This window comes from Meles meles, chromosome 3 (assembly GCF_922984935.1).
Source record: "Meles meles chromosome 3, mMelMel3.1 paternal haplotype, whole genome shotgun sequence".
Classification (NCBI taxonomy): Eukaryota; Metazoa; Chordata; class Mammalia; order Carnivora; family Mustelidae; genus Meles; species Meles meles.
In genome coordinates this window covers 91903123-91975211 of record NC_060068.1, presented here as the reverse complement: position 1 = coordinate 91975211, position 72089 = coordinate 91903123, and the positions used below count along the sequence as shown (strand labels likewise).

Here is a 72089-nt window from a genome sequence, read left to right as displayed (position 1 = left end):
GAATCCTTCTCTTAGCTAAAAGCCTTTTATACTAAATATTTAGAGTATAACTATATAAACAGTTTATACTGTTCAGCCACATTCCCGCTGTTTAGTTTCCATAAATACGAAAAGGGGAACACTAACTAAGGGATTAAGTGCTCTAAGGACAGGTAGGATAGGCCCCTAAATCAAAGTTTGGGAGAACAGAGAAGCCACCTGAAAGACAGACAGGAGGTAGCCATATTTTTGTATGAATTGGTAGTGATACAGATTATACCCAGGCAAATGGAAGAGCATATCCAAAGGCACAGAGTCCAGAAAATACTCAAAGTTTGGCACTTTGCCTCTGCCTTGGTGGACTGGTCTTTCATCTGAACAATAACACATGGTGAGTTTCTAAATTTCAAAAAAAGTAATCTGCTATCTAATAGATACTTCTTTTATCTTCCCTTAATCTGCAACATAAATAAATGGTATAAATTCTCATTAGGGTATAACCTCAAAATGTCTCCCTGTTATAATCCTGGAGATGAAAAATAAACATTTCTCATACTAAAAGATTTTTTAAAAAATGCTTTGAAAGTGGTTGAGTTGCCCTGACCATCTGATAGTCTGAATTCCGGGTATTTATGTTCAAGAGCTTAATGCTTAGTCATTAAGAGGTTATATCAATTCTGGCCCAATCACCATTATAAAATACTGGTCTGGTGGAGTCTGCAGCACTTTCAAATTGCTACACATTCCAGACAGTTCTAATCCTTAAATAACCCTGTGAGGAGGTCAGTTCATGTATTCTCTGTAATAGTAGTTGCTATTAGTGACTAAATGCATTTCTCCAGCTGGAAATCTTGTTACATATGTATCTCATTTAATTCTCACAGTAACCCCAGGCCAGAGGGAATCTTTTTCCCTGTGGTACAAATAAGAAAGCTGAAGCTCAAAGACATTAAGTAATTGATCCAAGGTCACACAGCTGAACAGTGACAGAATCTGACATCTGTCCTCATTCTTACTGTTCATTCTAGAAAAGTTCCAGTCATGTGTTCTCATCACATGTTTACATTGGTGTGAGTCTGTCTTCTGAATCAGCTAAAAAAAGAGTTTCTGAACATTGAGTATTTTAAGATGTTCCTTTTATTGGAATTAGCTCATAAGAAAAGAGAAAAAATGTTATAAATTCAAAAGTAAATTATGAGACTACTCGGCTTCAGTGATCGTTGTAGTTTCTTGTGGGCCTCAGTGAGTCCATGAAATATTCTGAAAGAAAATCACTCTGTTCCTTTTAAGAAATAAGACTGTGTTAGAAAGGTTCACTTGTGAAGATTGCTGAGATCCAGGTTCGAAGAAGAAACCCATTCCTTTGGATCCTGGGGGTGGACAATAGGGAAGAAACTTTGACTTTGGACCACCTTGACTGAACCTACTCTGCCACCCCCACCACCCCCACCGAGGCTCTTACCATCTGGGTTAGCGCATTTTCCCCTCATCATCCTGGTCCAGAGCTCCAGTGAGGCTGCTCAGAGGCATTTGGCTGAGGTGCTCTGTTACCTCTTTGACTGTTTTCTTTCCAAATCCCCTCCATCCTAAAAGGATTCAGCTCACAAATCACCTCTCCAATAAAGAGCTCCTTATGGCCTCAGCCAGGGATGACTGCTCCCTCCTCTGAACTCCTGGGGTACTTATGTTTTGTAAGGATGGTTGGGATCTTTACTTACTGTATTGAGTGTAAGTCACATACTTTGTCCTCTGTGAAACTATAAGGACTTTGAAGGCAGGACCCATGTATTTACTCATTTGTACCCACAGCTTGTTACCTGATACAGTGTGGGTCATATCACAATTTCTCAGTAAGTACTTCTTGATCTAACTGGGTGTTTATTTGACTTAATGCCTTCTTCAGATGCTAATAAGCTTCTTTAGGCTAAGAATGGGTTTCGCTTATGCTTGGTAATGCCTTACACTAGAGCGACTCAGTGAATATCAAACCAAATTAGATAATAAATTTATAGTGGAAGTTCAACTTACAATCATTCTTCTTATGATAAGGATTTCCATTTTAAGTAAAAAATTACTTCCTTTGGATAACGGTAGCAATAACAATGTATATACACACTGCAAAACAAATGGAAAGAATTGTACCAAAATAAATAATAGTTCTCTTTGATGGCGGGATTATAAGTAATTATATTGGTTTGTTTTTCTATATTTTTATGTTACGTGTACCTCTTAAATTTCCTGCAATGAAGAGGCTTACTTAGGTAATTAGAATGAATTATGTTAAAAAGTTGAAAATTTTGAGTCAGCTGTTTAACATCAAAAACTTAAAAAGAGGGGTGCTGGAGGGGCTCAGTTGGTTGAGCATCCCACTCTAGATCTTAGCTCAGGTCTTGATCTCACAGTCAGGAGTTTGAGCCCTGTGTTGGACTCCATACCGGGCGTGGAGCCTACTTAAAAAACGAACAAACAAACAAAAAACTTAAAAAGATCCCATTCCCCTCCAGATGTCATTGTCTTTTTATTTGGAGAAGTTCAACTTCATGGGACTGTTTATTTTGTTCAACTACTAATGACACACAACAGTTTTCTCTGGAGTACTTTACACATCCCTTTATTGTCCTTTCTCCTTGGTGACTAGGGCCCAGCACCTCTGAATTCCTTCAAATTTTACTGTGCTCGAAAAAGGAAAGTCAAGTGAATCAAATGTGTCACTTTCAAATTGGGCAATTTTGCAAATAGATTACTGATGCAGAGCTGAATATATCAAACACATCAAATGACACTTTTGTCCAAGGCTGCGGGCTTTCCAAGTTGATGAATGCAGCAACGAAAGTTGACACTAAAACGAGTGGAATAATTTTAAAAGCAAAACAAAGATTAAAATAAGAGAAGTGGGCATCCAGAAAATATCAAGAACAAATAAGTTTGCAGTATTTGTTATTATCATGGCGAGTTTGCTGTCATTCTTATGGTGGTTACTATTTATCATTAACAATGATGAATAACATTATTTAACTTTTCTTGCAAAGTGCTCTTCTATCTGTTTTGCTAAGTGTAATTTCTATTATCAGAGGAGAAAAGTCAGGGCTAATGTATGTCAGCACAGGCTGGAAAGTACTCTTCTCACGTGCCCTGAGTTTGTAACTTAAATGTCCTGCTTTACCAATGAAGGTCTGAAATAAGGTCATATATCTTTTCATGTCTTAACCGTTGTGACTCCAGGCCCTCAAATGGCACAGTGAAAGGAAGGCAGAACTTTCTGTAGGTTATCCCCAAACCAAGTAACAGTAACACTGGGATTCCTTAGACCTCTTGTGTGTTATACAAATCATTGCTAGCAGTTCCTTGTGCTTTTCCCCACTCTGCCTGGCCAACCTTTCATGTGTCCTGTGTCGTTACAGAATGTACCACCCCACACTGCACACTCTGGACATCCTTGATCCAAATATGTTCTCTCCGACTGTGTTAAAGGCACAAGTAAAATCAACCAGTGCTGCTGGCCAAAGAGAAAGTAAAAGTTTGGCAGGTATAGAACTGAGGGCTCAGAAAGATCTAGTCTTCCATTGCTGTTTTCACTTCTAAAGCTCACAAACCCCAATGCGAACTTCAGAGTACCTGCCCACTCTCAGGTGACTGCAGTGTAACGGTGGGATTGACTCCTCTTGTACTCTTCCTTCTACCATCTTTGATGGGAATCTCCAGACCACTACACCATAGTCAGAGGCAATTAATCCTCTGATTTAGATAGTAAAAATGGCCCTTTTCTACCCCAAAGTCAAGGCCCATTCTTCTTTTACCAGCATGACTGATGGTTAAAATAGAAAAGGTCCTTTAAGGGAGTCATTCACACCCACTCACGGGTTGAAGCCCCACCTCCATGGCTCCGATCGGACTATCTCAATACAGACAGTACATTTCCCAAAAGTCTGGGTTGTTCATTCCTAATTAACTCTGTGACAGACATAATGCTACATAGTCCCCAGGTTCTACTTCATTCTCCTCTTTCTGGGCAAGCAAGATGATAACATTTCCCAGACCCCCTTGCAGTTGGGCTAGGACCATTCTCCTAGTCTGACTAATGGACTCTAAGTGTGGTTTTCTTGACTGAGATAGTGTGAAGTGCTTATACAACCTTCCATCTCTCTTTTCCTCTGTCACAGTGGCTCTGGAAATAAAATTTTCCAAGTATAAATGGCCTGGTTGCTTGAGTCACTTCCTGTAAGGGAGCCACCCAAGAAAGCTAAAGTTACCTTGGAGAGGTGGCTAAAGATTTTCTAAGTCCTACTATTTCCTAGTCCATGTGCTGGGCTCAAAAACACATGGTGAGAAGATAGACATGTTTTCTGTCCTCATGATCTTAAGAGTTATTTCATGCTGAAAAGGTTAGGGATTCATCTGACGAGCAACCAGAGTTTAAAGGATTTTAGGCAAGCCTGTGCTATGATCCAATGAATGCTCTTCTTAGAATGATCTCTGTAAGAGAATGGGGAGAAAAGTATTTGAGGGGAAGACTAGAGTCAATCATCCAGGGAAGAATAGCATGGCCTAACCTAGTGTGGGGGCAGCAAAAATAAGTGAAGACTGGAGATGCACTGGACACAGAGAGAAATGGTTGTACGTGAGAGGTGTAAATAGCATGCACATGAAAATTGCAATTCCTATTAAATATTTTTTAAGAAGACTGCACTATAGAAATTCTTTCTATAATTATTTTTTAATAATTATAATTTCTATAATTATTTTTTCAATGTACAAATAATGTTTCAAAATAACAAAAAGCAACAGCCTGAGCTCCACCTGGGCACTGCAGAGCTCTCAGCAGCACAAGACTTCGGGTAAGGACTGCGATCTCTATCCAGAATCATCTGTGAGTCACTTCCTTCTTCACAGCTTAGAGAAATCCCAGTCTCTGATGCAGAAGAACCTCAAAACTCAGAATGGAGGGAAGAACTGCATGCGGGGCTATCAAGACTGGATGATATTAAAGTAAGAGAAAAAAAAATTGTCTCCAATTCTTAGGCTCCTCTCCCTTGGAAATATGCTATGTCTTTCAGAGATTTCCCAACCAATGGAGAGAGAGGAATGTCAGGGATAAATAGTTGCCCTCTGATGCCATCCAACATTTCATTTTCATTTTCTAAGTCTTCTTAAGAAGTTTAAGAGTTGATGCCAGTATGATTTGATAAACTGGAACCCACATTGATTAGCTATTGGAGGTAAAGGAGGATTTGAGATCATAAATAATATAATCAGTACTGGGACCATTGAATGAGAAAGAGAAAGCCATTTAGGAATAGTGTGGTGACCCTTGTTAAATAAACCACAAAGATGTCAAAGGTTTCTTAGCATAGAAATATCAGGGGTTAAGATTTTAAAGTGAAAAAGGTCAAAGTCATGCTAACAAGAAAAATGTGCTTTTTTCATATAAGACTAAACAGTATAAACATCAAAAGCATCAATGCTAGATTTGGCAGGTTGGCAGGATTCTTAGGGAAACTAGTAAGGAGGCTCTTGCTCATGGGAAAACTAAACTGGAAGCCCGGTAACCTCCATTTCGTGGGACAGGGACCAACTACTCACCTCTGTGCAGCTGGCCGTGACCAAATGGAGAAGACATGCCATGGTCATCCAACCAAAGCATGAGGCTCTCAAGTGTGTGAGGCATAAAAGATGCTGAGTGGACTGAACATTCTCTTCTAATGTGCAAATGGTGCACTCCAAGAAGGCCTGGAAGCACTGGACTAGGAAATTCAAGGAGAGGGAATGGGAGGAAGAGAGCATTGGGGAGAAAGTGTCCAGAGATGTAAGTCTGTTGGTCCTCCCATTACATGGGACAGAAGGACAGATTATTAGCTCCTCTCCTCCTCCCATAATGTGCTGGTTTTGAGACCTTTATGGCCCTTCCAAAAAGCAGATTTTATACCTCCATTGTAGTGTGAGTTACGTTGCTCTGGAAGTCCCTGGCAGAGGCTTGGAGGAAACAGGGCTGGAGGGCACTCCAGCTTGGTCCAGACCCTCTTTGGCTTCATGGCTCAGCCAAAAGCCATGCCTGTCTCTCAGCTCCAAGAGGCAGTAGGTGCCATCAATCCCATCGAGGAAAATCATTGACTGAGGTAACCTAGAGTCATAGTTGAGGCCCACCTCAAATTTGTCCACAGAGAGTATAAATTGTTTTCTTTTTAAATACAATGCTAATTAATAAAGAACCTATAAGGTTATTTCTTTGACTTCATACAAAACTCAGTACCTCTCAACTAATTGACAAATGGCAAAAGAGAGCAACAGAAAAAGAGAAAAAGAAATCCACAGGGTTACCAGAGTGGGCATTTGGTGGGGCTGTCACACACCCTTCTTAGAGAAATGGGGCTCCTAAGAAGGCAGACTGCTCTCCAAGCCTGGCAAATGGTGAGGGAGAGCCATTGAGGAAAAAAAAGAGAAAGTAAAATTCACACACAGTCTTCACGCTGTTCCCCTCGCATAGAAAATGGCACAAAGATGAAAACAGAGGAGGCGCACAGCAAAGCCTCATAACCTACAGCCCTGCTAAGTAGAAAATGCAGAGACTCACCACAGGGCAACTCCATAAAGCCACTCTGGATGCCATTTTGCTAATTGTGTTTGCTATGACACCAAGCACTGCTTAGCTGGGTTCCCAGAGTGTCTCTGTAATGTCAATCACTTGCCAGGAGCGAAAGTGATTTTTATTTGATATCCATACAAAGCAGAAGCAAATGAATTACCATAATGAGAAGCAACATAATGATGTGGAGATGTACAAACTGCCATTGTGTTTAATAACAACAAAGCTTTCCCTTTTGAATTAAATTTGCGGGAAGATTCTTATTGAAGCATCATTGTACTGAAACCAAGTTGTTAAAAAACAAAAACAAAAACACCACTCCAAAGCATTTCAGGCCTATGATGACTGGAAAGGTTATTACGAGAATTTTTTTTTCAATTTTTATTCTCAGTAAAATCGACTTAGTTGTAGCACTACACAGCTGCAATTTGTGAAGTAAATGGCAAAGCTAAATGTGCAAAAACCCAACATGTTCCCTGAGCAGCAAAGGGATGGAAGGCAAATGTTACAGTATTATTGACAACACTGGTAATGCGTGCATGAGCATCTGCTTCATAAAGGGGAAAAAACCTACATTATAAACAAAAGGAGTTTCCAAACAAGGCCTGCCAGCTCAAATTCTGGATTTGACTTGAATTTTCACTTGTTAAAACAAATATTTTCTCTTTTTACCTTATCCCTCCAAAGGAAAAAAAACCAAAAAACCAAAAAACCAAAAAACTCTGATTCGCATTCTGGAAACCTCCCCGTAACCGATTCCTCCTTTTTATTTTCTCTCTCAAAAATTATTTCCTACATGGGGTGCCTGGGGGGCTCAGTCAGTTAAGTGTCTGCCTTCAGCTTGGGTCGTGATCCCAGGGTCCTTGGATTGAGCTCCGCATCCATCTCCCTGCTCGGCGGGAAGCCTGCTTCTCCCTCTCCCACTCCCCCGCTTGCGTTCCCTCTCTTGCTGTGTCTCTCTGTGTCAAATAAATAAAATCTTTTTAAAAAAATTATTTCCTACATTTCTTGATACTTACTTGTTTCCCACCTCTTGATTTTCAAAAATGGATGAACATACCAATGGGTAACATAGCATTAACTGAAACCTGTTTTCCTGGTAGTTCTGAGGGTACTGTCTTCCTCTTAGACTGAGTCCAACATGTGAATGGACTGTGTCCTTCCCCTCCCTTGCTCCACCACAACTTTTCAGGGCTTTCCAGGGTTACCATTGATCTCTCTTTGCAATAGAACACCTAGTTTTATTAATGGACACACTCAGAGCCGATACATGGCCTGCATTTGACTGAGCCATTCTTTTTTTGTTTGTTTGTTTATTTGTTTATTTACAGCATAACAGTGTTCATTGTTTTGGCATCACACCCAGTGCTCCATGCAGTACGTGCCCTCCCTATTACCCACCACCTGGTTCCTCAACCTCCCACCCCCCCCCCCCCGCCCCTTCAAAACCCTCTGGTTGTTTTTCAGAGTCCATAGTCTCTCATGGTTCATCTCCCCTTCCAGTTTCCCTCAACTCCCTCTCCTCTCCATCTCCCCATGTCCTCCATGTTATTTGTTATGCTCCACAAATAAGTGAGACCATATGATACTTGACTCTCTCTGCTTGACTTATTTCGCTCAGCATAATTTCTTCCAGTCCCGTCCATGTTGCTACAAAAGTTGGGTATTCATCCTTTCTGATGGAGGCATAATACTCCATTGTGTATATGTACCACATCTTCCTTATCCATTCGTCCGTTGAAGGGCATCTTGGTTCTTTCCACAGTTTGACGACCGTAGCCATTGCTGCAATAAACGTTGGGGTACAGATGGCCCTTCTTTTCACTACATCTGTGTCTTTTGGGTAAATACCCAGCAGTGCAATTGCAGGGTCATAGGGAAGCTCTATTCTTAATTTCTTCAGGAATCTCCACACTGTTTTCCAAAGTGGCTGCACTAACTTGCATTCCCACCAACAGTGTAAGAGGGTTCCCCTTTCTCCACATCCTCTCCAACACACGTTGTTTCCTGTCTTGCTAATTTTGGCCATTCTAACTGACTGAGCCATTCTTGAGCAAAATCAGAAGTGGAATATTGTAAGACTAGAACTCAGGAGCCTTGGGTCCAGCTCATCAATGGAGGCAAGTCAATTTCTTTGTGTCTGTCTCAATTTTCCCAGATATAAAATAGGCCTAACACTGCATCTGCTCCATTCACTTCATAGGAGTGTCTTAAGAATCAAATCCTAGGGGCGCCTGGGTGGCTCAGTGGGTTAAAGCCTCTGCCTTCGGCTCAGGTCATGATCCCAGGGTCCTGGAATCGAGCCCCGCATCGGGCTCTCTGCTCAGCGGGAAGCCTTCTTCCTCCTCTCTCTGCCTGCCTCTCTGCCTACTTCTAATCTCTGTCTGTCAAATAAATAAATAAATAATCTTTAAGGAAAAAAAAAGAATCAAATCCTATTCAAATATTTTGTAAGGTGCTCTTACTATGTTCATGAGAAACAATGGAACTCTTCAGTAAGCCTAAAATACACCTAGAGAGAATCATATAATTTATAAAGATCTATGTTTTGATTTTTGTCATTTTATCACCCAACAAATATTTATTGGGTTCCTATTCCATGCAAGACATGATTTTTAGTACCAAGGGGGATATCTATATCTATCTATCTATCTATCTATCTATCTATATATATCAGTCATGATTCCTGCTTGAAGGAGGTTATAAAGAAAGTGAGAGAAAGAGAATACCATGTAAAAATACAGGTAGAGGGGTGCCTGGGTGGCTCAGTGGGTTAAGTGTCTGCCTTCGGCTCAGGTCATGATCCTAGCATCCTGATATTAAGCCCTGAGTTGTGCTCCCTGCTCAGCGGGGAGTCTGCTTTTCCCTCTCTCGTTGTGCACCACCCCCCCGCCACGACTTGTTCTCTCTCTCTCTCCCAAATAAATAATCAAAATAAACAAATAAACAAATCAAAATATCTTTTAAAAAAATGAAAAAAAGAAACAGGTAGAAGTAGAGTCCACAGCTAAGTACCAAATGGGAAAGAGTAGAACACAGTGTTTGAAAGTACAGGCTTTCAGGGCACCTAGCTAGCTCAGTCACTAGAGCATGTGACTCTTGATCTCAGGGTTGTAAGTTCCAGTCCCAATTTGAGTATAGAGATTACTTTTAAAAAAATAAAATCTTTGAAAGTACAGGCTTTGGCATCATACCTTCTGGGTCTGAATCCTGGCTCTTTCATTAACTTGCCATGTGACCTTGGGCAATTGACATAACCTTTCTGTGCTCAATTTCCTCATCTAGAAAATGGAGATAATAATAGTACCTATCTTAGGAGCTTGTTGTGAGGCATAAATATGTTAATATATCCATAATTCTTAGATGAGTGTCTGGCACATACATAGGACACACTGAATATTCCTAAACATAAAGACTTTTTATGGTACAATAATTGAGATGGGGAGAGAGCACTAAAGACTATGATCAAGAGTGGCTTGGGGTTCCTGATCTAGGAGTTGGGGGTTGCAAGGCTCAATTGGGGAGGAGGGAAAGGGATAAGGTATTAGACAGGAGAAGCATTCCAGACAGGTCACATAGTCTGCAGGAAGGTTCAGAGCCTAGTTTGTGTGAGGCACAATTGGGCCGGCATGAAGAGAACGGTCTGGGTTTCCAAGTAGTAACATCGTCAGGCTATACTAGGTCCCCAGGATGGGATAGAAGCTAATCTCTGCTTACATCTCCATGGCCAAAAGCTGGAGTGTGCAAAGGGGCTATATTTCAAAGTTACCAGCACACTTTTCCTTTCTCTAAATACTATGGTTTGAATTTACTTTTGAAAGAGTATGTCTTCTGTATTTTGAAGGAAAAACAATGCACTTTAATGTGCTTTTTGGTCCTCCAAAGATAAACCTAAATATACTATTTCTGTAACTACAGAGTTCTTCACAGTGAGATACTAAACTGCTTTGCAAAGTAATATCGAGGCCATCCCATCAGGCTTGCATGATATTCACAGGCCTCTGCCTGACAGCTAGATACGGAAGGAGGGAGAAAGGGACACAGGAAGAAAATGAGAAACTCATTAAAAAGTGTGGACCGTTCTGCCCCAAGAGAGGGTAGGAAAGCTTCTCTACCTGGTTCTCAGTCCCTGTCCCTTAAGTGTAAGCATCTCATCATGGTAAACGGAACTGGGAAGTTAAAATCAACTTTAAACCCACAACATCTACTTCATATGGTCTGCTGAGGGGACCTATTCCAGGCCTGAACGGTCAGCCAGGCTCTGCTAGGCTTTCTGAGAAAATTGCTGCTGTTGGCTGTCTTCCAAGTGGTTTCCAAAGTTAATTTCTTTTTTTTTTTTAGTATAATTTTATTTTTTTCAGTGTTCCAAAATTCATTGTTTATGTACCACACCCAGTGCTCCATGTAATACGTGTCCTCCGTAATACCCATCACCAGGAGCAGAGTTGTGCAGCAGAAGGGTGCTGGGCCCATAATATCCACCACCAGGCTCACCTACCCCTTTCCCCTCCAAAACCCTCACTTTGTTTCTCAGAGTACACAGTCTTTCAAAGTTAATTTCTTATATGGGTTTTGCCTTCACACTGACTTTAGAACCTAATCCAGGAAAGAGCCAGCTCCCCTATACAAAAGATTACCTTATCGTGTGCAGAATTTATCCCAACAGATTATGTTTATGGAGAATTTTGTTTACAAGAAGGAATATGGGCCTTCTTGGACCCTTTCTTATGAGGGCTCATGTGTTGTGGCTTGAGCTTCAGATAGGGAAGACAGCTAAAATCTGTCTCCATGAAGGGTGGTAATCAGGCTCCAGCAAAAAGATTGCTGATAGGAGGTGAGGAGAGAGACCCAAGATGGATGTTGTAAGAGACCTTGGCCTCTGGACTCCAGAGTAATTCATATCTAGGATTCAAAGTTAAAGAGTTGGGAAGCCTATGTTAAAATTTCTTCCTTACTTTTCAATGCAGTATTTGCTTTTAATCATGAGCCACAATCTAAGCTATGCTTTGGGCATAGTGGCAAAGGGTTATGGAAAAGCAGATGGGCAGTAATCTTGGAAAGCTAAAGTCAGAAAGATGAGAGTGGGGCCCCTGTGTGGCTCATTCTGTTAAGCATCTGACTCTCGGTTTTGGCTCAGGTCATGATCTCAGGGTCCTGATCTCGTGGTTTCTGAGACTTGAGCCACATGTAAGCCTCCTTGCTCAGCAGGGAGTCTGCTTGAAGATTCTCTCCCTCTGCCCCACCTCCCACTCTCTCAAATAACTAAATAAATCTTTTTTAAAAAAGAGATTAGAGCATCCATGAGGAACAGAACAGTTGATTGTGTCTGGCCCCGGTTGCTGTACCTAATGGTTAGGAAGATTTTCAACAAAAAAGATTATACTTCAGTTAATACCAGTCCTTTGCAAGTATATCTAAATGGAGGTCACAGTACATTATCCCTGAGCAAAGAAATGAGGAGATTCCTCTCAGAAAAGGCAGGACTACCCCTTGAGAAAGGGTGTTCCCATGCCAACAGGAAGCCCTTCAAGATCACCCAGCGTACCCCTGTGTGTACCCTCTGACTGCATGGGTCACTCATTCTTGTAAGTGCCATTTTATCTCTGGGATGAAAGAACCAAAATGAGAGACACTTAATAACAGGATTTGGTGGCTGACAGAATGACTGTAGAAAAAACCATAGAACCTTCTTGTTCCCTATTTTGCTTCCTTATCCATCCTCCCTACTCCATCTCAGTGAAATCTGCCATTATTTCCCAGCTCAGATTTCATATGTCAACAAAAAAATTAGAACTGCTTTATAAACACTGGTCCTACCATGCCAGGCAATTGGCAAGAAGTTACAAGAGTATGCAGTCTCTACTTGCTTTTTATTGCAGAACAGCACATTCCTGGAGACCATGTCATAAAGTGGATCATTGAAAAGCAAATTACATTTTCCCACAGGAACAATGTTATAATTAGAGGCTGTACTCCTGACAAAGGACTTGGCTTCATGTAAATAGTAGACAGGAACAAAAATATTTCACAAAAGCAAAGATTCAAGAACTATAAATCCTCATAATGGTTTAAAATAATAAAAATTTCTCCAAGTATTATAAACCAGGCAGGATAAGAGGGAGTACAGCATTGATTATTCAGGGACTCCAATGTACCATAAAGTGTACATTAAAAAATAACGACTGTGTCATAAATTAGAACCTGAAACTAACTTTAATATAGTCATTACACACTTAATTAACAATGGGAAGGCTGTGAAGTACTAAAGTGAAAATGTGGTATTGTGTGTGAGGGGATGTCATCTGCAGACTTGCCCTCTAGATTGTGAGGTCTGTGAGGTGAGAGACTGGATGCGCACACATAGGTAGGGAGAAGCTGCACAGAGCTTAACTCAAAATCATTTTTACAATGAATGGTCTGGGTTTGGGTTATGGCTTAGGGTAAGTAAATCACTTCCTCTGGATTCTTGTCTCTTTACCTATAAAACAAAGATGCTGAACTTTAATGTCTCTAAGGTGCCCATGAACTCCAGAATTCTAGGACTGCCATTTTGCTCTCTTAGAATTCACAAGAGTTTATGAGGGTGGTCAACTATTACTTTGGTGAACCTCAGTATGAAACTACAAGTATCCATCTCCTTGAGTGGTCCCCACCCATATTCTGGGCTTGTCATATGCAAGTATGCCTATAAAATCCCATATGCACTGGGATTTTAGCATGCAAGGTATAAGCAGAGGCTTAATAAGTGCTTGCACACTGGGGCTGGTTTCCTTGGAACACTCCCTCTTGGAACCCAGGTACTGTGATGATCCCAAGATCCATGGAGAGGCCACCTGGAGGAGAACGAAGACATTATGGTAGACCACCAAGGCTGTGCTCCCAGCCAACCACCAGCACCAAGTGCTAGTCATGAGAGTAAACATCTTGGACATTAGAGCCCACTGAGCCCCTAGATGACAGCAGCCCTAGCTGACTTCCTATGGAGCAGAAAACCTCCCAACTGAGCTGAGTCAACCACAGAATCCAGAATCATGAAAGGTAATAAAACAATTGTTGTTTTTTAAGACACTAAATTTTAGAGTAGAATTATACAGCAAGAGCTAAATGAACCTCCAAGGCATGACTTAAATGGCTTTGGTCTCTTGTAAAAACCATCCAAAGGAGAGTGAATAAGTCTGTTCTCCTTCATGTGAATTTTCCTATATGGGGAAACATTCACAATATTCCAATTATCTTAAAAGAGACTGGAAATACTGTAGTAGTATTTAGTAGATACTTGTAGTAAATCAAGATGTTTCCTCTTCCTGAAAAATATTTTTCCTCTTTACCTTCTCTTGAGAAAGTAGAGTTGTTCAAATGCATAATCACATAAAGGTCACAAGGAAATGATACGTGCCATTCAGTCATTCTATTTGACACCTTGTTGACAGCTCTCAGAACATTCCCTTACTACTGATAATCTGTAAAACAATTGTCAAGCAAAGCAGAGACTTTAAGACTCTGGCAGGTTGTGTGGTAGGGCACAACTCCACTTTTTGCTGATGAAGAAACTGTTGGCATTCAGAGTGGCGGAGAAGTGGGCAGATTTGTACGAGGCAGTAGGTTTTCTTAAAGTAAAGGGATGAGGTGGCCCACCTTCCTCCAGAGATTCACAATGACCAAAACCTATCAGGAATACCCCTGCTCAGGGCTCAGTGACAAGACAAGGAGACCACTGAAATAAAGACAACATTGGGGAGGGGGTAGTGAGAGACTGGGGTAGGGGAGCTCTGCTGTGCATGAAGCAGACAAGTCAAAGGAAGAGTGATTCTGGACTCATCTTGTGCTCTGAGGAAGCAGCTGGGGGCAGGGGGATTTTTAAAAACCCTTCAAGTCAGACCAGCTGCTCCACTTTCATTCTCCATTCCTCTGGCATGTCATTAATAAGGGGTGGCAGATGATCTTTCCTCAAACCTTAGAGAACCTGCCTGGCAGTGGGACTGTGCTGGTGCTTGATGTACCAGCCACTTTCCTCAGACACTGCCATGCTGTCATCCCAGGAATGGGGAGGCCTTCTGACTTCCCAGGTTTTGCGCTGTCGCCGGCTCTGTGGCTTGGGGATGCATTGAGCCACACAGAGTCGAGCTTCTGGTGGCCATTACCACGTGCTCTCACTCTTAGGAGTCATGCCTGAACTTTGGATCTGACAGGGAGAGAGTCCCTCAGGACACCTCAGCTCCTCAAGATGATCCCAGGAGCGCCCAACTCGTGAGACCAGACATTTGAATGCATGAGGTGGCTCAAGCCATGGCATTAGAATCCTAAGAAGAGATAGGGTTTTATACCACACTTCTAAGCTGTGGTTTGGGGTCCGTTTGGGGTCCTTCAAAATACCTCTGAGAGTATCCAAAATGGGTAGAAGAGGCTCATAGTCTTTAACGAATGCTTCCGTGTGCTAGGCACTATTCTAGATTTCTACATGTATTATTCATTGGATTCTCACATAGAGGGTATTTCACAGGAGGGCTGGGGCACAAGAAAGTAAGATCACCTCCTCCAGGCTATCTAGCCTGTATGTGGTGAAGCCAGAACTCGGACCCAGAGGTGCACTGAGCTACGAAGCCCTGTTCGCTGCCTGCCGAGCACCTCAGCCCTTGCTGCTGGGCTGGCTGCAACCTTGGAGGGTGGGTCAGGCAGGAAGCCTTCCATGGACCTGGGGAGGGGAGAAACGGGCTGCAGCAATTATTTTGGGGACATGCTTTCTCTGTAGTTTCCGTTGTAATTTAATTAATATACTCAGTAATCTTATCAGGTGAAGACAAACCTGCTTTTAGCACCTAACCAAATGTAAGACCATAAAGCACCTGCCAACACACTCTCTAGAGCTTGTCAGGACACCGTGAGGGAGGTGGAAATGGGCGCGTGTTAGGCATGTGGTCCCGCTGCAGATAAAGCTCAGAACTGCAGCTCTCTGGTTCTTAGGCGCCTGGCTCATTTCGCCTGGAACTCTGACACACAGTTCCCTCCGTGCTTCGGGCTCTGCACGCCTCTTCTTATAATCACTTAGTGGCCGTATCTGCTATTGATACCACACTTGGTATTTGTAAATCCTTTTCAGGTGTTTGTGCTTGGCTAGTCTTTACGGCCACAGCTCTGTTTGCACTGCCAGCACCTTCTAGGATAATTCCTACAGGTTAAATGATTTGCTTACGGCAATTGCAGAGATAGATGCTAGAGAATACAAGATGAGCACTAAAGAGAAAGGAGAGGAAGGTCACCGCCGTCTAGCTCTTCAGGGGAGTCCAGTAGAAGCGCAGAAAACCAGCGGCTTGATTTCATTGGTTGCAATTTACGATCATAAAAGTATTATTAATGATGCTATTTTACAATCTATAGCTCCTTTTCAGTGCGAGACATCCTGAAGGATTTTTACAAACTCTGTGTGTGTGGCTTTGCTGTTTTCATGAAGCCAGTTGCCCTTCCTCCCTTCTCAAGGAGCCTCTTTCTAACAGCAGAGGCAATGACAGTAGTAATCATCGACAGAGAAAGCCAAAATCTAGAGATTACAGTTCCTTCCCCCCCCCACCTCACCCGCGAACTCTTTGCCCCCAGGATACACTGCACTTTCCCCAGCAACAGAGGGTGGTAGCGGCTCAGCATGCGTCTTGAGGATGGAGTCCCTGTTCTTTTGCACCACCAGGGACAGTTAGAGCAAAATGAAACCGCAAACAGGAACAGGAGAAAGGCCGCAAAGAATTCCAGCTAGATATCTTAAGATTTGCTCCTGCGTGTTACCGTGAAACATAGATTTTAATGCCCTAAAGACACTAAAACCATAATGTCAACTCTCAGAATGCAAAACAAAAGAAACACAGGGTAAGGTCCTCAAGTGCGAGAGTCAGAGGAAATGAGTAGAAGAGTGAAATAGAAAACCACGGACATGTGTGGTGTGAAAGCAGAAAAGTGTCAGGGCTAATAGCCGCATTAGTAACTCTGAGTGAGCATCAAATTCCAAAATCCCCAAGCCCCCAGCCCCAGGTGCCCAAGTACCTTGCTGAGAGCATGCTGTCTTTAGGGCCTGTTTCCCACTTGTTATTAAGCCCAGCTCTTTGTGGACCGGAATCCATTACTTGAGAAGCATGGTCATCTGCTTGAATTAGAATGAAATTTTTACTTAACCTGGACATTTGAAAGGCTGCATTGGGTACTGGCTCTTGCTAGCCTAACTGTCAGAGGAGAAGTTCGAGAAATCGGGGTTTCTTTATCCATTCTCCCCCCTTAAAAAAAATGGGGTAGATTCTACATATGTTTGGTTGTACTATACTTTATTCTTAGTGATTTTAATTATTTAACAAATACGTTTATGGCTCTTACCTTGGGCCAGATACTGTTTGCTGTACTAAATAGTGTCACCCATTTGGTTGTCATCACCACCCTAAGAGACAGGTAATGCTACTTTACAGAAGAAATTTACAGATGAGGAAATGGAGGAGGCACAGAGAGGTTAAATAACTTGCCTGAGGTCACATAATGTGGAAGTAGTAAAGCTAAGAATCAAGCTTTGGAGGTCTTGCTCAAATCCGTCCCCCCCCCCCCCCCGGGCTCTGCTGCTTCCCTCATGTGGGCTAAATTATGTGTGCAAATTCAGAAAGGCAGTTTTCAGTGAAGCACCTGGAAAATAGTATCAAAGCAAAGGACAATGAAAACTTAGAATTTAGGGAAATGCATGTGCCCGGATATATTGTTATAGACTGCTCCCGTGAAAATCTGATCTTTAAAATCATGATGTTATTAACCTTAAATTCTGAGACCTCTTTCTCCTCAAGGAAGAAGCCATGCAGTCATCAGTAGCTCTTCATTTTGTCTTCTCTAACTGCTTTATAACTTCAAAGAAGAGAGCGTTGGTGAAGGTAGGAAGGGTTTGACATACACAGGCTGGAGCAGAGGGATCAGTCCGACACTTTAATCCTGCTCTGCCACTTACTATTCCTGTAACTTTGAACCAGGTACTTAATCTTTTTGTGCCTCTGTTTCAAGATCTGTAAGACGGGGTGATAATAGGTGCGGTGGTTGTGAGAATTGGAATAATATACAGAAAGTACGTATAGCCTGGCACATAGTGAGCACCCACAGAAATTGGGAAATTGGGTAGTGGGATGTAAAGAGAACTAAACAGAAGACCTGAAACAGACAGAGCCTGTATCTCCTTTCTGTGAGTTCTGGGTGGGGCCTGCATCCTGGGGGATGGCAGTAAGGCCTGCAGTGCAGTTTCTGAAATCCCACCTCTCCCCTGCCAGGGCCCAGGCCTGAGCCTGCTCGCCTCCCTTGGCTGGACTCAGATCAGGGCCACATCAGCACGGGCCAAGAGAATCAGAGCGGCCGCTTGGAAAGGGAATGGAGTCTGGGCAGAAATCAGCTAGTGGGACCATGTATCTGGGAGGAGTGGCACATGCATAGTGGGGGGCTCACTGTACCCACTATGTATTCTGCCCTCCTGGAAAGGCATCTGAAGAGTCCAGCCTGAGACTGAGGCCCTGAGGATTGCTGTTTCTACTTTCGGTTGTAAATCCTTTTCTTTTGCTTATAATCCCATACCCAGTGTGTGCTTGTGGAAGGGATATTGTGAAATGATATAGTAATATGGTGAAAGACTTTCTTTACCTCATTGATTTATCATTCTCCCTGGACAGGGGGGTGGCCCAGTTAACAATATGGAGACTCCTTATCATTCCAGACTTTTATATACTTACATGCTTACGCACACCCCACCACACACACAGTGTTTTCCTTTTACCAAAAAAAGTGGGGGGAGTGGGGAGGTGGGGAGGACCATACTGTTTACAGTGTTCAATATATGAAACATACATCTTTCCAAGACAGAACACATAACTCATTTTTACTGGGTATATATTCTTTCATTGTATAAAGTTCCAAATTTTATTTAAACCATTGCCCCAATGATAGTCATTTTGGTTTTTGGTGTTTGTTATTGATTATTTTGTTTTTTTTCTCATGTCTCTCACTGTGCCTGTGAAAATCCTTATACAAGTGTACAAGTATTTTTGCCAGAAAGATTCTTAGAAATGCAACTGCTGGGTCATAACATTTATGTATTTTTAAATTTTTAATATATGCTCCAAACTGATGTAGAACCATTTTCCAGATAAAATGCAGATTCTTATCATGATTGCTATGCTATATTGTTATTTGTTATGATTAAAACAATTTTTTTAAAAAGGTCATGATTTGGAGAATACAATATTCATATACAACATTAAGCAAACCACATTCTATAATTAAAGCTTAGGAGATAGATCAAAGAAAGACAAGGGGCGCCTTGTCAAAGAAAGACAAGGGTGGCTCAGTTGGTCTGCCTTGGGCTCAGGTCTTGATCCCAGTGTCCTGGGATGGAATCCAGCCCTGTGTCTGGGCTCCCTGCTCAGCGGGGAGTCTCCGTCTTCCTCCACCTCAGCAACCCCCCACCTCATGCACCTCTCTCTCTCTCAAATGAGTAAATAAAAAATCTTGGGGGAAAAAAAGGCAAAATGAATCAGCTCTAAAATACTTTGCTCACTAGTGGTGTGTAGTGATATGTATTGGAACCTCTTCATTGCCTGATATTTCTCTGCCGTGGTTCCCAGTTATTCTAAAAAGTCTGTTTGAGCCTGAGACCAGTTTGAATCAGAATCTTCGGGGGCATAGCTTGAGTTTTCAATGTTTCCAGGTGATTCTGAAATATGGTGAGATTGAGAATCACAGGTACAATCCTTGCTAATTATGTAATTTCTGAAATTTTAGCAAAAAAGTAATTCAGCCATCATTGACGTTGCAATTATAAAAGAACATTAAAAGGCAGTTGTAAATGTAGATTTTGTAGTGCTTAAATGGACAGATTTTATTAAAAAGATATGCAGTTTCAAATACCTTCTATTTTCTTGAATTATTCATCATGTAAAAGTTGTTCACAACTAGGATAAGAGTATTTGTAACAGGCAGATGCACAATTCTACAGAAACCAAACAAGAGAATAAGTTAGAATGTTGAAAAAAGAGAAAAGAACAGATGGAGCCAGACAGGGTTAATGTGTAGAGTGTGAACCAAATAGGACTTTCTAAGGCTCAAAACCATGGAAAAATGCTTTGGAAGGCCAGGGCTCTCTGAGCTTCAATTTTTAAGAATGGAAAAGCACTGCCCAGTAAAAGGCAGATAACAAGGCTTGGTAAATGATTATTATTATGACAGTAGGGAAATCATGTCACAAGGGATGAAAAAATAACATGAGAAGAGATTTCAGCACAGGAGGAGGACAGGCCAGCAGCCAGCTCCCGTTCTTGTCAAAAGCCAGCAATGATTCATAACGTTCGTAAAAAGTGATTGCAGAACAGGGATTTGTGAGATGGTGTGCAGGATTGAAACCCTGTTCCTCTTCTGCATGGAGCATGTCCTTTTTCTTCTTCTTCCCCCCGAATCTCTGTGCCAAATTGAAAGTCAGCTATCCTAAACCAGCATGGAAGATTTTTTTGCCACTGTGCGTGGTTTAATCGCCTCTTTTCTTCATCGTCAGTGAGCATTCTGTATTTCAGGTCAGAATGACGATCTAGCCTGAAAGGCCGTAGCCACTGATAGTTGATTCAGTATTTAGGAGTCTGCTTTCTGATTTTGTTACAAAAACTGTCTTCCATGCCCTCCCAATCTTTTTTTTTTTTTTAAGATTTTATTTATTTGAGAGAGAGATCATGAGCAGGGGGGACGGGAAGACAGTGAGACAGACTCCCCGCCGAGCAAGGAGCCAGATACGCGACTTGATCCCAGGACTCCAGCTCCTGACCTGAGCCACCCAGGCTGGCGCCCCCACAGCCTTTTGTAAAGATGAGAAGATGGTTTGAGGCCTAGACGATGGATTGGGTAAAAACCCGCAGATGGAGTCAAGCATATTTAGAAGGGTGGAGCAGCCCCTGGAACCCTGCAACTAGAAGACAGCCATCAGCACCAGAAATACAGGACAACATCCCTGCTCCTGGGCAGGGCCTGTGGGTCCCACGGCCTCCAGGAAGAAACAGATGAGCCCCAACAAGCTGAAGACTCTCCATTCAATCTAATCTGAAGAATGAGCCCCAAGCCTGAAAAAGAACACCGTGTGACAGTAAATACAGCAAAACAAAAAGACAAACTTCCAACGATGACTTTTCAATACCTTCAAGACAGTGTTGGAACGGGCGCCTGAGTGGCTTAGTCATTAAGCATCTGACTCTTGTTTTCGGCTCAGGTCATGATCTCAGTGTTGTGAGATTGAGCTCCATGACAGGCCCTGCTCTGAGGGTGGAGCTTGCTTGGGACTCTCTCTCCCTCTCTCTCTGTCACTCCCACCCTGCATTTTCTTTCTTTCTCTCTCTCAAGTCATATTTACTTTTTCTCTGGATGGTTGTTAAAAATCTCACGGCCTGTTGTACACATCTTAAAACAATATTCAGGTTCACTTCATTTTTTCAATAAATATATAACACTTTAAAAGAATCACAGAAAGTACGCCTGGGTGACTCAGTTGGTTAAGCATCTCCCTTCCCCTTGGGTTTTGATCCCAGTGCCCTGGGATCGAGTCCCTCATTGGGCTCCCTGCTCAGTGGGGATTCTGCTTCTCCTTCTCCCTCCCCCCTCTTCTCATGCTGTCTCTCACTATTTCTCTCCTCTCCCTCTCTCAAACAAATAAAGTCTTTACCAAAAAAATGATCACAGAAGCAAAATAAGAATAGGGCACAAATGGCATAGTGCTAATACAAAAGCTTGGGAATTCCTGAATTAGGAAAAGTAAGATACCTGAATTTCAGAAAGCACTAAAGTTCAATTCCCTCAACAAAGGATATGTATAAAAGGATAGAGAGAAGGAAATACAGGGAGCAGAGTTACACAGCTCTGGAACTTCTAACAGAGTTATACTCTGGAAGAAAGGAAGGTGACTAGTAGAAGGAAGAAAAGCATCTTGGCAGAAGTGTGGAGGCTTGAAGGTGAAAACATTGCTGACTCTTGTACATAAAGCAGGAAGGAGCCCACAGCGCACTTGCAGTAAAAATCCGTGATAGCATTTACTAAGGAATAGAGAAAAGAAACAGGGCAGGGAAATGTCACATGGTGTACATTCTAGATGATTTAGCTTTGCTGTTTTAGTATTGATTTTCAGTTTTTATTCCAAGACACTGCAGCTTCTTTGTGGGGAGTGCTACTCAGAAATTAAAGTAACAGTTGGACCCAAAAATGTTAACAAGCCCACACCAACTGTGATTGGGTGTCTGTCCCCTAACCATTGCCCCTCACTGGTTGAGCCAAGAGGCCACCATAGCTCCTACACTTGTTTGCTAGACTACAGCCCTATGAGAGCAGCAGATCTTGATTCTTTGCTTCTCTCTCATTTGACTAACCATAAGGCTGGTTTTTACATTTACAAACATTCAGATGCAGACTGACCTTCCAAAATTCATCTTCCCTTTGTCTCTCAACCCATGAGCTTGGACCACCTTTCTGGTAATAGCCCACCTGGTAAGGACAACCCTTTCTGATTTTCAGGCTAGGTTCTCATTCAGATTTCATAGGTGAATTTTGAAGGTAATTAGCATACAAGTTGGTGGAAAGAATGGGACCAAGAAGACAAAGCACTCCAGAATCTCACTGTGCCCCCCCCCCTTTAATATCAACTCCCGGGCGTTTACAAAGCTCTGTTGTCCATCTGGCTGCTGGGTGGAGAGGGTGAGAGAGGTTACTCATCCCTGGCCTGGACCAGTTAACTGAGGAGCAGAGGTGAAATGCCCAGGCAGAGAACTCACTCACTCATCCTGTGTTTATCACCTTTTCCAGTTCTTTCTGTTTCAGGATCCCACACATTGGTCCCTACCTTGCGTTTATAACATAGCCAGCCAGCTTTTAATGGGGAAAGACACAAGAGGGGCTAGCAACTATTTCAGTCTTTTCCTGTAAGTGAATATTCTTTTTTTCCTTCCCTTCTGCATTATCGTGCTATGGTACTTTAAACTTCTCCCATCATTAAGCCTTCGGAGTGAAATATTGAACTGATTAATGTGGCATTTTCCACTAAACTGTTTCAGGAAATGCTGCACCTTACCAGTGGGATGCTTTTGAATAATGTAATCTCCTTAGTATAATTAAAACTAAGTTCTGAAGTTAGTACCTTTTCTCCCTGGAGACACTCATCAAAATGTCAAGTGTTCCTTCTAGTAGAACTGCAATCCCATAATACAAACAAATATATTACCCATTGCTCCTTACGAGTGAGAGGACTTTGCTGCATTTTTTGTCACTTCATTTCTAAACCTGAGCAAGCGGCATAAGAAATATTCTTACCAGGAGCAGGGGTGACCTGACTACCCAGGGCAGTGTTCTTTGCTAGCTGCCTGGTTTGCATTTACTAATATTTCTTTTGACTCTTTGTCAGATGAACTTCAACAGATGAACTTTTTGTTGTGTTGTTATTTACGTGTGGAGAACAGTGTAGATCTAAAAGTCATTGGTTCTCCTAGGGCATTCACTTGGTTTAAAAAGGGGGGAAAAGGCAGAGACGCACGCCCTCTTCTGGCTGAGAAGCAATTAGCAGAAAGATCGTGCAAACCTAGCTGGGTTTTCACCCGCCCTCGGAAGACGGCTCCATATATGTGGTGCATAATAAATGAAGAATCAGCCTTATCGTCAGTGTTTGCAGCACTCTTCTGGCTAAGGATAGGGTCAGGTCTGGCCTCAGAGAGATGGTCCCAGCTGCCTGGCTTTTAAGAACTCTAGAGTAAGCTAAGTGGATAGAGCATTCTTTACCCAGGTGAGCAAGAAGGTAAGGAGAGAAATGCTGCCAAGAGTCCTATCCCTCTCTGGAACAAACACTAAATCCAAGACAAGGGTAAATACATTCTACAAGTTCCAGAGCCTTCTTTCTGAGCAGATAGCTGAGAGACAGCAGCTTTTCTTGCTAATTACCAGCTTTCTCCAGAAAAATCTGAAAGGGTATCAGAGGTTTCCAAATAGCAGCCTGTTATATTCTAATGAGTATAACTACACCAGTATTTTGCTTCGTCGAGATCATATTAGAATCTCTGAGAGCCCCCACCACCTTTGAGGAGCCCTGTGCCCAAATCAGGTGGCCTTGCCAGTCTCCATCTGGGAAGGAGGTGGGAGGAAGTGACAAAGGAAAGCGCAGACTCTCAGAGACAGAAGGAGCCCAGCAGGACTTTGAAAGAGAAATATTCAGTGCTGGAACGTGCTTCTTACTAAATAATGTTTTTATACTCTACAAAACATGCTTCTTTGCCGTGTGAAGGCCAGGCTGGCCGCCACTTCTCTTTTCTTTGCCAACCAACTAGTCATTAGCAAACAATGAGTGACAGGACGACTGCAGAGGAAGAAGGAAGTGGGCATGCAACAGCCCAGGGGAGTTATGAGAAGAGTGTCAATAAGGAGAAATTATTCAAGTATCCGGCTGGATGCTGCTCTCTTCCCTGGGAGCATTGGGAAGAACAAGGTGCGGTTAGGGGAACTGAGGAAGGTTTTCTCCCAGTCACAGTGTTGGGGACAGGCGTACCTGGGGATGTGTGCCACTGAGTGTGGGCACTCCCCTAGCAGCGGCTGGAGAAGATGATTTTCTATTCCTAGCCAGTGATGAACAGGCTTGGAGCCAAGAATTCCAGAAAATAGTTTTCTCTTCATCTCAGTTAAAGCTCCTTAGATGGCAAATATTAGAAACCTTCTTTAACTTCACAAAAGACAGCAATTTATTGGAAAGAATCCTGGAGCGTCTCATATGATCCGAGGGCAGCAGCTACAATGTGGGCTGAGCTGCCTGTGTCTCTGGAGCTGTGAACAAAAAAGCAGGCAGCGGCTGTTGCTGCCTGCCTCGCTCTGCTCCCCCAGAGCCACGTGGTGTCTCGTCTCTCTGCTGGCTCTGTCCCGCCTTTTCCTTCTCTCTCTAATCTCTGCTTCATGTTTGTATGTCCAAGCTCGGGGACTGTGGTCCCAGAGTTGATTTGTCCTCAGTTCACAGGACCCATAAAACTAAATAAGCGGTATCCATTCTTTCCAATTCTGCATTTCCAGCCGAGATGGTTTGCTTCCTCTTATGTAGGTTCACCTGTTTCCTAAGCAGCCACGAAAGGGAGGAAGGGGCATGTGCTAGAAACATGGGGCCAGGATTCACCCAAATGAGTAGAGAGATATTTCTAAGAGAGGAGGGTGATGGGCTAGGAAGAAGGTCTAATGATAAACGCATTTTCACATTGACTCTGCAGGACCATAAAATACAGCTGAAGTGATTCTGTGAGATGCTGAAATAACGAGCAGTTTTTTAGGAAAAAAAAAATTCCTGGACTGAGGGATGTTTCTGAAAACTTTTTAAAAGGGGCACCAAAGTATATCCCATACCGGAAAAGATAACAGATTTGGAAGTTAGAGGATCTGAAAATTGCTCCTGGCTCTCCCAGACTGGCTATGAACAAATGACATCATCCCCTAACAGTTTTCTCATCTGTAACTAAGAAATAGTAGTGGGTACAGTATTTGTGTCATAGGGCTAAATGGGTGGGGAATATACTACTGTACCTATGGGAGAGGTAGGAATTAAGAAGAGTTTAGGATTCTATGGCTAATAATTATAGGTCACATAGAGAGTTGGGACTACAGTTCAGTTAGATATAAGAAAGGAAAACAGTGGAATTACTCCACCCACCATCTGTGTGACCTGTAGTGCTCTGGAGGAATGGAGCTGTGAGGTCTCAGTCTTCCCAAGCTAGAGCAGTGTTTAGCTGAGGAAGGACTTAGAGTTAATTTTTAAAAGCTAGGTTGAGATGTTCATGGAGAAATAGGGGAGCTCCCGCTGATGCCGACTGGGTCAGAAATGTGGCAAATCCAGGACTGGTTTGTTGGGTGTAATCTTTTGTTTAGCAAAGTATTTCAGTAAGAGTAAAGAGGTGCTTTACTGAGTTAAGTTAAAAGGCTGCTTACTCTCCCGTGGGGGTGTGGAGGGGCAGGGACAGAAAAAGTCCAATCTTCTGGCAAGTGTATCTTTCCAAGTTTGTTGTGAAGACCTGATAAGACAACAGCTATAAAAATGCTTTAAACACTATAAAGCACTATACATGTGTAAGTTGTTATAATTATGATGATTAACAATGTCATAAGGGTAAACCATTAAATCAGTCACACAGTTGGGAGCGTGTATTCAGTACCTCAAGGTTATTAGAGAGCTGATTGCAATTGGATCATCTTCCTCGCCTTATAAGTTCCTTTTCATTCAACTTTTGTGGGTTTGTGCATCTATGAAATTAGAAGATCTATTTGGCTTCAGGCTAGTGCTTTCTAAGCTGAATGGAGGAATGCCTTCTTTGAGTATTCATATTCCAAATCTGTCATGAAAGGGGAAATGGATGTCCGTCTCTGAGGCATATTCCGTGCTACCTACCAAATGTTCCAGAGAAATGTCAAATGAGAGCTGGGATTCTGGTTTCTTCCTTCAGTTCCTTGCAGCCAGGATGGGGAATGTAAGTGTTGAAGAGGTGAACGGAAGAGGAAGAGAGATGGAAGGCAGAGGTTAAGGGCAGAGAATGACACAGAGAGAGAGATGACTGTTTCCAGTGGGTTCTCGTGAGGCTCGACAGAGATTAAATACAAGAACAGCAGGGGCACCTGGCTGGCTCAGTGGGCTGAGCAGCTGACTCTCCATCTCAGCTTGGGTCATGATCTCGGGGTCCTGAGGTCAAGCCCTGGCATCCAGCTTCATGTTCAGCATGGAGTCCGCTTGTTCCTCTCCCTACCCCCCATTTGTGATCTCTGTCTCTCTAAAATAAATAAGTCTTTAAAAAAAAAAAAAGGGCAGTCATTTTTGCAGCTGAGTGATGCTAGGGACTCTGAGGAACAATCATCTTATATGCAGAAACAGGTAAGCAGCAAGTAAAAGCCACTTTCATGATAACAACCAATACAACCTGAATTTTTTTTTTTAAGATTTTTTTAAGTAATCTCTACACCCAAAGAAATAGCCCGAATTTACAACCCTGAGGTCAGGAGTCATATATTCCACCAACTGAGCCAGCCAGGTACCACTACAGCCTGAGACTTCAGGTCAAAGACAGCCATTTTTGAGCAGTGAACAGACTGGACCCCAAACTAAAAGATTGTCGTGGAGGACTATGGAAGCTTTTCCAGTCAGTTCAAGTGAGTTGCAGGTAGAGATTGGAAAAGAATCTTTTTAAATGAGTGTAATAAGGTGGATCTTTTTTTTTTCATTTTATTTTATTTTATTTCTTTTCAGTGTTCCAGCATTCTTTGTTTATGCACCACACCCAGTGCTCCATGCAATACGTGCCCTCCTTAATACCCACCACTAGGCTCACCCAACCTCACACTTCCCTCCCCTCCAAACCCTCAGTTTGTTTCTCAGAGTTAAGGTGGATCTTCTGACTGTATATAAAATTTATATACGTGAAACAAAAGATGATGGAAACTCTAAGACCTATGTCAAGCTTATGTTCAGTATTTTTCTCTCTCTTTTAAACTTCTCATATCCATCAGTGAAGTACTGCATGTTATAAAGTCAGGAGCTAAGAGCCACATAAGCCCATTAACTCCATTAGATTCCAATAGTTACCTGTGTAAGGCATGACCCTGGGCCGGGGCAACATGCAGTAGAGCTGAGGAAATAAAAACACAACAGGGGATTGCCCACGTAAGTGTTTAGCACCATATGCCTGGCACAGTGTATGGATTCCAAGAGAATTTTCTCTATTATTATGACAGTTATTGTTGATAATAAGGTTACTCTCAGAAGCATGACAGTGATATTAAGAAACACACTCCCACTGGTTACAAGGCCACTATCCCCTTCCTCTTACCCCTTGTAGGGGGCTGGGAGGCCTGACCATGAGCTGGTACCCCAGGGGACCTCCAGGGGCAGAAGGTTAGGGGATAGGCATCTGTCTCTGGACTGTCTGGAGTGTAAAGAGTCAGAACAAGGAGACCAAGCCAAGTCTTAAAGAAGTGCCAAGAGTCAGAGCCAGGGGAATTAGGGCCAAAAGCTAAATCCAAACGCTTCTGGTGAACGGGAGAAGAAGCCATGGGTCAGGACCCAGGTAGAATCCAGAGTAGAAAAGAAGCCAATTTAGACAAACCGAGGAGGATCCTGGGAGGTTGTCCAAAACGGTACTGGAATAACCTTTTATAGACCACTGGGCATGATTGTTTCACCATCATAAAACTGAAGGGTCAGGGCCCATAAACAAAACTGTAGGACAGAAAAAAATAATAATAAAATAGAAGAAGAAAAAGAAAAAGGTGACAATGAAAAAAAAAGTCGCAATTTGTTGTGAAGTAGAAAGAGGATGTACAGTCTGGAAAAGGGGAGGTAATGAGCATTTGGGGAAGAGACGACATTTGCCAGCTCCTAACTGAAAGTTGGTAAATTCAAAGTTGAGGAACATTTTCCATTAGACTCCTTGTTTGTAAGTAAGGTAGGCTGACTGGTTGTTCTGTTTTTCTGCAGGTCCTAAAATGATGGCCTTCTATTCAAACTCATTAGATTCATTGTAATGGTCATTCTAGACCTTACGTCCCCCCCCCCAAAAAAAAAAAAAAACATAACTCTTATTAAACAGGAATCAGGGCACCTGAGTGGCTCAGTTGTTAAGATTCTGCCTTTGGCTCGGGTCATGATCCCAAGGTCCTGGAATCGAGCCCCACACTGGGTTCCCTGCTCAGCGGGAAGCCTGCTTCTCCCTCTCCCATTCCCCCTGCTTGCGTTCCCTCTCTTGCTGTCTCTTTCTCTCTCTCTCTGTCAAATCAGTAAAATCTTAAAAAAAAAAAAATCTTAAAAAAAAAACAGCATTACAAAATTGTCTTAAAAATAAAAGCTCATGTCACTTATTATACTTTTTAATTACACTTTTAAATATTAGGGTTACTGCTCTTTTCTTCATTTTCCTCACAGCGTCTAGGAATGTAGCTCTTAGCTCCTTCTCACAGGAGTGTCAGAGAAATAGCGGAGCTTGATGCCAGAAGACCGGAGATGAAGGTCTAGTTCTACCTAGTTTTGTGACCTTGGGAGGTCCCTTAATGTTTCCAGATATATGAAATGAGCATGATGATTCATGTCCTTACTGCATAGAGGAGTGAATGTGTATAGTGGATGAGAATACATATATGTTAAAAAGTGTTATAAAGTATGCAAAGTCCTACACAGGTAATAAACCAGTTTTTGAGATCACAGAATTATAATCCAAAGGAACTTAATACCATCCTATCCTAAGCCTTTCAAATCTTTCAAGATGAAGGACCTAAGTCTGTAGTCATTTCAGGCTGCTATAAGGAAATAACACAGACTTGGTGGCTTATAAACAACAGGCTTTGGTTTCTCACAATTCTGGGGGCTGGAAGTTCAAGGTCAGGATGCCAGCATGGTCAAGTTCTGGGGAAGGCCCCCTTCCTATTTGCAGACTGCGCCTTCTTGCTGTATTCTCCACACAGTGGAAAGAGAGCAAGAGAGCTGAGGTCGGGAGGTCTTTCTACAAGGGCACTACTCCCATTCCTAAGGGCTCTACCCTCATGACCTAGTCACTTCCCAAGGCCCCACCTCCAAGTCCCATTGCATGGTGGGGGCATGAGGATTTCAACATGTAAATGTGGGGGGAACACGAAGGTTCAGTATATAACAGACACTTTCTTCAATTAAAATCATACATAACAAATAAAAGCAAGCGCTCTTCCAATAAAGCAAGGAAGAGGAGGTACCCTATCCGGGGCAGATTTATATCACACTGGGCCCCAGCCCCGGAACCCCCCCTCTGCACTGGAGAGGGAAGGATGTGGCCTTAGCTATGACTCAGTTCACCAATGTTAAACTCACTGATCTCTTCCAATCTCCTTAAATTATAGTTGAGGAAACTGAGGTCACAGGGTAGGTTACAGTCCTTCTGTTGTAAAATTTATTTCTAAAACACCAGTTAGCTTCTACATGGTTAGTACCTGGGGGAAATGATGTCAGTAAAATACAGTGGATGTTGTTAGTTTATGTAAGTTTTTCTTAGGCAAGGGGAGCCAAAATATCAGGAGAAAATAAAAGGAAAAACCCTCAATCCAGCTTTTTTTTTTTTTTTTTTTTTTTTACAGGCTGGAGCCCTTATAGATCGATTATAAATAAATAAATACAAAGTTGTACCTGCCTGGCTCTCAGCTCATGGCAGGCTACACCTGCTCTTGTGCCCACCTTACTGGCGGCAGTCCCACTAACTCATAGTTCCACTTCCATCTGTATCATCTCCATGCCCCCAAGCCAGCATTTCTACTCTGTTGCTTTGTGCTTTACTAATATTCCCTGGGGTAGCCTCCGGCCATGCTGAATGCTTGGGCTTGGCCAAGAACCTACAAAGGTACTGTATAAGTCAGCCCAGGCTAGGTGTCTTAAACAACAGAAATTAATTTTTTTGACGGTTCTGAAGGCTAGAAGTTCAAGATCACGGTGGCAGCAGAGCTGGTATCTGGCGAGCCCTGGCTTGCAGATGGCCATCTTCTTACTGTGAGCGAAAGAATGCAAGCTCTCTGTTGTCTCTTCCTTTTTTTTGTAAGCATTAGGGCCCCACCCTTACAACCTCATTTAACCTGAATTACCTCCTTAAAAGCTGTATCTCCGAACAGTCACATTGGGGTTTAGGGCTTCAACATAGGAATGGGAGGTGGGGGACAACTCAGTCCATAACAGGTATCAATTATGTTTTTGTCAGCATTCTTATTAGTGTTATATCATTTCATTGGTCTTACCCTCACTTTATATTTCCCATAGGATTGAACAGATATTTTTCAATACCCAATGTTGGTTTCACTCATATGTGGAACATAAGGAATAGTGTGGAAGACCACAGGGGAAGGGAGGGAAAGCTGAAGGGGAAGAAATAAGAGAGGAAGACAAACCGTGAGAGATTCTGGACTCCAGGAAACAAACTGAGTGTTAACAGAAGGGAGAGGGGTGGGGGAATGGGTTAATCGGGTGATGGGCATTAAGAAGGAGAGCACGTGTTGTGATGAGCACTGGGTGTTATACACAACTAATGAATCATTGAACACTACATCAAAAACTGTTGATGTACTATATGTCGGCTAACTAAACACAATTAAAAAATATGGAGAAATGGCCACTCCCTTATATTTCTGGTGATAAAATAAAATAAAACTGGCACAACCTTTATGGATGGCAATTCAACAAGAATATCAAAAGCATAAAAATTCTGCATATCCCTTAACTCAGACATCCCAGTTCTAGTTCTAGTCATTTATCTAGTCATTTATCCTCAGGAAACACCAACCTGTAGTTTGTGGATATTTACCAGAGCATTAGAATTTGGAAAATTTGAGGTACTCTAAACGTTTAACAATATGGGACTGATATATCACCTGAAGAAATCCCATAAAGCTATTAATATAATAATGTACAGCATGAAACATGAAAATACACACTTAATACAAAAAGTGACTAGAGGTAGATTTAAAATTACATAAAGAATATTCCATATGATGCCTTTTTTACTAAAATATTACACTGTAGGTTTTAGGTATACTTAGAAGAAATGTTAAAACAGTATCTCTGGGTGCTAAGACTAAAGCTGATATTTATTTTATTTCTGTTTTCTCTTATTCTCCACAATGAAAAGGCAACATGCTTATAAAAAATACATAAATATTTACATCTAGAAACATACATGTGTACGTATGCACGTACACACACACACTTACACACACAGGTGCATACACACATTTGTGTTTAAACTGTTAGAGGAGTAGGAATCATAACGTAAATGAGAACTTTTATTTCAAATGATCATTTGCATCTCTCACTGATTTCTTAGAATCTTCTGCATGCTATGAATTCCCTAGAGAATCTTCTCCTTTCAACTGATGAAGCCACAAAGGCATTACAACAATCACAAAAGTCTGTTTCTAGACAGTCTCTGGTAGACAACCAATCACCCCATCTTCCCGTGTTTTCCATCCTTTCAAAAAACAAGGAAAGTAAGGGGGAACCAACAATACAGCCAAATAGTAACACTTTCTTAACAAATTATTTTCTGCTATTCTCCACCTGGTCAGTAGCTTGAGAGGCCAAGAAATATCCGAAGGACTGCTCTGTCAGGTGATTTTAAACATCGGCTGGTTCTTGTCAGGTAGAGATAGCATTTCCTTGGGAGACTTGAATAGTTCCTTGAGAGTGGCTCAGGTCTCTGGCCAAATATGTATGTAGGCGCTGTGGTGGAGAGTATTTGCCAGTGAGACTATCCACTGCCCAGGTACACAGGCACTATGTGTTTTGCTACAAATGTTTTCCCAGTAAACAAGAGCGGAGCCATCAAAAGAAAGGGAATGCTAATTTTAAATCAATTAAACTCAAACAGAAAGCTTCCTTTGGGTATAGTTGCCTTTTAGTAAGCACACTAATTTTGGAGATTTGTAGTATTTACCCACAAATTGTTTTTGAAGTATCTGTGGCAGTGAGGAGTTGAAACCAAACTGGTCTATCCCGCAGCTCCTTCCCAGTCCTGAATTATTAACGGTGGAATTTAATGGAGCCATTATTGTTCATCACCCTGCTCTAGTTGATATAAATGCATACTCTCTCCTGGTTGCATGATAGAGCATTCCTGTGTAAGGTTCACAGACACAAAAGGGGATCCCTAGGAAATCAGGACCCACGTGGTTCTGTGGGTCCCTCTTCCAGTCACATAAGGACCACTAGACAGAAGGAAGAAATACATCAAGATCAACTGGCCCAGGAGATCAGTCTAGGGAGGAGAATGAACTCCAGACTATGGGATCTGTCCAGGTGAAGCCGACCCAGCACTTGACCTCAATTAAAGATGTGCCTCTGGCCCTGATGGCCTCTAGGGACACATGGGAAGGGAGGAGTTGCAGAGCTGGAGTCCTTGCCAATCCAGTTCAGTCAAAGGGAGGATCATGGTCTCGAGCCTACAGAGAGGAAAATAGTTGGTTCACTTTGACGCAAAGAGACGGCTCCCAGAGATGACAACCATAGCCTGGCATCTTACACAAACAGATCAAAGGTGGTCAAAGAATTCCTGCAAATATTTGCTCACCTTCCAATGCACGAGTCACTAAACATCCAGTGTTTGGGGTTGAGATTTGCCGTCGTTGTTTTTATTGTTGTCTGGGGGGGGGTGTTGTTGTTTTTATTGTTGTCTGGGGTGAGTTATTGGATTGAAAGCAATTTGGATATTGTCTCCCTCCATGGGGCTCTGCAGCCAAAAAGAGATTGATGAAAAGCAGGGGTTTGGGGTGAGTGATTCCAACACAGTGTTTCTCAGAGCAATACAAATGATATGGCTGTTACTTGGGAAAACAACAGTCCGTAAGAGTGATTTCATTGTCTCTGATGGGGAAGGGCGGGCATAAACATTGAGTACAGTTCATGACATTGGGGGATGATGGATGATAGGATGCTACACAGTCTTGTTTCCTCATAAGGATTCCTTAATGTTTGCAAAAGCCATATTTTTGTACGGTCTAGGAGGCAGCAAAACAACTTGGCAGTCGTCCTTGACATAGGAACAGCACTTATAATGTTACCAAATACTTTAATACATGTTATCGTAATTGATCCTCAAATTCACACCCCAGGTAGGAGGGCAAGCACTCCTGTTTTACCAGTGAAGAAACTGAGGGTCAGAGAGGTAAATGACTGGCCTCATTTTACCCAGCCAAAATGTTCCTTCTCATCCACCAGCATGCCCACTCATAGAGTGGGAGTCAGGGGACTGGATATCCATTATTTGTTTCTCATCAAATATTTAATGAACATGTATTACATCTCAGTTGCCTCTCTATACTATAGGATTATTAGCAATGATGGAACAATACTGGTTTTAAAATAAGAGGTATGTAACTGAAACCTAGCAGCATTTTTTGAAGCCAATCAGATAAATGAGCTGTAGGTAACTTTTTAACCTGCTGTGTAAGTTCCACTTGAATCGAACAAGACCAGCAACCCCCACCTGAAAGATGGTCCTCCCACACACTCCGTTTTCAGCCATACATGTAAGGCGCTCCAACTAAGTTCTAAGGGAAAAAGAAATCTCATCTTAGTCTGGGATTTATGTTTTACAAATATTTTTGCAAACATTATTGACAAATAGCAATACTTGCCCCGGTTTGGGGATTGCATTAGCGACAACCAAGTATTTTTATGTACATGATTTAACTAAAGCCTCACTCCATTCTTGAAGATAAACGTTCTTACCCACTCGCCACTGGAGCCCCATTGGGAAGGTGGGCACACTAAGCCTGAGAGAGATCAAGGGGCACCCTGGGAACATGAATCAGGCATGAAGTTACCAAACCTCAGCTTGAAGGGCAGGTCCACCACTTGCTCGTGTAAAGGCCTTGGAGCAAGCTTCTGAATCTCCCTGAGCTCCAGGAAAAGCTTGGTGAACTTACAAGACAGGCCAGGTACTTACCTGCTCTTTTTCAGTCCTGTATCCACCTTTCTCCATTCAGCTGTACAAACCTGGAGCTAGAAACCTGCGGCCCTCAGTTCTCGGGCTCCCTCACCTATGACTTCCTCTCAATTTCTACCGTGGGAAGCACTGGTAGATACAGACCCAGCATCAGAGGGTGGGAGCAGAGGAGCTGTTCCTCTCTCTTGGTTTGCCGGCATCTCTGGAGGTACCTGCTTCCATTTGTGATTCTAGCTCCCACAGTGAGGCTTCTCTCCATGGTTCTAGTCCAATAGCAAGTGGGCTCCAGGACTCTGCCAACTTGATCTCTCTTTTTTGCCCCCAGCCGTAGAAACAGTTCCCAAAGCTACTAGTTTCTAGGAATGACCTCTTCTTTTCAACGGTTCCCCCAGCACCTACTCCTCCTATTTGCTTTTATAACCCATCCAAAAAATGTGTAAACAATTTCTCGTATGAAACTTCTTTGAAATATCTAAAATGGGCTCTGTTTCTTAAATCCATCCCGACTGATACACAGAAGAACCTAAGAATTGCCCCATCGTTACAGTGTAAATATCAAAAAATCAAAAATGAAAACACTTGCCACTGTTCTATGTGGGGAACCACAACACTGCTCTCCCAACGCCCCGTCATTGGAGCAGGATTGTCTATATGAGGATTGTCTCCACTCACAGAATGCTTCCAAATACTGAGAAGCTTAAGACTTTTTAATGACGCATGCACCAATTTAATGTAATTTCCAAAACAGGGATGATAAAAATACTGACCTACCTCATAGAGCTGGTTGGAACAACTAATTAGCTCTCATAAAAACACTTCAACCACCTAAAGTACCTCATAAAAGTTTATTATGAGTAGTAATGCTAATAGTTAAACATATAATGATGGGCATCAAATGGGCACGCTCCACAAGCTAATGATGTTTTAAATTCTCTTTACGATCTCACTGTTGTTTAGCGTTCATATGTTGAGAGCTCTTCACAGCTGTAAATTAGTTAATCCCCATGACACTCACTCCTGAGAGATAGGTCAGTATTATTTTCTATTACTATGGCAACAAATCCTATGTAAATGCCCAGTGATAGAAGTTGGAGCTGAGAAACAAGAAAGGTTAAGTGACTTGTTCAAGGCCCCACATCAAGTAGCTGGCAGGGTCAGCTTTAAAATGCAGAGGCACTGACCCCACCGCTCACTCCAGTCCACCTGGTCAGCCCTGACGGGATCCATGACGTTTGTTTGCTTAGAAATTCAGCGAAACAGAAAATATCAATATGGTCTCTCTCTTGGAACAAAACAAAATAGGAACAATTATAACTTGCAGGCATATAATTAAATGACTTTATTTTGTTCACCCATCAATGAGAGGCAGTTACAGGCAGGGCAGCACAAATTCTAAAGATAGACCTTTCGAATTCATACCTCAGCTCAGCCTCTGCCGCACACTTGCTGCGCAACCTTGGTCGTGCCACTTGACTGCTCTGAACCTCAGTTTCGGGGCCTAATCATAGTAAAATGAAGCTAGTAATGGGATCTACTTCACATGCTTACTGTGAGGATTTAATGTTGAGCTCTTCAAATGAGCCAAGCAGATAATAAGCATTCAGCCATTGCCAGCTGTAGCCACCCTATTACACAAGGAAAATGTTTGCTTTCCAGCAGTGCTGTATCGAGGACAGAGTTGCTTAAGACACAGACCCTGCCCTCATTGAGCCTCCAGTGCAACAGGTTTCTGCAGTGTGTAACTTGCCAGACAATGTAAGAAGACATCTCCCTGATATGGGACCATTAATTGTTCAAGCAAGGCCACATGTTTCAAAGCGAATGATGCGATCATTCAGTTCTCTGATAGGGAGTGCTCCTTCTGCTCCCTTCCTTACCTGTTCTTGGGTTTCTGTTTTCATTTAATGAACTTCATTTACACTTTTGTAAAAAGGCAGAACACAAGTGAACGGTCACTGAAAGGTTTCACATGTTAGAGTGTTCCATGGGTAGGAGGTAGCAGGTATTAAGGTAGCAGGATCCTTTCCGGCCAAAGTATTTAGGCAAGAGGTAGAACTGGAATTTGGTGTTAAAAGATAAGTCTGGTTCCAAAGCCCCAGGATGGCTGTACGGGTTGGTGGGAGAGGTTAGGAGGCTGGGTCTGAGGAGCGAGTGGGTGGACATGAACAATGGGATACCAGACCTTAACAAAGGAAGAATGGATGGATGGTTACTTAACGCCCATTAGGATCCAGCAACTGTGTTGGCACCTTATATTACTTAACAAAGGTCACGTGACTGGTAAGTGACCCTGCTGAGACCCAAATCAAATTCTCCTTTTCGAAGTGTGAGGCACTGCCAAAGATCCATCGATGACTCTAACAGTGGAGAGAGCATGACACGAAGTGGACTGTTTCTGAGATTACTCTGGACATAGTATTTAGAAAGGATTCAACAGGGAGTCTGGGAAAAGCCAGAGAGGGAGATTAATAGTATGCAAAGAGGGATGAAAGCTGGACTAGAAAGGTGACGTCAGACTGGAAGGGAGAGCTGCCCAGTGACTCAGCCCTAGCTGCAAAATAGAGCCACGTGGAGACAGTGTTAAAACTACTACTGCGTAAACTCACTGACTCTTGTAGACAGCAATAGGTGGGAATCCAGGGATACCATGTAAAGCTTACACTAAAGAGAAAGCAGATAGAAAGAGTTAATTAAAAACAGGGATCTCAGGGCATTTGTTTTTTATTATAAAAATAAACATCATAAAATTTACCATCTCAAGTATGTGTAAGTGTGCAGTTCACTAGTGTGAAATATATCTACCTGGTTGTGAAACAGATCTATTGAACCTTTCCATCTTGCAGAACTGAAATTCCATGGCTGCTGAACAAATGGCCAGCCCCTGGGAACCGCCATTCTACTTTCTACATCTACAAATTTGACTGCTTTACATCCCTCAAGTAAGTGGAATCATTGAGTTCTTGTCTTTTTGGGACTGGCTTATCTCACCTGGCATAATGTGTCAGAGTTCAGCTATGTTACACCATGTAACAGGATTTCATGTTTTTAAGGCTGCATAGTAGTATTCTGTTGTAGGTCATATACACCACATTCTGTTCACCCATTCCATAGTCGGATATTTGAGTTGCTTTCACCTCTCAGCTACTGTGACTAATGCTGCCATGAACATGGTTATGGAGGTATCTCTTCAAGAACCCCGCTTTCAGTTCTGTGGAGATATACCCAGGAATGGGTATATCTATATGGCTATATTCCATAGCAATTGTATCATTTTACAATCCCACCAACAAAACACAAGGGCTACAGTTTCTCCATATCCCCGCCAACACTTACAATGTTCTGGGTTTTTCATAGTATCCACCCAAAATGGTGTGACTAGGGGCACTTTTTTTTAAAGGTTTAAATACAAAAATAATTTCTGAAACAAAAATATTTGTCATCCTAAATACCAAAATAATTTTGAAAAGGATGAAAACAAATTCTATAGGGAAACATAGCAAATGTGCCATAAACATAATAATAACATAAAATAATACAGCAGAATCGAGACCATCAGCATTGTCAGTAAATATGTAAACGGCTTAAATTCACTTGCTCCAGGATTCTCTGTCTGGCTTACAAAGCAAGACCCAACTATTTGTTCTATTCAAGAAACACAATACAAGTAATTCACAAAGGCTAGGAATGGGCAAAGATTTTGTAGGCAAAAGGAAACAGTGAAAAGCAGGGTTGTGCTCCTGATATCATGGCGTATACTCCAGGGGGGTGGTGCAAACCGCATTGTGTCTCTGTTAAATTCCTGATTTGGGTAATGGCATGGTTGTTATGAAAGAGAATATTCTTCTTTTTAGGAAGTACATACTGAAGGACTTTTATGGGTGAAGGACTCAGTGTCAAAACATTCAGAAAAAAAATCGTGGGAATGATAAAATGCCACAAAATATAAATAGTTGGTAAATCAAGTGTATATGTGAGTTCTTTGCAGCTTCTTGCAGCTTTTCTGTTAGCTGGAAATTTTACCAAAACAAAGGGTTTCAAAAAAATAATCATAATACCCAGATCAGACTCTCCAGAATTTCTAAGTCTCTTAGCTGCAAAATCAAGCCAAGACTATGGTAATTTTTTAAAAGCAGCTAATCCTAATGTGCATTCAGTATTGAGAGCCAATGCCGCACTCAGTCCATGACCCCTAATTACTTAACTGGATGTAGGTGGTAACAAAAAGGGAGAGACGAAGGAAGCCAATGGAAGGCAGAGAAATGGCCCCAAAGATATCCAAGTCTTTATCCCCAGAACCTCTGAGTGTTACCTGTTTGGCAGAAAGGACTTTGCAGACATGATTGATTTAAGAGTCTTGAGACAGGGAGATTATCCTAGATTATCTAGGCAGGCCCTAAATGTAGTCACAGTGTCCTTGTAAGAGGAAGGCAGAGGGAGATTTGACTACAGAACGAGAAGTAGATATCCATGTGGTAATGGAAGCAAGAGGTTAGCGTGATGTAGTCAGGAGTCAAGGAATGCCTACAGCCATGAGAAACTGGAAGAGCCGAGGAACAGATTCTCTCCTGGATCCTGTAGTAGGAGCCAGCCCTTGATTTTACACCTCGGTTTTAGCCCTACAAAATTCATTTCAGACTTTTAGCCTCCCAAAGTGTCAGAGAATCAACTTGTGTTATGCCCCTGTGTTTGGGTAATTTGTCATAGGAGCAATGGAAAACTCATATGAAGACTTCACTGTTTTAGAGATAAAGGGACAAACGTGGTGCCATGAATAGAAGTATGACCTGCTCAAGAGGACAAGTGAGTTTTATACCCATTCATTTTCTGAACTCCTAAAAAGAATGGGAAAGTGGATAATCCATGGATGAGACATTTCACACAGATTTCTGCAAGATGAAAAGTGAAAAGGGACATACTGATAAATGAAAGAGAGACATGGAACCACATCCCCAAACATTCGAGGCAGGAGATTGCAGAGATCTGCCCAGAGCATCCCTTGTACGCCTCCAAGCCTAGAGCTGGCATTTAAGACAGTAGAGCATGATAAAACATTGGGCTAACAAAGAAGATTCTTTGAACATCTATACCTAAAACAGTTATATTAGGGAGTGCCATCTCCTGCTCCTTCTCTTTGCTACACACAGCCCAGCTTTTATCCCTGATTAAAATTCTGGTGGGCTCCTCTTTAAGGAAACTGAGTAAATATTGACTGGGAGAAGCTAAGAGTCTGTGTTGGATGTTTTTGCCCAGAGATATGTTCTCCTCATATTGACCTAAAGTGAGGGTCCTGGCCTGCTTACCCCAGAGCAAAACCTGTTGGTGATGGGCCCCAACCTGTACACTGTGATCAAGCAGAATATCTTCCTGTATAGGACAGAAGAGATCTGTATCATCTACCTAGTCCTTGTCTTGTAAATATGAATGGCAATGAGTCCATTAGAAACTCCGCGGGGCGGCGGGGAGGATCAGGGGAGAAACTCCAGGGGAGAAAGGGCAATGGAAGCAACAATCAAAAGATATTTGAGAAATTCATGGTTCAACTGTGAAGCATTCTACAACTTCAAGCAACCATAGCAATGTAAGGCAAGAGAAACCTTTTGACCTTGAAGCTACAACCATTGTATCCCAAGTAGCCCAGAGGATATTTCATTGAGCTCATAAAGGAGGAAATGGAATCCTAACATACAACTTGGCTTTGCAGTGAGCAATATGCACATAGTTATAATAATATCAGTGCTCTTCTTTGATTTTCAATCTATAGCAAAAGCTCATAAAAGTTAATTATTGTTTCAGAACAGATATAATGTTAACCATCTTGAAAATGTTAAAGTGAAGACATGGCTGAGATGAGGTAGGAGTTGGCAAGGGAGGGGTAAAATAGAGAAATGTAATAAAGAGGATAAATTGGGAATCAGAGAGATATAAATATAATACCTAATATCACAAAGTTATCTAATAAAATAACTCAAAAGTAAACAATATAAAGATCAAACACGCAGGGGTAGACAGATGGGGTCTAATACAAATGAGCTAAGTCTTGGTCTTTCATAGCTGAGAGTCAATATATATTGCCTAAAGCTAAAAAAAATCAAGAAATGGAAGTATATTATTTAGAGGCATGAAGGTAATTATTAGAAGGCTTGAACTCAAAGGCATGACTATAAGAGGTTGCTTCTGGAGACTGGACTGGAATGGAGAAAGGAAGGTTGAAAGATTGTAGCTTTTCATCATAAATTTTTCTGTTCTATGTGTTTTTTCTTTTTACCACATGGAGGTATTTCTTTAATAACATGAGTTTTAAAATAAGTTACTAAGGGGGCACCTGGGTGGCTCAGTGGGTTGAAGCCTCTGCCTTCGGCTCAGGTCATGATCCCAGGGTCCTGGGATCGAGCCCCGCATCGGGCTCTCTGTTCAGCAGGGAGCCTGCTTCCCTCTCCCTCTGTCTCTGCCTGCCTCTCTGCCTATCTCTGTCTGTCAGATAAATAAATAAAATCTTTTAAAAAAAATAAAAAATTTTTTTAAAAAGTTACTAAGGACATGGTAGATCTTCAATTACTGGCAGCCTAGTGTTATTTACCTAGGACTACCTTATGTTGCCTTGGGGCCACTATTTAAGGGCTGATCATGATTGTATACTAATAGTCTCTAGTCATAGACTCCACAGTTAGTTGCTGATTCTTATGTTAATAAAGTGGGTAGAGGGAAAAAAGGGAAATGGGGAAGGGAAAGAAATGATAGGAAAGTCAAGGTAGAAGAGAAGTCAAGAGGGTCAAATTATTGAAGTCAAATTCAGAGCAGAATAAGTTAGATTCCCAACAGAAAAGAGCTTCAGAGAGCAAAAATCCAGATGTCACTTGGGACATCATTCCCACAGACCAGCACACTCTTAAAATGGTGGCAGTCATAAGCTCTGCTATAGTTGTGCTCTTGGCTTTGTGCTCAGCAGGCTTCCTCTTGGCACTCTCTAGCCCTGCCCCTTCCTATACACAGAAACACACACATGCATGTGTGCACACACATGCACTGTTCATCTCTACCAGTTCCATGACAATACAAGGCCTTTCCAAGTGCCACCTACTTCACGTCTTTCCCAATGATCTCAGACCCTAACAATCTCTCACTTGATGAACATTTTCAGACTTAATGATAGTTGATATCTGCCATATGCTTTACTAATTGTTTGGGTTTCCTACGCCCTTCATCCCAACAAGATCATAAGTTCTTCTAAAGGAAGAAACCCTGACATCCTTCTTTTGCCTCATCTACAGAACGTAGCCCAGTGTTGGGCTTCAAATAAGTAATTACAACTCTAGTTAGAGCAGTAGGTAATAGATGAAGTTTTCATTTTAACTGAAACAAGTTTCTTCCCTCCCTTGCATTGTATTATGAGGAGGAACCTAATATATGTCACTAGTCCTGTTTATAACATGGTTATGATTTCCCGGACCCCATGCAATGCCAGTCACCTTTTATTCTCAGAGATAGGCAGTGTTGAGGGTTGGGAACATTAGGAAGAGGAGGTACAGCACCATGGCTGACTTTTGGTCCAATACATACTACCCTTCCTAAAGAACAGAGTCATCCAGATAGCAGGCATGGGTTAGAGGGAGGCATGGCATATGACTTAACCTTTGTTGCCAAGAGCACAGGGCTCCTCTGGGAAGCACACAAAGGACTTGACATGAGCTAGAGAAGGAAGACCGTTTGCAAGGCATTCACCATCCTCACTTCCGCCATCCTTCCCCCACTACTCCATACACGTGCTCCTGCCTGAAATGTGAGTTCTTCCAATTATTTTGGCATCTATGCCAAGGTCACTTTCTTGTATCCATGTTAGCAGACTTCTTTCAAGCTCAGGTCAAGACCTCTGCTCTCAAAGGAAGCACGTCAACATTTCTCCCCCTCGTTGCCCCTCACATCATGGCAACCACTTGCAACGTGTGTTTATCCAGAAAGCCCCAGGCAGCCAACATGCTCAGACAAGCTGAACAGAAAACTCTACTGTGTACAGGAGAAGAGTTTTTGGTGTGCCCTCTGGCCCTGAAAATAACACTGGTTTTGTTATGAAGATTTATTTACCTTCAAAGCTTTGTTCCCACAAGTGTACAGAAATACCGACACACACACTGTTGACTGAACTGCCTTCTCTTCCTTGGTCGTGAAAAAATTCACAGAGGCTAGGACAGTCCCGGTGTGTCTGAGTGAAAACTATTCTATCGCTCACTCTTTCTCCAACTTCTTTTGCAATTTGACAGGCCAGTCTGAATCAAAGGGGACACTTCCATGGCAATAAAGAAGCAGCCAAGAGTCTAGTTGTGGTGGCTGATTAAATCACAGGTTTTAACCATTGCTTCTGGGTTGCAGCACTTTTCCCTAGAGCTCCCTTGTAATGGGGCTACAGTACCATTTATTATTTACAATTGCCTTTTTTCCTTGTGAGATCAGGCTTTGTTTAAAAGTCCATTTAGGATTGGTCATACTTCAACTAAGGGTCAGTTGAAGCTTCCAAGTAATCTGCTGTGTGTCAGATGTCATTACGTTACAAGCCCCAAAACCAGCACATAAAGAAATAAATTTACCTAAATTCGAAGAAGCTGAGATAAGTGGTAACAGAACCCAAATCTGTGCAAGGACGTGTCAAAGAGAAAGAAACAACGGTACTACCGTTTCCTCTGCTGTCTGGTGTACGTGACACTCATCCCCGGCACGTGAATATTTATGTATACTTTGTGCAAATCTTGCTAATTGTAATTATGATTGCTTACTACAGTTTCCAAGGTAACAGTTGTCACTGCAATGCTTCACTGCCAACTCAATTTCCATTCTCCTGCTGATATAACAAATATTGTGTGACATTTTAACTGAAAATATCTGTAAATGGGTGTCTGAGTGTGGTGTGTTTCTTTAAAAGGGAAGGAAAACAATTATTAGCTTTTCATTATTCATATCAGTGGCACATTTGATCAGTAATTACTTCAATTTTATATTTAGAAAGGAATGAACTGGAGTCGCACAGGGTCTCAGACTTGGAGGTTCTGCATTCTGATCCTGCCTTTCCCAGTGACCCACGTGACCTTGGTTCCATACCCAGGAGTTTGTCCAGATACTGGGCTACAGTAAATGAAGGAGGGATTTTGGGCATCCGCCTTCCCCAGGGTACACTTACCATGTAGGTATCTTTTATTCTCTGAGACACACAGCCTGGCATGATGAAGGAGAGAGCCTGAAGGAGACTGGACAGAGCAGGTACTCTTCATTGTGGCTGCCGTCTGTCTTCCCCCTAAAGAGCAGAATCACTCAGGTAGTGGGTCAGAAATACTCGGGAACAGGAGGTATAAGTACAGTTGATTCTAGTAATGACCGGGACGGAGGAACTTTTCCTCAGTCCCACAGTGCCCTCTCCAGGCAGGGAGCCAGTCAGCTTCCCGCCCACTTTGATGTCACTTCCTGTCTTGCCAGGAGAGGTAGGTCTCACATACAGTCCAGGGAGACAGCTGGCAAAGGAAGATGCTGTGATACACCAGAGTGTGAGTTAGCTCTGGTTGAAGGCTTCATGAGGTTGCAAGTGAAAACAACAGACTGCAAGATTTTTAGTATTGTTTTTCATAATATGTCGCCCTTTCAACTATCACGAGTAATTGAAAGTTGTATATTGAGAAGTTCCATCCCAGCATTAGCCAAACCAGGAGCCTGAAGCTTTGGTGAGCGCTTCCTATTTGCAAGACACATCGGAGAGTACAGTCCCTGCCCTCAGAAAACTGACAGTCTCGTGGAAGAAAAGCATTTGAACACACAAAAGAGCTTGAGAACAATAAATCCGTGGTGCAGATCAGAGCATAATGGACATTCAGAGAAGTGTACGTGGAACTGGAGTAATCAGGAAGGTTTAGCAGATGGTGAGCCCTGAGCTGGGTTTGACGGTGAGAGAGAATTAACAAGAAAACAAAAAAATAGAGTACTACAGGCAAAAGAACATTGAGAAGACATCTCAAACGTCACTTAGAGTTTTACTTGCCTGAATCTATCATTTCAAGCATAAATAAGGTCTAATCTAAAAAGAATGTGATTGCATTCAGTAGCCATGACTCTTTAGGCCCCGGGAAAGCTAAGAGGACAGACACGGACACGTGGGTGCCAAAGAACAGATGTCTCCTTTCAGGTTCCAAGATTAGTATTCCAAACAAGTCTTACAGGAGGAAAGGCCCTTTGCCCATTCCCATGGCTCTCAACACCCTCCCAGTTTTAATTTCCTCCCACTCTCTCAGTACCTAGGACTCGTCCCAGGAAGAATCCATTATTTCTCCATCCTCCTTCCTTCCAGCCCATTGGCCTTCTGGCCTCCTCTCTGCTTGGGACACCTTGTCCTTTCTGCACCACTCTTTCCAGGATCGTCAACTGGGGCCCTCCAGGGCATGCACCAGACCGCTGCACAAGTGTCCCTGGGGCTGAAATCCAGCCCAGCCTCCCGGAGGGGCTGCATCCACCCTAAAGAAGGGGTGTTTTGTAATTCATTTGCCCAAGGAAGTGGGTTTTTCACTGTTTGAACCAAGGTGCTCTCTGTACTAGCAGTGGTTCTGAACACCGCAGGATCCAAGCTCTGCTAGATGTTTTGAGGTCAGTGCTATCACTTGGGGCCTCCTCTTATGTCCAGCATGGATTCCACATCTCACCTAAAGTGAGTCTGTCTGCAGTTTGCTCTGAGACCATGAGGCCTTGCAGATTCTTTTCAGGTACCTCTGTTTACTATATGAGGAAACACGGGGTGGGGGAGACCATAGTCAGTAACTGGAAGCTAAAAAAGATGTCTCCAGACCCTCAGCTCAGAATGGCATTTTTAATTCTGATTCATGCCCCCATCACCAAAGAAGACTTACCATGCCTCTTGAATCTCTTGGTTTATAAACTAAAGATTTAGTTGTTCCTGAATCTAGTTCCTCTATTCAAGTTTCCTGGCTACCGGCCGATCGGATAGAATGTTCTCTCATTCCAACTCATCAGTTTAGGTCTTCCTCGTTGACCACAAAAGAGTTACTGAAAGATTTGAAGGAAAGATTATCTCAAAGTTTGGAAAGAGGGAAATCATTTAATATCTCAATGAGCTTAAATGGTCGGGTCCTTTGAAATCAGCATATAACACGACGATGATGATAAATCTTTTTTTCTAAAAATGCCTTTTCGGCACAAACTGAGCGACCACTTCACGAACAATTGGGCACCCAAATAATTGGAAATATTTCAGAAGAGCAAATGAAGCAAAAGAGATCATGGAAAACTGGAAATATATGGATGCGATTTTGAGCCTAAATGAACATGCAGCGCCATATACAAAATAATCAGTGAGATGTGAAAACGAATGTGGATCCCTTTGATTTGAATCAACAGGGTGTGAAGGGCTCTTATTATTAAAGGCAAACCTTGATGCTGCCTCACCCTTGTCCAGATCCAGACATCAAAAGTCCTGGCTTTGGAGACGCACAAACTCGGCGCAGGGGCCCACCCCAGCAAGAGGCTGGAGAGAGTCCTGAGACCAGTACTCTTGGGCTGGCTTTAACTCAGAAGCCTTCCTCCCTGTCTTTCTTCTGAAAAATTTTCTTCCCCATTAGCAGTCTTAGAAGTCCCTTCCCAGTACAGGGCCTTAAATGCAGGGAAGACAGGTGGCCTATATTGTTACCTGCAGTGTAGGGAAACTGATATGCTGTAGCACAAGGAGCTGCCACAGAACTATTCCTTCTAGAAAATTACCAGGGATGAAAAAAGAGCAGTGCTCTTCCTATCCGAAAGACAAAGGGAAAAAAAAAAATCAATGACCATTTTTTTCAGAGCCGAAAGGAGCCTAAAAACCTTCTCCAAGGATTTTCCAAACTGTTCGGCCAAGTCCTGGGATATTTAAAGAGGCTACAGATAAAGAAAACGGGCTCGTGGTGAGATCACAAAAGCATTTTCCAACAAAAATTTGCTAGCAGCTTCCTTCAAAGTCAGTTTCAAAGTCACTTTAACATTGACCGGAGAAATAGGAGGAAAATCTGTAAGGTGGCAGGATTACATCTTGAAATCTTAATCGTTGTAGGTTCTATTCCCTTTTGCTTTCTTAGCCAATACGCAAAGCCATTTTTTAAAAAATTTTATTTATTTGACAGAGAGAAATCACAACTAGACAGAGAGGCAGGCAGAGAGAGAGGAGGAAGCAGGCTCCCTGCAGAGCAGAGAGCCCGATGTGAGGCTCAATCCCAGGACCCTGGGACCATGACCTGAGCCGAAGGCAGAGGCTTTAACCCACTGAGCCACCCAGGCGCCCCCGCAAAGCCATTTTTTAAAAATAATTTTTAAGGTTTTATTTATTCAGAGAGGGAAAATACAAGCAGGGAGAGCAGCAGGCAGAGTGGGAGGGAGAAGCAAGCTCTCTGCTGAGTCAGGAGCCAGATGTGGGACTCGATCCCAGGACCCTGGGATCACAACCTGACCCGAAAGTAGCCACTCCATGAACGAGCCACTCAGATGTCCCTCAAGGCCATTTTTGTCCTTCTTCTGGCCGAATGGAAGACAGAACCAAACTCAAAGAAGGTGCTAGCCTGAGACTAGGACTATACAAATCCTGTGGGTAAATCCTTCCCAGTTAAAGACTGGCTGGAGGAAGGGGCAGGCAGGGAGGGCAGCGGGCAGAGGGGAGATTCAAATTAGAAAAAAAAAAAAAAAAGGCTACCTGAAGTTTTTAAGTGGGTAAAATAAAAGAGCATTCCTTGAGGACTAGAAAGAAGAGAGAAAGCGTCATCAAGGTAAGCTGACCCAGTAATTGAGGATAATCACGCAAGCATCCAGGGCATCTGCAACGCTCCAGAACCAAAGAAGGGAAATGTGGACACCAAGAGTGTGTATGAGGAAGAGAAGGGCGAAACTTGCCCAGACCAGGATGGCAACAGAACAGGGAAGACTCATTTGGGAAGCTTCCTCTGAGGCAAAGTAGATGGGGACACATTGCCCCTGTTCCTGAAAGCGCATTAATAGGAGAAGGCTTCCGAGAATCCTGTACTGATATCCCTGGCTGAATGGACCTGGGATAGGAAGGGGACATTTAGAAAAAAATAATCCCATCAAAGACCCCCATTGCTTTACGCACTTTAATTGACCCAAACACATTTAAATGCCTGGCTGACAAACTGGGATGAACCCAGTTCTTTTTACCTTATAGTTCAAAGAAAACCTGAAGATAAAGCGATTTTGTCTCACAGTTGTTTTGCGCTCCTTCTATTTATAATGAAGAAGGTCCGTGCTGATTTTCAGTGTGCTTAATCATTTTCCTCCCATTCTCCCTGGTGAAGAAACTTCCAAGCAGGTAATGTGATTTTTAAAAACCAAACCTGCTGTTTTACTAGCAGGAAGAGCAGTGGTGAGGGGTGGGAGGGCAGGGACTCATACACATAACATCAAATCTGTGACCAAATACTGTAGGCATGGTGAAATGCATCAAAACTGTTACACAATGTGACTAAAACAGTAGACACTGTTCACCAAGAATGCCTCGCCCCAATGCATCTGCCCCTTCATTCTCTCGTGTCCAACAAGATGGGAAAAATGGGTCAGACACTTGCAGCCGGCCACATTGCAGGAGTGACCTGAGCAGCCCTCAATGAGAAGATATAATTAGGGAGATTTTACCCACAGTTGCATGAAAATGCCTGGAACCTCCTCTGGGGCAGTATCGCTACAGCTTCTAAAACTCTGAAAAGTCTGCAGATACTTATATCCTGATATTTATGAGTTTGAGTTACTGAAATAGTAAGAGAAGAAAAATTAACAGGATACCAAAACTGCGATGCTGGGCTCCATCCCCAGTACTCATCTTGGTTCTTCCCAGTGGGGAGACTCACTGGCAAAGAATCTCACTCCTTAATCACTGAGTTCAGTAGGAAACACTGTTATGTTTTCCCACAGTTCATTACTTGAAATGGTATTTTTATGGTAAAACAGACATATACAAAATTTGAAAAGTCAAATGAATTTCTAACAAGGAATTTTCCCATTTTCTCAGGGGGTGTGGTTGGAATATGGCCCCAAACTTCCAAAGATACCAATTCAATGTCCACACTATTAGGGATATTTAATGGGAAAGGTTAAGAAGGGCTGTCCTGGTGACTGTCTGCAGAGAAGCTTGGCAGGTATAAACTGCTCAACTTTCATGACTGATGGTGCCAGAAAAGGTGCTTGCCAGCAGTTAAAAACCCTTGCTGTAGACAGAGTTCTAGAGCTGTTACCACATGGCATTTGGAAACAGCTCTGAGAAAGGGCGGTTATGTGTACAACTTGTGTGTCCAGGCAGTATATATCTCAATTTTCCTCAAATAATCAGTGGACTCCGTTAGAAAAAGACACAGTCTGGAATCCACATGATCTAAGTATGCTAAAAATAAAATATTCATGGGGCACCTGGGTTGCTCAGTCAGGTAAATGTCGGACTCTTGGTTTCAGCGTAGGTCATGATCTCAGGGTCGTGAGACTGAGCTCTGCCCTGGGCATGGATCCTGCTTAAGATTCTCTGTCTCCCTCTCTCTCTGCCCCTCCCCTCTCACTGCTTGCATTCTCTCTCTCTCTCTCTCAAAATAAATAAATAAATAAAGTACGATATTCATCAGTTGACCAAATATTTCATCGGAACTTTTTTTTTAAAGATTTTTTAATTTATTTGATAGACAGAGATCACAAGTAGGCAGAGAGGCAGGCAGAGAGGCAGGAGGAAGCAGGCTCCCTGCTGAGCGGAGAGCCCGATGCGGGGCTCAATCCCGGGACGCTGGGATCATGACCTGAGCCGAAGGCCGAGGCTTTAACCCACTGAGCCACCCAGGCATCCCCATCAGAACATGTTTTAAAAGATGGCAGTGTTAGCTTCATCTCCAGATCACTCAGTCATTAGACTTTCTCCATCTGTATTATTTCTCTTGATGTACTATCTTTTCTTGGCCAGGATGGCACAATCAAAAACACTGAGAAAACCTTCCATCCCTTAGGTCTGCCAGCCCCCAGCCTCCACCTGCCCCCTCCACCTTCCAAGTGAGTCCTGCTCAAGTTCTGCAATCCTGTGCCTTCTGATAGTGCTCCCCCTACTCTTCCTTCACTGATCCCTTACTGAATCAGTTCTTTAAGTATAATCAACAGTGTATCTCAGATGAAATTTAAAAAAATAATGCAGGCAAAATTATTTTGAAATGAAATGAAAACTTCAGTAATTTGATTTGCAGGAAATGAAGAACAAAGTGTCACAACCCGAGTGCTTTTAAATAAGTCATAATTAATTACGCATGCATCTATGTTTGGATGCTCAATTTATGGCTAATTATGCAGCAGATGTAATTGCATACTGAAGTATTCAGTCGTGCCTTCTCTCACGCTCACGTACACCAACCAGGTTTGCTCTTGTTCCTGTTAATGGTATGGGGCACCTGTTGCAATTGTTGAAATGTTGTAAAGACACAGAGAATCAGATGATCTCTTAAAATACAGTTGCTCTTGTTGAGAAAAATTGCAGAAAGGTCTAAAATTGTTTCCTAACTTGTCCTCCTATTTAAAACAAAACAAAACAAAACAAAACTGTCTTTCTAGAGTCTTTTGTCCTCTCCTGAAATACACTTGCTAAGAAATCACATTAGGCCCAGGCTGCCAGATTTGTTTCTCCTATGGATCTGCAATATAGACTTTTTATTTTCTTGGTAGAGTCATAAAGCTCAAAGGAATCATGAATGACCATCACATTTATGTCAGTCTAGACAGGCTTCCTTTTAATGATGCTGAAGGGAATTTATAACCTTTTCTCCATCTTAAGATGCCTAATAAAGTGGGTATCAAGGAAGCAAAGGAAATAAAACCAAATTTTATACTTCCTCTGAATAAGTCATGGGAGTAATTGTATTTGTGAGTATTTTCTCACTAAAGAAAGGGAAAGAGAGAGAGAGAGAGCAAGCAGGCAAAAATTTTTTAAAAGCTCTTCCAATACTTAGCAAGACGTTACCATGTTTTTCAGAGAGTCCTAAGAATGCTTTATGACAAACAGTTGCCTCTTTCTGTATAAGCCAATAAATTCCGAGGCCTTTGGTGGCCCAGTCTCCGAGAGGTGTCACCTATCACAGAAACACTGTCCAGCCACCAAAAGTAAAAGCAATCTCAGTATCTCTGCACACTTCTGAGGATCCCATGGCAGATAGTAGCAGAGCTCATCTACATACAACTCTCACCTTCCAGGCTCACAGAAGACAGCTTCCAAGACGCCTTGCAGTCGCACAGGCCTCGGGACCAAGTTCAGGCATGCGACTGCAGCCAGAGTCCCTGCCTGGCCAAAGCTTGGTAGAATGGCTGTGGGGGCTCCGTGCCCTCTGTCTTCTGCCCTTATGACAGCTGAGCCATAAGATCAAGGCAGCTGCTGCGGCCACTGAGTCACCATATGGAGAACTCCTGCCCAGGAGAGTCCCTGGGACCTGCAGCAGACTTTGAGTGAGAAGTGAAATTTGCTGTATTAAGCCAAAGAGATTTAGTTGTTTGTGACTTGCAACTACACCAGAACCTAGCCCATGCCCACACGCAAGTGTTAAAGGGAATCCCCTCATTTACACTCTGCAGCACTTCCTGAAACACTCTGTCCACTCCTCTCTCTCCCATTCTACCCTGGGCTAGAGCCTCTTACTCTCTCAAGCTCCTGTCCTGCCCACAATCAGGACCCTGAGCTGTTTTCCCTTCCTTTGTCCTCCCTGCTCTCTAGCCCTGTCTCAACAGTCTCCTGATTCTGCCTCACAAAACCTCCGAGCTGGGTTGACAGAAGTCATACTCAGAAGGCTGAGAATGGGAATAAACTATGCCTTCAGAGAAAAAAAGTTCCTTCTGGGGTGGGTAAAGGGGGGTGAAAGCAGTGGAAACACTCACTTGTTGAAAACTGTTGTCCCCACCATATTTATTTTTAGTCCAAACCAGGTATGTTAAGATTCACATCTTAGTGACTTACTCTTATCTGTCTAGCCTATTTTGATTGTACCATGTGTTTTATTCTGAAGCACAAGTACTATCGTTCTTTGACCTCCATTTTTTTCAGAACTACTTGAAGCAATCACCAGAGCTATCATCTATGTGACTAGGCCTTTCTAGAGTTGTGCAGTCTACAACCTGCATGACTGTATGGACACCACATCCACAGCACTGGTAATATGATATTAAAAGAGCTGGAAAATTGTGCAAAAACAATGAATACTGTTACGCTGAAAAAATAAATAAATTTTAAAAAAGAGCTGGAAAAGAAGCACTGCTCATATAATAAAAACTAACACACAAACAAACAAAGATTAAAAAAAAAACACATGTGAACTTTTAAGGAAGACTTTTACTCAGTTTTTCAAAAATATTATTAGTAAAATCCAGAAATGGCAAACATTGAACTAGTAGCTGGGGAGGTTACAAAAAGATGTAAGATATGGTCTTGACCCTCAGAATTGTGCCTCTACATAGGGAGAGAGGACACATTCACAAGAAGATTACTATGAGTGGAAGATAACAGTTCAGAACAGCCTATGATCAAGGCATGCTGAAGGAGGACCATGGGAAAGGTGGGGGTTGCGCTAGACCCAAAGAGATGGGTGCAAATCAGAAAAAAAGGAAAAGAGATGTCCTTAAATTTCAGGGTTTGGGCTGCAATATTTGCTGACAGGGCTATAAAAGGAGACTATTTGTCATGGTGTGAGACTAAACTATGTCCAAGGCCACCCAGAACAAACTGGAAGGGATGTCACTCTCATGTTTCACAGAAATGCTTAATAGTCACAATTTCACACCAGCCAGCTCCCCTCAGAAAGAGCATTCCTTTCTCTGCCTCATCAAAATTATCTAATCAACGCTCATCTAAGCAAGGTTTTAAAAAGTGCATGAGGCCGAGATGGTCCCTGCCCTCTGGGGGATTACAGTCTAAAACCTCACATAGCTGGCTCCGACAAGCACAGAGATATAATTAACACAGATAAGGATGAGAAATATCTTTTCTGCAAGCCTCACTGCCAGCAGACAGAACAATTTGTAGTCATCACTGATTTGAGCTGAATTCAAATTAGTGACCCAGAGGCTCCACTGTCTGGGTGTTATTTTCAATCTCCTTAGCTATCCTATCTCCAGAAGTTTCATTTTTCATTCTTACTGTGCAGTCATCATCAAGTACCAAAGGGAAAGACCGCAATCCAGACACACTAAAAATAGCATTCTTGCCTTCTGAAAGCCAGACTCAGATTTATGACAGTTTTAAAATTTGGTTCTTCGTCTTTAAAGTCCAACATTCTACAAGAACTGTGCAAAGCGTACCTACCTGGCCTTTAGAGCATGAAACACCGTAACTTGATGCAGCAGGAGATCAGGCCTTTATCTAATCCATTTACATTAGGGAGAGAGAGCATTTTCTTTTGCTTGACAGGTTGACATGCCTTCATGTGTTTTCTACTTTATCAGCAGAATCATTAAGGCACTGAAGGTTTTGATGGTCTCAATAAAAAACATCTATTTCTGTAAAACCTATCACCATAAATAATTGAACAAACATGCCCCCCCGAAAGACTATAAAAAGAGAGGAAGAATTATTCCTTTGTACTTAAATCACAGGGTACTCTGAAGTTGAGCCAAAGTGAGTCCACATTTAAAATGAGGGCAGGCTGATGTCCAACAACAAATAATAAAGTTAAAATGAAAAGCAGGTTATAACTATAATCCAATTTCTGTTTTAAATATATAGCATATATATTTAAATTTATACTTCCATAAAAATGGTCTGGGAGAATTATATCAATATAAACTGTTAACATGATTAATCAGAGGGATGACTTGGGGCAGAGGGAACTTACGCATTCTCTGTGCTTGAATTTTTCACAATAAGCTCATTCTGTCAGGAAAAAAATGTTACTTCCATTTTAAAATGTATATACACACATTTAAACTATATGTGCACATATAAATTGATACCAGTGCCAATCAAGCTGGATAGTAGGTCTCTTCTTGACTAGCTGGATATTGCCGCTCAGTTGTCAGACATGGGGTAGCATTAATTTGGAGTCCATGCTGAGAAGCTCATCTCCATCAAGAAGAGAGGGACAATGACTGAGGCTGGCTGATCAGGGAACTGACTAGGTTATAAGATGTGTTTCCAAAGGGAGGGTCAGTGGTCCATCCTGCAATGTCCTAGGGAGAACAGATACCCACAGAACTGAGTTATAGATTGAAATCTGGCAAGTAGGCATCTCAGGTCAGCAGTGCACCGTCATTTCTACATGTAAGGCAGCATCTTGCTTTGGGAACAAGCAGGAAATGTGTTCATCTGGTTGAAGCAGAACGTTGGCAAGGGAGAGAGAGCAGCTGTGACCTTAAGCTTTTAAGCCCTGCGCAAAAAGCGGAACTCGGGGCAGGGCTCTAGTTTCAGCAGAGAATCGGGAACCAGAACAGAATCCTAGCCAAGCCTGGGAAGACAGTGGAGGGAAGGAAAGAGCCCACAGCACAAGGAAATGAGCCCTAGGTCCTCAGGGTCATTTCCAATTCCACGTGTTGGTACTGGTGGAGAGAAGGTGCTGCGCTTAGGCTGAAGCTTCATTCTCCTTGGTTCATGGACTGGACCACAGACCCAGAGGGGTGAATACCTAGATCATGGCAACACTAAGCAGGCAAGAATGATACCAGAAGTTTAGACTTGGTCTTTCTTACCAAAATTAAGAGAATTTTTCCTCTAGTTTTCATCAGTTAAATATAGACAAGTTGGTGTCTAGTCCCAAGAGTAGTTTTTCTTTGAAAATGTACAGAATCCCCTATTATGAAGGCCAGAACTACCTGCTCAACAGATGTGAGCTTTTGAGGTCTTCAGTTAAATTACAAATAGATAAAAAGAAGTCCATTTCACACAATCTTAGGAGATTTTATTGATGCCACGGGAGCTAGCATATGGTCTTTCTAGTCAATTTCACAAATGACATTCAGAAAAGAAAAGAAAAAGTCCTTCCTCATCTAGTGGCTACAACATTTTCCTTTTGTCTACACCTGTTTTCTCAGAAGCCCAATCCCTTCTTACGTTTTCCTTAAAAGCTCTCAGTATTTAAGGCATTAACCTAAATGTGTTTTAATCCCTGCCCTTTGCAGAATCAAGAGATCGATTAATATAGGTCCCATTTTTAAGTGAGGGTAAAAACAGATAGAATACTCTAATACTATAGGCACTTTAGAGAATCATCATGTACTTTACTTTCCACGTAGGGTAATGCTGGATGATAGAGAAAGGGCTTAAACAGTCCTACAGGATCATTTATTCCTGGGGTACCTCTCCAGACCACTGCTACTATGGAGAGAGATTCAGAATAGCCCCAGATTCCAACCAAAATAATCCTCAACACAGGTTTGTATTACAGTCCAATGACTCTGAAAGTCAAATATTAAATTTGTTTTAGTGGTGCCATGATTTTCATACCATGCTTCTTTGGGAGATGAGTGTTCAACTGCTAAAGATAGAAAAAATGATACTTCTCCCCCTTTCCAGTTCTCAGGGGGAATATTCCTAAGACAATGGACAGAGTTTTTTCAGTTTTAAGATGTTCTTTCATAAATATTTCTTAGTTTTTGGTATTAGTGGACCCAGAGCAGAAAAGTCTAGGGGAGCTGGAGTCACAGAGGAGGCATGATCCCTGGTAGAGATTTCACCCAAGGTGGGGAGAGGTTAAGTGGGAGGACTGGGGCTAGAGAGAAGGAAGGGTAGGTACCCTTCCTTCTCCTTCCCTCCCTGTCTACAGTCTCCTGTGTTGGCTTCCTGTTGGTCAAACCCAACAGAAACCAGCTGTCACAGAAACCCGGGAAACTTCAGAAATTCACCGCCCGAGTCACAAAACAGAGCAGGGAAAGGCAAAAAATGAATCTGAAGGCCAAGAGGGCAACTTATAGCATCTGATTTCAGAACAATTCACAGATTAGTTGTGATGTGTTTAAAATAATACCAATACTCAGTGGTGAAAAACAGAATTTTCCCCCTCGGATCAGGAAAAAGACAAGGATGTCCACTCTCACCACTTCTATTCAACATAGTACTGGAAGTCCTAGTCACAGTAATCAGAAAGAAAAAGAAATAAAAGGCATCCAAATTGGAAAGGAAGAAGTAAAACTTTCACTATTTGCAGATGACATGATACTATATATAGGAAAACCCTAAAGACTCCACTAAATAATCTCTAGAATTCATAAATGAATTCAGTAAGGTCAAAGAATGCAAAATCAATATATAGAAATCCACTGCATTTTTATACACTAATATTGAAGTGGCAGAAAAAAGAAGTAATTAAGAAAGCATTTTTTTAAAGATTTTATTTATTTGTCAGAGAGAAGGAGAGAGAGAGAGAAAGAGAGCACACAAACAGGCAGAGAAGCAGGTAGAGGTGGAGAGAGAAGCAGGCTCCCTGCCGAGCAAGGAGTCCGATGCAGACCTTGATCCCAAGACTCTGGGATCATAACCTGAGCCGAAGGCAGCGGCTTATCCCACTGAGCCACCCAGGCATCCCAAGAAGGCATTTAAAAACAACTAAAATTGCACCAAAAATAATGAAATACCTAGGAATAAACTTAACCAAGGAGGTAAAAGACCAGTACTCCGAAAACTATAAAACGCTGATGAAAGAAATTGAAGAGAACACGAACAAATGGAGAGATATTCCATGCTCATGGATTGGGAGAACAAATACTGTTAAAATGTCCATAGTACCCAAAGCAATCTACAGATTGGATCAATCCCTATCAAATAGCACCAGCATTTTTCACAAAACTAGAATAAAGAATCCTAAACTTTATGTGGAACCACAAAAGACACCCCCAAACAGCCAAAGCACACTTGAAAAAGAAGAACAAACCTGGAGGTAGCACAAACCCAGATTTCAAGATGTACTAAAAAGCAGGAGTCATGAAAATAGTATGGTACTTGGTACAATAATAGACATTTAGGTGAAAGGAACAGGATAGAAAAACCCAGAAACAAACCCAAAATCATATGGTTAATTTTACTTTGAAGAAAGATGCAAGAATATGCCACAGGATAAAAGACAGTCTCTTCAATAAATGCTGTTGAGAAAACATGCAAAAGAATGAAACTAGCCCACTTTCTTTTGCAATACACAAAAATAAACTCAAAATAGATTAAAGACTTATATGTGAGACCTGAAACAATAAAAATCCTAGAAGAGAGCATAATCAGTGATGACTCTGACATTGGCCATAGCAACATTTTTCTAGATATGTCTTCTGAGGTAAGGGAAACAAAAGCAAGAGTAAATTATTGGGACTACATCAAAATAAAAGTCTTCTGCACAGCAAAGAAAACAATCAACAAAACTAAAAGTCAACCTACTGAAAGGGAGAAGATATTTGCAAATGGCATATCCAATACAGAGTTAGTATCCAAAATAAGTAAAGAACTGGCACAGCTCAGCACCAAAAAATAATCCAATTAAAATGTGCAGAAGACATGAACAGACACTTCTTTGAAGAAGACATACAGATGGTCTATAGACATATGGAAAGATGCTCAACGTCAGTAATCATCAGAGAACTGAAAATCTAAACCACCATGAGATATCACCTCACACCTGTCAGAATGGTTAAAATCAAAAACATAAGAAACAGCAAGTGTTGGCAAGGATGTGGAGAAAAAGGAACCCTCATGCACTGTTGGTGGGAATGGTAAACTAGTACAGCCAGCGTATAAAACAGTATGGAGCTTCCTCAAAAATATAAAAATAGAGGGGCACCTGGGTGGCTCAGTTGGTTACGCAGCCAACTTTTGATTTCACCTCATATCTTGATCATGAATTCAAGCCCCACTTTGGGTGTCCTACTGGATAAGGAGCCTACTTAAAAAAAAATGTTTTTAAATAGAATTACCATATGATTTAGTAATTTCAGTACAGGGTATCTACCCCAAAACAGAAACACTAATTCAGAAAGATGTATGCATCCCTATGTTTATTGCAGCATTATTTTCAATAGCCAAGATGTGGAAGTACATATCCATAAGTGAATGGATAAGGAAGATGTGGTGTGTGTATATACATATACAATGGAAGATTACTCAGCCATAAAAAAGGATGAAGTCTTGTCATTTGCAACAACATGAATGGATCTAGGGATTATAAAGCTAAGTGAAATAAGTCATTCAGAAACAGACAAATACTATATGCTTTCACTCTTGTGTGGAATTTAAGAAACAAAACAGAGAAAAAAATAGACCAAGAAACAGACTCTTAACTACAGGGAACAAACTCATTGTTACCAGAGGGGAGGTGGGTGGAATGGGCGGAATATGTGTAAGGGATGAAAAGTACACATATTAATAACAATAAGCACTGAGTAATGTATAGAATTATTGAATCACTATATTGTACACCTGAAACTAATATAATAATATATGTTACTTACACTAGAATTAAAATTTTTTTGTTTTTATTTTTTTATTTTTGTTTCATTTTCTTTTTAAAAAATTTTTATTTTTTTAAAATTGCTTTTCAGTGTTCCAGAATTCATTGTTTATGCACCACACCCAGTGCTCCATGCTAGAATTAAAATTTACAAAAATTTATCATTTCTTGCTAGTGCCCACTATGTCTCCATAATATCCAGGATATGTTTAGGCATGACTTTTGGATTTATTTAGCAACCCAAGACACATTGCTATGTAACACTGGTTTCTTACTGTGTTCTGTAGACCCAGAGGTCCCGTGGAGCTCTCCTGCAGCTATCATACAGGTAGAGCGGACTGAGTACACCAGCTCCAATTTCTGTCTCCAGTGAAGCCAAAGCAATGTTGCTTTTTATCTGTTTAACATACCGGGTCTCTGTACAATTTTGCTTGAACAAAATGCCTCTGCACTTAAACAGATAGAAATTCACTGGCATATCAACTTGCTGCTAAGAAGTATCTCAGTGATCACACTTCATTTTTTTCCTTTAGTTTGTTATGATATTGATTTCTTGCCTATGTTTTATACTCTACCACATTTATAGACTAAATATAAATACAGGCTACCCCCCAGCCCAGAGTGGATATACATATGTAGTTATGAGCCAACTGTTTGGAATTTCAAATGCTTTTTCCCAAAATAATATTGTCCAGGTATTTAGAACCTCAAACCATCCCACATAATACCACTTAACCATAATGTGCCAGAAATAGGGCTCTATGCCAACAATAAATAAATTAGAATATGGACAATATTTATAAATAAAATTCCACAGGAAAAATGTATTCCAGTTTCCCATCAGAAATGCAGGAAATCCATCTCGTCCTCCTGCAGTAGGATCCTAACTTCTCTTTTCACACCCTTTGCATTTTTCAAAGTAATTGAGTTGGAAACTATCAAATGCTGACAAAGATGAAGCATAATACTCTCATAGATTATGTGGGGGAATAAGTAGAAACAAACATAACTATGTTTGTCTGGGTCTTTAGAAAAGCAGATGCCAAGACTGGATTAAACATATAAGAATTTTATTAGGGGAAATATCCTGAGAAAAAATGGAGAGAGAGCCGAGGAAAGCTGAGAGAGCCATCAGACCATGGTGCTGACTGACATTAGTGAAGGGAGGGAAGACTGATGTGGGCATCCTAGACTGTGTGTATCTGTGGTATGTTCTAATACAATACATCCTATTGATTCTATTTCTCTGGAGAGCCTAACTAATACAAGACCCATCAATGACATCACAGATATAGAAGGGGATCAGAGAAAGGGACTAAAGTTTGCTGAAAAGATTTATTTGAAAACAGAAGTTATCTTGCTGTGAGTCCCAGTTCCCCCTTTAGGGAAGACATGAGAGGTATAACCTTCCACTGCAAGAAGTGAGAAGGGCTTCGAGGGAACCTCCTAGAGAGCTTTGAAATGTTCTCTGAATCAGGGGACACTGACAGCTGGTGCCTGAATCCCATGAAGCTAGTGTGGACCATGGAGTGGGTCTGACACCTGGCCCACCTCCGCTTAGAGAACAGAAGGGCTGACTGACAAACCTACTCCCTTCAGTGGGTATTCCAGGAAAGGCTTTCGGCAATGGGAGGAGACTGATCTCCCAGAGGTTGACACCTCACTGAAGTGGAGTCAAAAGCCTGGGCTAGGGGTGCCTGGGTGACTCAGAGGGTTAAAGCCTCTGCCTTCGGCTCAGGTCGTGGTCTCAGGGTCCTGGGATCAAGCCCCACAGCGGGCTCTCTCCTTGGTGGGGAGCCTGCTTCCTCCTCTCTCTCTGCCTGCCTCTCTGCCTACTTGTGATCTATCTTTGTCGAATAAATAAAATCTTAAAAAAAAAAAAAAAAAAAAAAAAAAAAAAAAAGCCTGGTCTATAGCCCTACTACACATCCTCAGTCGCAGACCCAACAGAAGGAGATGGACAGAGCACATGGATACTGCTTTACTAAAGGAGGAAGAGAGGCTTACTTCCTGCTCCCCCTCCCATTTCTCCTCCTCCCCCAACAGCCCTGCCCATGAGACTCACAGCTTAGCCAATGAGAAGGCAGTCTACTTCCAGTTTACTCCCTTGGACTTCTTGTTTGTAACAGCCTTGCCAACTTCCCCTTTTCCTTTACAAAAGAGCGGTCCTCTCCTGTGTTCTCTGAACTGAGCTGTGGTTTTGCTATCACTTACTTGTTTGAGGTTGAAATTCTTTGCTGTCATTGAATAAACTCATTTTTTTGCTGGCAGAATAACTAGCAGCTTTATTTTTAAGGTTAACTTTACTTGCTGGTCGGACCTGGGGTCCAGAGAAGACCAGAGGCCGGTGAGCAAACAGGTCAGTGGGCTAACTGCTTTCTTCCCGACTTGGGGGTTGAAGAGTAAGGTTTCTCCTGGATTTTGAACTCTACGATTTGTGTGTGAACTCTTCAAGCTTTGTTCAGGACCTTTTTAAGGCTTTGGTCTTGTTTTTATGTCTGAGAGCACTCATTCGGCCTTCCTTCCGACGCCTTTTTGAAATCGGACTGTTCCTCATGGAACTGTGCTGGCCTTTGGTCTGATGCCTTCTGGAATCAGACTCTTCCTTTTGAAACTGGTGTTCAAGAATCTCTCTCTTTGGTCTAGAGAAAAACCTCCAAAATTAAGACTTCAGTCATCAAAATATTTTGAGTGCCCACCCCCACTGGGACTTGCCTAGTTTTATGTTAAAAACAAAACAAAACAAAAAACAACTATGGTCCCTCAGCAAGTACATTTATAATTAAGTGAATTGACTTCCCAAAAGGCCAAAAACTTAATGGCATTATAGGAATTTTTTTTTAAGATTTTATTCATTTATTTGACAGACAGAGATCACAGGTAGGCAGAGAGGCAGCCAGAGAGAGAGGAAGGGAAGCAGGCTCCCTGCTGAGCAGAGCCTGATGAGGGGCTCAATCCCAGGACCCTGGGATCATGACCTGAGCTGAAGGCAGAGGCTTTAACCCACTGAGCCACCCAGGCACCCCCGTTATAGGAATTTTTGATCTCCCCACACTTGTTTTACCCAAAATTAAATTAGAAAGCCACAGTTCTAAAACGAACAAACACAAAAACTGAATGGGATGCCTATTGCATATGGTACTTTGAAGCTTCCAGGTGTTTCCAGGGTTCTAACTTTGCCTCTTTGCAAAATACAGTTTCTAAATTAACTGAGGCAAATGGACAATTGAAAGGAGTCAAAATGGCTTCTGGGTCCTCTTTTTCCCTCCCCCATCCTCTTAGTCTGCAGCCACCTTGGGCTCAGACCCCACGTCCAGTACCATTTTCCTCCATTCCCTCTCCTGAACTTCCCTTACTTTGCCTCCAGATCTCTCCCCACTCCCTCCTCTTCTGACCCCATTGAAACCTGTCTCTTTAAACTCTTTCACGTTAACTCTTCTGAGAATCTGAATAAACTTCAAGTTTCTTATGTTCCCAGGACTAAGGCCAAACTGCAAGTCATAGTTAAAGAGCTTTCTAAGTGACTGAGGACCCCTAGAGATTTGCTGAAGAATTTAACATAGCTATCCAAACTTAGCAGTTTGGTGTCTCAAATTTACATCGATTAGTCCACATGCTTGTTAGTGAGGACCAAGCCAAACACTGGATGAAACTGGCTAAAAGAGAACACATCTTGAAGGGGATTTAGAGAAGAAAACCCCTAACTTTTGTCAAGATACTAGAAAACTTACTGGAAATTGTCACTGAGCAATTACCTTAGCTTTTCCCAAGCCTGCTGATTCAAACAGAATTGAGGCTTTCTCACAAAAGTCTGATGAACTTCATAACTATTACAATTGACTGCAAATTGTCTTCAAAGAAAATTCTGGCTTCCCTTACATGTTGGATCCACCCAGCTAGCATTTAAGACTATATCTGTTAACGGGCTGAACGGGGATCTTTCACTTTAAATAAAAGGACCAGGATGGAATAGGAAACTGGTGCTCCAGATTTAGTTAATATGGCAAACCAACTTGCTCATATCCTGATGAGTCACTTAAAACAAAGACCCCAAAAATTCTGTTTTCAACGCCAGCAAATGAAGGCCACTAAGCAAAACTAAAAAACCTTCTAATTCATGCTATTATTGCAAAGAACAAGAGAATTTTTAAAAAATTGTTAAAAATGTTTGTGCACCAGGTGCCTGTGGTCCCCTAGTCAGTCTTTCTGATGACATCCCAAATTCCCAGTGTCAGGACCCAGAGAAACTACAGGGGCACTTCCCGCACCTCCCTCTGAATCAGCTCAGCTCTCCACTGGGAATGAGTCTCTCTCTGTGTCCTTACTGACACCTGAGCTACACTCTGAGGGCTTAACCCCACTGCTGTAAAGCCAGGCCCTGCCTTGGAATATTAAAATGGTTCAAATCATGGGGGTCTCTGATAAACCTCAGTAGGTTCCTATCTCTGAAAAAAGTCGCTTCTCTCTAGACCTTTTGAGAAATGGACTCCATTTTCTCCTTGGTGCTTCTGCCTCTATTCATTTATTGGGCTAAGGTTTCTTAGAAAAATATCAAGCCAGAATTTCTTTCTTCCAAAAGGGGGAAATGATTCTAGAATTTGACAGTAGTAATCAAAATCGCCAGCCAGGGGAAATAAATGCTCTTCGGCATCTTTTCTGTGCTCTGTCTCTGACGGCACTATAGCTGAGTCTGCGGACACTGGTCATTTCTTCCTCTTGGGTCAGCTACTATCCTATTTATGCAAAATTTTCATCTAATATTGGCAGAATCCCGAGTGCATCTCCCACCAAGTTTCAAATAGATCCCTCACAACCTCTCTCCACAATTAATCAATACCCTATAAATAAAGAAGCCTTTCAAGGCTCAGAGACACATTGCTAGTGCCTGTAATACACCTCTTTTACCTATTAAAAAAAAAAAAAAAAAAAAAAAAACACCCTAATGGCCAAGGCTGGAGTTTTGTCCAGAACCTCCGAGCTATAAAGAATGCTATAATCCCTCAGCAGTCTGTTGTTCCCAACCTCTGTGTACTACTGACATCCATTTGCATTAAAAGCAAATTTTTCACTGTAATTGATCCATGCAGTGCATTTTCAGTATTCCAATTGAGAAGAATAGTGAATATCTTTTTTGCTTTAACTTGGGGAGAATGAAAGTACACTTGGACAGTAAGGCCCTATTATTTCAGAGAGGGTCTGTCCTTTTCACAAACCTTAGATGATACAAGATTTTCATCAGGCTCTACTTTGTTGCAATGCATAGATGATTTGCATCTCTGCTCCCCTTTTCTCAAATGTCTTCTCAGGAAGACAGCATCCATCTGTTAGAACTTCTGGCCTAAAAGGACACTAAGTGTCCAAGGAGAATTTGAAGTTTGGTCAAACTCAGGTTAGATACTTAGAGCATATAATCTTGAAACGAGGACTACATTTGGACCCAGATCAAACCCCTCACCAATGCTCAATGCTGGCATTTTGAATCCCCATGACAATTTACAGGAGACTCATCTAACCTGTGCAGATTTCCATGGTTTACTGATGGCTCTTAAAGAATGAAAATGATGAATTTGGTGCTGGCTATGCTATTGCAACTCCTTTTGAAGTCACTGAAACAACACCCTTACTTCAGTCTAGTGGGCTGAGTTTTTACTCAAGTTTCTACCTTAGCAGAGGATAAAACCACAGACATTTATACCAATAGTTGGTATGCCTTTGGAGTACTTCGCAACTCTGGAATGTTATGGAAATAATGATGTATCTTTACGTCTTATGAGAATAAATTTAAAATGGTTTCTATGTCCAAAATTTATTAGATGCCATACTCTTATTGCCTAGTCTAGCTACTAAGGATTCCCGACATTCCAGACTCAACTCCCTGGGGGCCAAAGTAATCCACCTTGTTGATTTAAAAAAAAAAAAAAAGTGCTGCTCTCCAGGAAACAAATAGCAAAACTTCTGTCATGGTCCAAAGGGATGTTTTCCCAGATGGTAATTTTGGAAAAATTGCTAAGATGCCCAAAAATTGACCCAAGAGAAGGAAAGTCAGAACTACAAATCTAATAATCATTGACTTGATAAAAAAATGAGAACCCTAGTTTAGACCAAACAACAATCTGGCCCTCCCAGAAATTCTAAAATTCTCAATACTCAACAACTGTACATACATTAGAGCATTGGTCTACTGACAAAATGATAGCATTCATGAACCAGTATTGGTGGGGAAAGTTAATAAGGCTGGAAAAAGTGCCTACCTTGCTTGTCCCGTCTGTCCAAAAGCATAAGCCAGGGAATCCAGTTCATATAGATGGATTTTATACAACTTTCCCCTCTTGTGGGTAAATACATTTTAGTCATATTCTGTATGTTTTCTCACTGGACCGAAGCTTTCCCTTTATAGACAAGCCAATCCTTCTTCTGTTAGAAAAGATTATCCCTATACTTCATATTTGAACTTCATAGTGATCTGGGAGTCCATTTTACTGGTCATGTGCTTCAACAAATCTGACCTATTTGGCCAGTTTTACAATACTTTCATTGTGCATATTATCTCTGGTCCTCAGAGATAACACTAAGAGCACTGTTAAGACTCAACTGGCAACATTCGTAGAAACTTTCTAAATGCTTGGCCTAAAGCATTACCATTGGTCCATCTTCCATTCATTTGGGAACTCATGCACTCTCATCCTTTGAGATACTCACAGGATGTCCAGCGCACTTGGCTCCTGTAACTGTAACCCACAGTTACTAAGGAGAAATACTTCAGTAGTGTAAAGGCCTCATTGTTTCCATTAAAAATAATCATGCTTTGGTAGAGCAGTATTTTCACATTGCAATCCCAGGAAGAAATGACCTTATGTATCAAACCTTGCAACCTGGATTTTTCATCTGTTGGAAGAGACTCCTCCGGAAAGACTCTTCAGCCTTGCTGGAAAGACCCTTATCAGGAACTGCAAACCAACACTTGTGCTGCCAAATTCCAGGGAATAGAGTCTTGTATTCACGCAATACATCTAAAGAAAGCACCAAATCCTGATTAGATCTGCACACCATCTGGTGACCTGAAAGTAAGGATTTCCTGGAATCGAAACAGATGACATCTGACGAGACCACTTTTCCAAGATGTGCGGACCAGATCTGTATACCTTTTTCTCACTGTTGCTTCTTCTGTCTCTTTCATGGAAAGACAAGGCTCTTGTCTGCATCTCTCAAACACTTGCAAAAGGGGGAAACTCATCTTTTGATTACGGTCTTTTGGAAACACCCTCATCATGATCCTGGGACAAATTAAAATTTCACTTGCTGCTTCTGAAGGGTTGAAGGGTTCAGCATTCACTAGAGTTTTCTTTCATCTGAACTATTAACTAACTTTGGATTCTTACCCAATTCATGGTCTCTGAATGTGTGACCTTAGAGGCTATTTATAGGTCCCACAGAGTTCTTTTGACAGAGCCATACTGTTTCAAACCATCTTGGAGGCTTTACCATTTGCAAAAAGTTCTTAGGTATTGCTTCATGTTTGTATCTGGACTGTATCTTTCCAAATGCAACCAAGTGAATTCTTTCAGTGCACTTTTGCAGGACCCATGATTCTGCTTTCATGACTGCTATAAGCTCAGACTTCCGGGAGGCATATGTAACTTCAGGTATACGGTCATAGAACTTTTCTCCCCTAAGTCAAAGTAAGGGCCAAGAAATATGTAAGTTGCCTACTTTGAGATCCAGAGTCCTGGTTTAGTTTCATCACATAACTTGGAATCTTTATGTTACTTCTGTTTTGTATAATTTAAGTTTTGTGTTTTATTGACTGCTGAACTTTTTAGAAACAGCATGCCCAGCAAGGTGATGCTGGATCATGGTTTGAGATGATCTCCAACACTTCCCACCTTGAGAAAATGCAAACATTAGATGGAAAGTGCCTTAGAGTTTCTCCTTCATAACCTTTCTTTTTACTCAAATATGGCTTTAAGTGTTTTCCAGCTGCTTTGTACTCTCTCTTCTCCGTGGGACATGACAACTAGTGAAGGCCCTTCCCGGCACTGAGGGACAAAACCACTAAATATAAGGAGTCTGACTATTGATCAGTGATGCTTTCAAAGAAAGATCTTAATCAAAAAGGGGGAAATGTGAAAATTAGTAATGGGAAACCTCATTACAATGGAGTCAAAAGATTCAGCAGGGAGATCTGTCGTCCTACCACTCATCCTCAATTGCAGATCCAACAGGAAGAGATGGATCATGCACAGGATGCTGCTTTCCTATCTGCAGGAGAAAGAGAGGCTTACTTCCTCCCCTCCCCCTATCTTTTCCCCTTCCCCAACAGCCCCGCCCACGATAGACTCTCAGCTTAGCCAGTGAGAAGCCCCTCTACTTCCGACTCCCAATGGATTTTTTGTTTGTAACAGCCTTCCCAACTTCTCCTTTCCCTCCCCAAAACAGTGCTGTGTCCTGTGGACTTACCTATGGTTTTGCTGTAGCTTGCTTGTCCCAGAATGCAGTTCTCTGCCATTCCCAAATAAATCTGTCTTTTGCTGGTAAACTAACTGGCAGTTTGGCTTTTAAGGTCAACAATACCCAGATGGAGAAGAGCTAGTATAGGCTCTTTGTCCAGTAAGATCACCTGGAGGGATTAAGAGATCTCAAGAAAAGGCCAGAGACTTTGCACCTAATGTACGATGATTAAGAACAAGAGTCACAGGAAATCACCTGAAAGAAGGGTACCCCTTTCTAGGTAAAGAGACCTGAAGGAGGGAGACACCCAGCAGGATGCCCTCTCAAGAGCCCACAGAGAAAAACAGTAATCTTGGGCCAGGCCTCCACGGGAATGCCCGCACTGACTACATGCTGGACCTTGAGGGCTCAGGAGCCCTCCAGCCAAATAAGAACGTCGCTACCCCAGTGTGCACTGTGCTTCCTGAGCCTCTGGTGGCCAGTGCCAGAAGACAGAGAAAGGACCACACCCATTCCCACTGAGGGCTTCCTGGAAGAAACAGGTCTCTCTGAGGAAAGAAGGGAAAAGCTGTCATCAGCAGGTATGGAGTTTTGATCTCACTGACCTGAACATTGCGATTGTAAACCACATCTCTGGTTGGAATTTAAAGTAACTGTAGGGGGCGCCTGGGTGGCTTAGTGGGTTAAGCCTCTGCCTTCTGCTCAGGTCATGATCTCAGGGTCCTGGGATTGAGCCCCACATTGGGTTCTCTGCTCAGCAGGGAGCCTGCTTTCGCCTTTTTCTCTGCCTACTTGTGATTTCTCTCTCTGTCAAATAAATAAATAAAATCTTTAAAAAAAAATAAAGTAACTGTAGGATATCTGTGACTTGTGAGGGAACAGAAAAATCACTAGTTTGGTAGTTTTCAACCATGATTAGGGGAAGATTATTCCCCATGGAACAGAGTTTAGAAAAGCAGTAGGAAAGGAAAAAAATAAGTTGCATTCTGATCACAATCCACATATCATGTTCGTGCAGCATGCCAGCTACATTTGCTTGGCCCAGCTGGCGTAACTCTCGTAACAACCATCCTCAGATCTCATCGCGTTTGAATGACAGTGATTGAGATGATTGCTTTCACTTTCAGAAAATCCCCAAAGAGGAAAATGCCATCCATGTGATTTGGAGAAAAGGAACTTGGTCAGATACTGAGACCAGAACCTGATCTAGTAGCAGAGGTAAGAGATTTTACGATTCACAGCTGTTTGTACCTTTGTCTTTCTTTGCTAACTTCGACTGTCCCAAAGTCACACTAAGGGAATAAATAACACACAGTTTTGTTAGGCAGAGGAGAAATTAAGATTTACCCAGTTTCTAAAGGAAAGCAGTTATCTTTCAGCTTATCCTGTGTCATTACAGAAGCTATGACAATAAGAACCAACAAGGTATGGAATTCCCAAGGAAAAGGGATAGAACCTGAAGATAGCACAGGAGGTGGGACTCACAGTAATGGGTTAGTTGGGTCACTCAGTGGACAGGGTAAGAGCCGAGCAGAAGATGATAGCTGTCCGTGGCAACAACACATCAGTGGCAGGGTGGGAGTGGAAGAAGGAGAAGAAAAATCTCAAGGAGGAGTAATTAAACCAAGTGTTCTACTGGCTGCCTAGTCATCTCTTATTGAAGACTCCCATGTACTTGAGGGGCATAGTCAGGCAGCATAAGTTTTGAGGGTGCTTGTAACCTGTGGTTCTCCATCATCCCCAACTCTGATTACCTCTACTCAAGATAGAGTAAAATAGCACTGCCCTGTAACCTAAACCCCCTGAAACTGGCAGGAAGATCAGCTCCATGACAGTAGCAAAAAGACAAATTTTTTACATAGTCAAGTTATTATAACACATTCTGATCAGGATGGCTTTAAATTATACATGTACATTTCTTGCCAAAAGTGTTATTTAGTAAGGCCTAGAGTAAAATTGAAAGCAAAAGCATAGTGAGTTTTTTTCAAGTTTTTATCTTATGTTCCTTACTGAAGAGATACATTTAGTAGCTGTTTCTCGGGTGACTAAACTTTGCTGTCTTGCTTAGTTTTTTATGTATTTAATTTGTCTGTATACCTGGATTCTGTGCAAAGTTCCATAACAGCTTTAAAACATAGGCTTTATTAGGGATGTGAAAGCTGAGAATGTAGCAATATTTTCTCCTTATTAACTGATCACATGATACCAAGGGGGCATGGGTGGGAAAATTGGAACTTAGAGCACTCAGAAATTCAAATTGCGAAGAGACAAGGCCAAGCATGCCTTTTCATGACCCTAAACATAACTGAAGTTCCACATAAAACTTGAGTCCTTTATCCTTGAATCCTTTGGTTTGAGAGTTGAATCATATAATATTTTTTAAAGATTTTATTTATTTATTTGTCAGAAAGAGAGAGAGAAAGCACACAAGCAGGCAGAGAGGCAGGCAGAGGCAGAGAGAGAGGCAGGCTCCCTGCCGAGCAAGGAGCCAGATACAGGACTCGATCCCAGGACCCCGGAATCATGACCTGAGTGGAAGGCAGTGGCTTAACCCACTGACCCACCCAGGCGTCCCTAATATTTTTATTCTTTTTTTAAAGTCCTATTTATCTATAGATTTGGGTTGTTTTTCTGCTTTCCTTTTCACTGGTCAGTGGGTTTTTGGAGGCAGGGTTTTTCTTTGGTTTTTGTTTTTTTATTCTTCATTTCAGAAGATATCCTTTGTAAGGGTTGATAAATGAGTGCTACATGTCTCCATCTTAGCTGCTAGTGTCCACTGGTAAGAGGGAACCATGGGTGATTCTTCAGTTGACTCAAGTTCCAGAAAATCGGCCTAAGTCATCTGCAGCATAGTTCATTACTATTCATTGAGGATATGAACTTGGTGCCACACAACACAGAGCGTAGATAAACGACTTGAGTGATGCAGAATGCTTGGGGTCAAAAAAGTGTCAGAAGTTTGATGAAGTGAAAGAATATGGGCAACCTCAAACTTAGATCTGTCCCTTTTTTGCCCTGCAGTGTAACTTGTGCCACTCTCTGAACATCATTTTCTTCATCTGTGGAATTTTGAAAATGATACCTACTATGTCAGTTAAATGAGAGAAAGGAAGTACCTAGCACATAGTAGGTGCTCTGTAAATGTTGGTCTCTTCTCCTTCCCACAGAAGAGGCCGTGTGGGACCCTGTGTTGCAACACAGGATTAGTCTTCCTATTTTGCAAAAGGAACTGCCTGGGCTGTGTTCCTGTCCCTCAGCCTCAAGCTCACACAGAGTCATGCGTCACTCCTGTGTGAGCATAGCAGCGGACAGCATCTTTCTGTTCAAATCCAAGGAATGCTAGCAGCTGCCGCACAGGAAAAGCAACAGAGATCACACCTCCCAGGAGGTGGCTGTTTCAAAGTGAGTTCTGGGTTTCCATGGACTCCTCGAGGAAAATTTCCAGGTAAGATGGTCCAAATGACCAGAAAGCATGTGCCAAAAATGTAAAATCCACTATTTCAAAATGTAGATTAGGAGCACCCTGGTAGCTCCATTGGTTAAGCATCCACTCTTGATTTCTGCTCAGATTATGATCTCAGGATCATAAGATCGAGCCCTGTGTTGGGGCTCCTCACTCAGGGGGAGTCTGCTTGAGATTCTCTCTCACCTCTCCCAATACCCCACCCCCACCCTTTTGCGCTCTCTCTCTCTCTCTCTCTCTGTGTCTCTCAAATAAATAAATAAATCTTTAGGGATGCCTGGGTGCCTGTTGAATGAGCACCTGACTCTTGGTTTCAGCTCAGATCATGATATCAGGGTCGTGGGATTGAGCCCCACGTTGGGCTCTGTGCTCTATGGGGCGTCTGCTGGAGATTCTCTCTCTCCTTCTCCCTCCGCCCCTCCCCCTGCTCTCTCTTTCTCTCTAGCTCACTCTCAAAAATAAATAAATCTTTTTTAAAAATCTTTTTAAAAATGCAAATTACAGGAAAACGCTTCTCTTCATTTTCCAAAGTAGCAAAGATTTAGAAATTATCAAATGCTGAGAAAGAAGAAGCAAAAACTCACACATGTAGATCACTTGGGGAAACAAATGGAAACACATATAACTGTCTATCTGGGTCCTTAGAGAAGCAAAGCACATAGCTGGCCTGAATGAGACATACAAGAATTTCATCAGGCAAAATGCCAGTGTGAGGGAGAGTAGAGAGAGCAAGAAAGGCTGAGTGCTGTCAGAGCATGTGGCCATCTGACTCCCAGCAGAGGGAGGGAAGGCTGGTGTGAGCAACTTACCTGCCTGGCAGCCTAAGGGCAGGTTCAGCAAGGCAATGTGAGGTCCTCCTGCCTGTGGCAGCCACCAGGGGGGTCCTGTGTCTCCCAGAAATAGGCCTACTCTGCTATCTCTGTGGCAGTGGCCCATGGGCTGAGAGCAGCCCGTGGCAGTGTGGCCATGCATAGACCTGTGGTCCCCTCTGCCCTCTGTGTTTGGAGGACTGTGGGCACATTTCCATGGCCACCATAGTTGCTTTTTGGTAAATACATTTGGCAATGTATATTGCAAGTTTTTAAAATGATTTTACTTATTTTTTAATCATTTAAGTATATCCCTTGAGATCTATCCTAAGGAAGTCTCCTAAAATGGGAAAAATAACTTGAGTTACATAAGTATTCATAAGAAGTGTTTCTGATAGCAAAAAATTAGAAGCCCGTTGTCACTTTCAGTTAACCGTGGCAGCGTCCATCCCATCTGTTCCACTCACTTACTTGGGCTGCCTGAGCCTGTTTTGAGTTTGTGAGTTCTCTTAATGGTGATTTTAAAAAGGTAAAATCCACTGGTTAGACCTTCAAACTCCTGAGCTTTTTTTTTTTAAGATTTTATTTATTTATCTGATAGAGATCACAAGTAGACAGAGAGGCAGGCAGAGAGAGAGAGAGAGAGAGAGAAGAAAACAGGCTCCCTGCCAAGCAGAGAGCCAAATGCAGGGCTCGATCCCAGGACCTGGAATCATGGACCTGAGGCCTCAACCCACTGAGCGAGCCACCCAGGTGCCCCCAAACTCCTGAACTTCTTTGTGACTCTAGGACCCAAAGGGATATTCTGTGTCTTAGTCTGGGAGGCGGCTTCCAGGCGTATGTGAGAATTCCCCAAACAGTGCACTGAGGATTTAAGCCCTGCATGCACTTTTAGTAGGTGTATTTTAGCCTCAATAAAGAAGGAAAAGATGAAATCAAAGGATACGCTGCCCAAAGCCAGAGACTGTGCAACACTGGTGTTCTGCATGTCCTTTGTGATGTAACTCTCCGTCTCAGACATGACTGTTCAGCTGAATGGCAATCAACCAGGTGACGAGGACAGACGAAGACAGACACAGATTCTCGTTGTGACAAAGGACCTGGAGAACGTGAGTGCCACTTTCTGCTGACTCTCCTCTCCCTCTGTCCATGTCCTCACCCTCTTACCATGATGATTTCCCTCTCTTAGCTGCCACCACTACCTTAGTCCTGTCCCTGCCACTAGTGCTCTTGTTCCAAATCCAAACAAATAGTGCCGATCACCAGCATCTCCTCCATTCTTTCGTGGGACCCATAAGTGTCCAGCTGTCCTCTGCTTCCTTCATCATTTAAAAAACCTTTTCTTTTATTTTGTTAAAGTTTTTGCTTACTTCTTTGTCAGAGAGAGTGACCAGGCCCAAGCAGGGGGAGCAGCAGAGGAAGAGGGAGAAGCAGGCTCCCCACTGAGCAAGGAGCCCAATTTGGGATTCGATCCCATGACCTGGGGCAGATGCTTAACTGACTGAGCCACCCAGGCATCCCAAAAACCTTTTACTTTAATCCAGAAAACACTTGAGTGACATCACTGGGTTTTTTTCCCTCCAATAAATATAAGTATGTTATAAACCAAATCTTGCTGTTTAAATTAAAGCTGCAATCTGTCACTTGTTTGACGCATAACATCTGCCCCTCAGAGATGACAAAATTGATTTGAATTCAAATGAGAACAAAATGCCACTCAACCCTGGGATGTGTACTCTGTAGCCCCCATCAGGACAGAGATACAGTTCTGCATGCAGATATCCAGCATTTGTAACTTAGAACCGAACTGTGACTTTGAATAACTAAGTGATAAATCAGGGATTTATATTCAGTTCAGTGTGGTGACAGGTTGCTGACCTATTCTTATGCTATGCATTCAAC

General features: G+C 42.2%; 1 long non-coding RNA gene across 1 annotated transcript; it reads left to right on the top strand.

The window, feature by feature from the left end:
* The first annotated feature begins 59671 nt into the window (after positions 1–59671).
* On the top strand, positions 59672–69351 carry LOC123938700. The gene is made up of 3 exons (XR_006817761.1): positions 59672–59826; positions 67043–67133; positions 69083–69351. It is a non-coding gene; the product is annotated as an uncharacterized LOC123938700 (long non-coding RNA).
* The last annotated feature ends 2738 nt before the right edge of the window (positions 69352–72089 follow it).